This window comes from Leptinotarsa decemlineata, unplaced genomic scaffold (genome assembly GCF_025532065.1).
Source record: "Leptinotarsa decemlineata unplaced genomic scaffold, Ldec_3_MD MMD2_P_RNA_scaffold_4, whole genome shotgun sequence".
Classification (NCBI taxonomy): Eukaryota; Metazoa; Arthropoda; class Insecta; order Coleoptera; family Chrysomelidae; genus Leptinotarsa; species Leptinotarsa decemlineata.
Window position 1 is genome coordinate 1,079,696 of NW_027412531.1, and position 72,089 is coordinate 1,151,784.

At 34.3% G+C, this 72,089-nt stretch overlaps 1 protein-coding gene across 2 annotated transcripts; it reads left to right on the plus strand.

The window, feature by feature from the left end:
• Window positions 1–11,659: 11,659 nt before the first annotated feature.
• LOC111516471 (uncharacterized) lies at window positions 11,660–42,387 on the plus strand. 2 transcript variants are annotated; one of them, XM_074186634.1, is made up of 8 exons: window positions 11,660–11,825; window positions 15,310–15,703; window positions 19,211–19,449; window positions 27,107–27,477; window positions 31,583–31,923; window positions 32,873–32,951; window positions 36,528–36,993; window positions 40,777–42,387. In XM_074186634.1, exons 2-8 carry the CDS (start codon window positions 15,452–15,454, stop codon window positions 41,507–41,509), a joined length of 2,481 nt encoding a protein of 826 aa, XP_074042735.1. In that variant the 5' UTR covers window positions 11,660–11,825; window positions 15,310–15,451; the 3' UTR covers window positions 41,510–42,387. The 2 variants fall into 2 exon arrangements, with proteins under 2 accessions (XP_074042735.1, XP_074042736.1); XM_074186635.1 differs by lacking the exon at window positions 11,660–11,825 and having other exon boundaries at window positions 11,842–15,703.
• The last annotated feature ends 29,702 nt before the right edge of the window (window positions 42,388–72,089 follow it).

Consider the following 72,089-nt stretch of genomic DNA (forward strand, 5'->3'; position numbering starts at 1 on the left):
CTTCTTTTGATTTTTGACTTTATTCCATTTGCTTCGTCTGTAGTATGTTCAAACTCAATCAGTACATAATATGATGAATTTGTAACTGATCATTGTCTCCACACGAGACATATTCGAAAAAAATTATCAATGATAGTAATAATACTCGCCTTTATTTCTCACATTAACACTTTATATTTGTTACCTCTGTGCCTCTGAATTTTACATTCATGTTAGGGATATCAAAATATCAGTTCATTTGGAATTCTTTCGGGTCTAAGAACCATATATAAGTCTGAAGCAAGAGTTTTGAAATTTTTTTACTTTTGAACACAACTTTTGATGCATATTAAGGCTGTAAATGCAGTCGACTAAATTAAAAATAGACACTACTAACGATTCACACTGAAGTAATTTTATATCCGTTGTAAGGGTGGTCTTTATTTGAGGGTAGTTTTCCCTGGTTCATATAAATAAAAAAAGTTATATCAATTAAGGAACCATGTCAAACATCCGTTGCTGATATTAGCTAAACCTTTGGTTAGCTGGTTTTTAATAAATCGAAGATAAATGTTCGACTGTTAGAAAATATGGATATAGGATTTTCTCTTCATTGAGTATTAGAGTTTTTTTTTTCATTTCATCTATTCATTTTAAATGTTTCCCTTACTATTTTTAACTTTGATCTTCCTTCTTCAGATCACCTCGATCACTTCAATGACTCAGAATAATGAAATTGAAAATATTCTGATTGTAGAAAATGAAATTGGAAATCTACAAGATATTTCTGAAAGTTTGCACAATTCTTTTGTTACTGTTGTTACAAATTCATCATCTAGTATTTCTATTCAAAATAGTCGGTCGGTAGCCAAGCGGTTCGGCGTGGGTGCTTTGTTCACTCACTCGAATTGACTGCCGTGTTGGTCGATGGTTCAAGCCCTAGTCTGAACGATCGATCTTCACTTGCTATCATCCTACCCGTGTTAGGAATCACACGTTAAAAGGTAAGACTTCGTTAATCCTTAGCTCGCACAAGTTTCGACTCCTGAGGGTTGTCGTTCGTAGGGGTGCGACAGCTGGTTAACGGAAAACAGATTTTAAACAGTTCAAACAAAATTATCATTTATGTATTCTCAAGCTTACCGAACCAGAATAAATAAAAAAAATTCGTATGTAACATACGTATGTAACATTCACACTGCAGTAGTTTTATATCCTTTGTAAGGGTAGACTTCATTTAAGCTGTGAGAGATTCTGATATCTTTTGTGAGATATGTCTACCAAATGTTAATTTATGATCGAATATCACCCCTAGGTCTTTGATCTCATTACATCTCAGCAGATCTGAATCCTGTATTACATACGAGAATGTATTAATCTCTTTTTATCGACTATAACTCACTACTTTACATTTCTCCACATTGAGTTTCAATTTATTATTGCTACACCCAGCAACAAGAAATTCTAATTGAGATCGAAGATTTACACAATCATTTACTTCCATAATCATAGAAAATAATATCGAGTCATCCGCGAAGCACAACTGCAGAAAATCGATTATTTTGTTGCAATTTTTTGTTATAGATGGTATTCGATATTCTCAAGTTTCAACTCCAACTCCAGTACTTAACTTTCTCCTGGAAAGATCACTTGGTGATGGAAACAATGGAGTTCCATGCCAACAGCAAACCGTTATTTTTACACCTTAACACGTGTTTCGATCACAAAGTGATCATCTTCAAGAGGAAGATCTAACCTCTTGCTGAAGATGATCACCTGGTGATCAAAACACCTGTCGATGTGTTGGAAATAACGATTTGGTGTTGGGTTGAAACTTCAGTAATATTGAATGCTTGAGACGTCCAATGTTTGTACATATCATTTTTCAAATTTAAAAATTTTCCTCGATATAAAGTTTGAACTGACTTATTTACAATCATTCTGGGAAATGTATGAATATTTTTATATTGAATACGCGTGAATGTGCATGTGATACAGAAGAGTTACGTCCATCATGAGTATATGGAACTTTGATCAATATCAACACTGCATTACTGAAGTTCAACTCTTATTTCGATGTTCGTTTTCGATGTGTTCTGAAATAAGCTATTCTTCTTATACATATCTCAATGAAGGACACACTCGGAAAATCTTCATTACTGCACTCCTGCTGTAACTCCTGGTTTCGGAGTATAAAAACCAAAAAATGACTTTTTCCATGTACCAATCAGGTATCTATTTGGATGAAATATAAAATTCTTCTCTTAATATTTCTAGCTATTCGACAATCTATTCGAGCATTACTGCACAAATTCAAAAACATTTTGTAAAAAGAAACACTATTTAATGTATTTGAATTGAATTTTTTCAGATGTCCATATCGAATGTACTTATATTTGTATATTAACAGTTCTCCTGAAACTTCGGTGTAAATAGTCGATGAAAATAGTATATACTCTGTGTGATCGATTTTGCAGATCAGAAATATCAATCAAAGAAGAAAGTACAAAATACTGTTGTGAGGGAAACGAGGTTTCACGGAAAATTGAAAAATTTTCTCTGAGATATCGTTTTCAGATTCATATCATTTTGCTGGTGCAAGAAAATGAGAGAATAAAATGTGATATATTTCTAGGCGTGTTTTACTGATAACCCAATTTTTAACCAAACATAAATGGTGAGCTTAACATTTGAATTTGTATTGCTCAAATATGACATGCCGTCTGTGTAATTGATAACTTGTTTACTTTGTGAAAATTGATGATCACTTCAATGGAATGAATGAAAACACCTTTGTCCAACTTATTTGATTTTCACGACCGGCTTCGGGTTTTATAATAATAATAATTACATGCTTGAATTCGTATTGAATTGTTTACAAGCATCTTATACACACAAATACTCACCACAGTTGACCGAGTGTGCGAACGGATATATGAGCAGAGAGGGTTGAAGAGTGGAGTCGCTGGATGTAAAGAGATTCTGCTCATCGATAGATGTGTAACCCAGGACTCTATACAATATCGCATGAGCTCATCTTGCATTTGCGGTATCCCACAACATAGTGAGATGAATTGAACAACTGATACCACTTTGGCGAACTCGCTTCACCATAACATCTGGTCAAGAAAGAGTCCAAACAGGGTGGGTCACTTTCAGAAGGGGTGTATTTCAGGATGATTCCCTCAGTCCCCTTCTCTTCTGCGTCTCACTATTGCCATTATCCGTTGCGCTCAGAAACACTCCAGGGTATAACTGTGGCACCCCCGAAAACCGGAGGCACAAGGTCACCCATCTGTTTTATATGGATGATCTTAAACTTTATGCCTCTGGAGAGAAGGATCTCCATCAGTTCTTGAGGTTGATGGAAGAGTACACTCATCCTATCGGTTTGAAATTAGGGATAGACAAATATGCGGAGGAGATTCGGGGACTACGGAGAGGTCATGCAGCTCGTAGATGGAAGCATCCTACACCATTTGGATGCCAGAGAGACGTATAATCACCTCGGAGTGGAACAACGCCACTACTCAGAAGTGGTAACAACAGTGAAGAACTCTCTCCGCGGCAAGTATCAGCACAAACAACAGATCTAGTCATCGGAACTTTTGGAGAAGAACAAAGTTGCTGCAATACATTTGCTTGCCGTTCCAATTTAACCCTACTCGCTTGGAGTAGTGAAGTGGAATTGGGAGGAGCTGTATCAAATCGACGTAAAGACCCGAAAAATGATGCATCTCTATAGGAGTTTGCATCCCAAATCGTCCGTTCCACGGTTGTACCTCCCCCGACAACAGGGAGGCCGTGGACTTTCAAGTTTAGAGTGTCTACATGACAGAATGGTACTGGATACAACCTGTAAAGTCATCAGAAGTTCGGATCCTTTTCTCTGCATAGTCCGTGACCACGATTGAAGCATTCCTCTATAGGGCAGCTGCCCGAGCAGCTGATGAACTAGGCATAGTTTTCGACACTGAACGAGGTGACCACAACTCTCTATCCAGTACCTCTCTGTCGAAATATTTTTTCTGATTATTGGAGGCCTTGGTGAAATCATGTCTTCTACATTCTTCTTAAATTGAAATCAATATGGGAATGAACAAAGAGTACTTATCTATTTATTTTTTGAATTTCATGGAATTATTTTCCAGCAGCTTGACTGCAATAACCTTTCTAGATTTCATATCATTTGTAGAAACATGTGGATTCGTTTTCCTATGGCATTTCAGGTTAGCTTCCCAAATTTCTGCTACCGCAGTTGTCGGTTGATTGGTCAAACCACCAACACTGACATAAAAACTTGGCAAGTTGACTTGGGTGTCACACCAATAGGTGGTTCCACTTATGTTTCGCTTGCGTTTACGCAGCTATTTTTATCAAGTACTTTCTTGATTTTTTCCATTTTGTCTTCAATCAAAGACTGCCTGCTCGGTACTGACGATGCCCAATAGGCTGAAACAGCTGTCTATCGGTGGCTCTTAAATTGAAATCAATATGGGAATGATATATAAATAGATAAGTACTCTTTGATCATTCCCATATTGATTTCAATTTAAGAGCCACCAAAGAGTACTTATCTATTTATTTTTTGATTTTCATGGAATTATTTTCCAGCAGCTTGACTGCATTAACCTTTCTAGATTTTATATATATATATATATATATATATATATATATATATATATATATATATATATATATATATACAGGGTGTCCCTGGACTTCCTCTTTTCCTCTCGGGAATGTATAGATGGGGTCAAAATATCACCAGTACTTCATATAACTTTTTTTCCTAAAAGTCTTCGTAACCAAGTTACGGGCCCTCGAAGTTACAAAATGAAAAATGTTTTTTTTTTGATAACTTTTCAAGTGAATATTCAAAATCATCCAAATTTTGGTAATTGACTAAACAAATGAATTCCGTCGATGAGCTTTCATGCAGGAGTCAGTTGTTTTGCTACAAAGTCAGGAACGGACTACCCCCGATGGTCCACACCCCAAAACTTTGAAATGACAGATATTTTTCAATATTTTTCAACAAAATAAGGTTACTTGGACAATTTTATGAATAAAAGTACTCGTGTGGAAAGTCGATCGGAGCAACGAGTCTTGATAAAAATGTAGTTCTACTCGACGACATCAAACCCGCTCGTCCACCATTATTTGAAATGAATAATTATCAAAGCAGAAATAATAATGATAACGTTAATTCAACAACATTTATAACAGGAATAATACAAAGTATGCTAAAATGAAGTCGTAAACAAAAAGTACAGTACCTATATGGAAGTTTAAGTCACAATTGTGATAGCAGATATTTTTTCAAAAGAAATATCAAGTTCTGTAGATTCGTGGTGTTTTTAAACTAACAAGCTACTCTACTATGAAATATCGAATTCATTCCATATTTTGTATGTACATAATACGTGTGGAATAATCACGTTTCGTGTTAATCAGTTATCTGAATCTCATGAAACTCAACATTCGAATGTTTCGAATTCTTCTTCACAGCTAAACTGTTGAGGAGTTTCACTGATAATTATAATTTTATGGGAGAAATTCTTTAACACGAATCTAAATTTAGCTGAAAAAACGCACATCGGAAAAAATATTTACTATACTAATAAAAAGCAAACGAATGAACTACAAAAACGGCTGCACATGATCAGGTGAAAAATATCCAGGGAATAATTATGTTCCATTTCTTTCACAGATGTTGACAAAAAAACCTTTTAGAAAGTTTTGATAAAAAATGAGAAACTGGAATGCGATTTTGTTTTGTTGAGTGGTGCGTTGTCATATGACTATCATTGTATTGTCAATATTCTATAGGATATTTTGAATTTTTTTGATATGGCCGAACAGTTTACATTCAATGAATATGCAGATATGCATGTATTTTATGGACGAGCATTTTGTAATGCTGCAGAAGCTCGTCGTCTGTATTCCGAGCATTTTCCCAATCGAACGGTACCGTCAAGAGAAACATTCGAGGGTGTCGATCGCAACTTGAGGGAGACAGGTATGTAATAATTGATAATTAATTTGAGCACGTTGTTTTATTTCGATATTATTGTAGGTACAGTTTTGCCAAAACGAGGTGGTGAGGGCGCTCCTAGGACTGTACGTACCGTTGTATTGGGGGAAAATATTTTGGAAGCCGTCGCTGATGATCCTTCAATGAGCATCAGAAATCTATCAGAACAGTTCCATACATCCAAGTCCACTATTCATAGAATAATTAGGGAACAACTGCTCCACCCATTTCACATCCAGAAGGTACATGCCATGACACCTCAAGATTTTCCAGCACGACTGGAATATACCAATTGGTTCATGGATAGGCAAAGAGAGGATATGACTTTTATTAATCGAGTTTTATTCACTGATGAAGCAGGTTTCAGTAGAAATGGAGTTATCAACTCTCATAATCTCCATATATGGGCCGAAGAAAATCCCCATGGGATATTGCAAACCAAACACCAACGGAAATTCAACGTGAATGTTTGGGCTGGTATCATAGGAAACCATCTTATAGGACCATTCGTTCTACAGGACCGATTGAATGGAGAACGTTATTTGGAGTTCATTCAGAACGATTTGAATGGACTTTTGGAACATGTTCCATTGCAAACCCGAAGAGATATGTGGTTTATACATGATGGCGCTCCTCCTCATTTTAGTTTGATTGTGCGTGACCATCTGAACCATATTTTCCGCAATAGATGGATTGGTAGAGGTGGGCCATATTCATGGCCATCGCGGTCTCCGGATTTGAATCCATTGGATTTCTTTCTGTGGGGGCATCTAAAAAGCCTTGTTTACGCTACACCTATTCACACAAGAGATGCATTGTTGAATAGAATAACATTACATTGTGAAGTCATACAAAACGACCCTGGAATGCTATTTCAAGTACAGAGAGGGTGTCTTCGCAGACTAAGAAAATGTATAGAGAGAGAAGGTGGTCATATCGAGCAGTTTCTGTAGCGGATTTTTCATTTCTGTTTGCTCTTGAGGCTGTTGAGTTTCGTTAGTTAAACGTGTTTGCATTATAAAAATTCGTTATGAACATTTTACCTATCATTTCCATTTTCCTTGAAAACTAATATTTTCGAATAATGGTAGACATCTCAGGATAAATGTTGTTGAATTAACGTCATCATTATTATTTCTGCTTTGATAATTATTCATTTCAAATAATGGTGGACGAGCGGGTTTGATGTCGTCGAGTGAAACTACATTTTTATCAAGACTCGTTGCTCCGATCGACTTTCCACACGAGTACTTTTATTCATAAAATTGTCCAAGTAACTTTAATTTGTTGAAAAATATTGAAAAATATCTGTCATTTCAAAGTTTTGGGGTGTGGACCAACGGGGGTAGTCCGTTTCTGACTTTGTAGCAAAACAACTGACTCCTGCATGAAAGCTCATCGACGGAATTCATTTGTTTAGTCAATTACCAAAATTTGGATGATTTTGAATATTCACTTGAAAAGTTATCAAAGAAAAACATTTTTCATTTTGTAACTTCGAGGGCCCGTAACTTGGTTACGAAGACTTTTAGGAAAAAAAGTTATATGAAGTACTGGTGATATTTTGACCCCATCTATACATTCCCGAGAGGAAAAGAGGAAGTCCAGGGACACCCTGTATTTCTGCAAGCAATATGACGAACTCATCAAAATTTTTTGATAAACTTCGAAAATTATTATGCATTATTTTGAAAGTGGATTTAAAGAATTGTATGTGTTAGCAAAATTTTGTACTACAGATAAAATATTTAGATATTTAAATATTTTCAATTACCCGTGATTCAATACAGAAAAAAGTTTTGAACGAAACGGAAGATACATTTCAAAATCAGATTCGATTATTTGAAACCAAACCAGAATATGGATAACAACAATGAAAACGTTATCGTAAAATGTACACCTGAAAAATTCAGTTACTCAAATATTTGAAAAAATCGAATATAGTTTGTAAAAATGAAAAACAGGCTTCTATAGCATATGAAACTAAAATTGAAAAATAAATATAGTTTGAAAAAACCAAAACACACGCTTTTAAAGAACATCGAACTGAAAAGTTCAAAAAGTTCAAGCTTAAAACAATAACGATCAAAAAATACTATAGTCCGTTCATAATTTGTCGATAGCACAAAATGAGGGCCCAAGTCATAAAACGGTCGTAAAACTCGTAAAATCATAGGCGGAGGTTCCTGAGGTGTTTATTCATTAAATATAAAGCTTCAGTTTATATTCGAAACTTGCCTTGAAAGGGTGAAGTTGTTACGAACGAAAATAATTTTTGGTTCAGTACATTTTTTAATCGCATTTAATTTACGACTCGTTGGTGTTTCGGCGTCTACGGCAGTAATTAACGTCTCTAATATTTATTTTGCGAATTTTGTGCAGTGCGTGAGTAACTTTTTTTCATATTCCTACAAACATATACATACCTTTCGTTCCTGCTTGTTTTGTTTGATTGCTTGCGATGGCTTCGTCATCATCATCAACATCATCAAGTTTTACACCGGTACTGTTGCGTACAGTCAGTAAGTCTGTCTATTTACCAAGAGAGAAGACTATTGTTTTGAACGTTCACGATGCTCTGGTTTCTCAGAATCCCACAAACACTGTTCAGAACATAATCAAGAGTTGTGCCAACATGACGGGCGTAGGGGAGTCAACAATATATAGGTTCCTATCAGAAAGAAAAAAAAAAGGTATAGCTAACCCAAATACAAACGAATACTTAAAGAGGGGGGGAAAACCTATTGAAATTGATGAATTTGCCAAAAATGGTATTCGAAGGAAAATTCACGAATTTTTTTACAAAAAAGAAATACCCAACTTAAACAAAATTTTACAAGAAGTTAGAGACGACCCGGATTTGCCTCATGTCGGACGAACCAAATTGTGGCAAGTTTTAAAAGAATTAAATTTCCGGTGGGAGAAATCAGACCGAAAATCACTTTTGATTGACCGGGAAAAGATAATATGTTGGAGAAGAAAGTATCTAAGATCTATACGAAAATTTCGGGCTGAAAGAAGGCCAATTTACTATCAGGACGAAACGTGGGTAAACGCAGGTCATACTCTCACAAAAATTTGGACAGATATAAATATATCAAGCTCCAGGCAAGCCTTTATGGAAGGTTGGTCTACTGGTATTTCCCCACCCTCTGGTAAAGGCAGTAGATTAATAGTTTCTCACATTGGCAGTGAAAAAGGATTTGCTAAGCATGGTTTGTTGGAATTTGAATCCAAAAGCACAAAAAACTATCACGAGGAGATGACAGCTGATGTTTTCGAAGAGTATTTTGAGCAGATGATTGAACATATACCACCAAACTCAATTATAGTATTAGATAATGCACCTTATCATTCACGACTAGTTGAAAGACTTCCAACGACTGCGTGGAAGAAACAGGATATCATTGACTGGCTGCGGAATAAGTCCCTGCCTTACGAAGATGGAATGGTTAAAGCAGAACTTTTAAAAATTGCCCGGCAACACAAATCTAAGTTCAAGAAATACGTAGTTGACAAAATGGTGGAAAGACGAAACATCACAGTCCTTAGACTTCCACCCTACCACTGCGAATTAAGTCCAATTGAACTCATTTGGGCACAAATGCAAAGCTATGTGGCTAGAAAAAATACGTCATATAAAATACAAGCTGTACGTGAATTGTTATATGAGTCTTTACAACATATTACAGAACAAAATTGGCGAGATGCAGTAAGACATGCAATAGAAGAAGAACAAAAAATGTGGGATTTTGACAATATAATTGATGCGACGACTGTAGAGACACAACCGCTAATTATTAACCTGCAAGACGACTCGGATTCCGAAGATGATCCTGTTTATTTTGAATTTGAATAGTTTTGTAAGTAATCGTAGTTTATATCATTTAAAAATAGGTATTAATTAAATAAATGTATCTTTTACAAATTGCAAGTAACTTATTATTTTTGAATAAAATAAAGAATTTTTTTTAAAATAAAAATACAGTTTACAGTACCTACAGTTTAAGAATATTAATATATTTATTTATTTAAAGTAACTAATGTTTTAATCATATACTCTACGACACTGGTCACTCATTTCCACTAAAAATACCTACATAATCGGATTAAAAGTTTTATAGCTGTATTGTATTTCTTCAGATACAAGGTGGGTTAGTCGAAAACATCTTAAACTGTCAGTTTTAGTTTGGTTTTTGTTATTATATCATATTAGCTGTCCTCTCTGTATTTCAGTTCTCTAATGAGGGTCAAACTTGCAGTGAGCTATCAACAAATTATGAACGGACTATAGTATTATTGTGACAAATAACGACGGGCGCTTGATATACAAAAAATATGACACAAAGCGCCCACGCTTTTTTCACAATGATACTAGTATTTTTCGATCGTTATTGTTTTATTTAAAAACAATATTTTCAACTTTTCAGTTCGTTGTTCTTATAAAGCATGTTTTTTAGTTATTTTAAACTATTTTTATTTATACCGAGTATGGTTTTCTAGGGTAAATGGAAATTCTGTTGACCGACACGCTTCTTCGAAAGCTCCACCTACACACCGTATTGAGACTGGGAAGTGTGTATAGATACGGAAATTTAACAAAATTTCTCACAGTTTCAGAGAATTTTCATAATGATCTTGAAGAAATACTTGACTAAATCAAAGTACACGGATTGGAGGAGGCGAAGAAAAAATCGTAGGAACGAAATGTTAACTGTAATATTTTTTCCAAATAAGGGTAAATTTTCGTTATGTGGACACCCGGCGATTTTGAAAAAATTTTTGACTGTACTTACGTATTTTGATGCGTAGATTACGAATCCGAAAGAAAAAAGCGGCGCTCTCTTTTATTTAAAAAGTTACGGCCCTTCAAAGTTCAGAAAAGGGCAACTTTTCAGCCTTCTTTTTCACTAAATAAATTATATAAAAACACAAGCATTTATTCACTAGGTCACCTTTACACCTTATTCCTCCTTCTTTAACACTTTTCACTTCAATAATCAACATTTTTCTTATAAAAAACTTAATTTAAAAACGAATGCTTCTCCTGGTGACATTATTCTATTTTTAGGTTAGTTACTAGTGACATTTCAGAAAAAAGCGGTTGGTATTTGCCGTCGCCTACTATTTCAAATTCATAATACACCACCAAAAACCAATTTACGATCTAAAGAATGAAGGTAAAAAAACATTTGAATTACTTCAGGAATATGGACTGCATCAGTCGTACCAACCATATCATCAACCTTAAAAACGTAAAATACAGTGATATCTAACCAAAAAGCAGCTCCGTACATTTTTTAACATTTTTATAAGAAAAATGTTGATTATTGAAGTGAAAAGTGTTAAAGAAGGAGGAATAAGGTGTAAAGGTGACCTAGTGAATAAATGTATGTGTTTTTAAATAGTTTATTTAGTGAAAAAGAAGGCTGAAAAGTTGCCCTTTTCTGAACTTTGAAGGGCCGTAACTTTTTAAATAAGGGAGAGCGCCGCTTTTTTCTTTCGGATTCGTAATCTACGCATCAAAATACGTAGGTACAGTCAAAAATTGTTTCAAAATCGCCGGGTGTCCACATAACGAAAATTTACCGAATTTTTTTCAATGGTTTCCATTTCGCATGATGAAATGATGATTTTGTTCCATTCTCATTTAAACTCATTCATTTTGTATCACACTGTATGTATTATATTGACACGAGTACCTTCGAGTATCGGGCGTGCGTGTGTGGTACCACAAAACGAGGAATTTATCGCCTCTCTACCAGTGTCTGAAAATCTGCCGGCGCATCTATATGCTCAACTCACCAAGGTATGTCATGAAAAAGTACAATATAGTGTGAAATTATTTCTAATATATCAGTAACCTTATTACATATAGTCTGCTAAAACCCCACCTACTTTTTGGTCCAATCCAACCGGGATTATTATTGGTAGTAATAGCATCGTTATTGGTTTTTTTCAAGTCATAAGTAAAAAATTCGTACTTCTCTCCATTTTCGTTCGTATTTCTCCTTAGATACGAACGATCAACCCAGTTTCTGGCAATATTTCATTCACGTTTGGTTTTTTACCGGTGAATGTTTTGTTCAGAAAAAAAGTCGCTTTAATTCTCGATTCTCGCTGGTAAATGACTGAATAGATACTCATAGAATATTATCAAGAATAATATAGTAGGTATATACTCTCTCGTTTATATAATCTCTATAATCTCTTACTGGCACATATTAAAATAATATTGTGTTTACATTATTCATCTCTCATATGAGTTTGAATTATTCTCTTTGAAAATAAATACACTTTTCTCATACTCATTACCCACATAGCAATAGATATTCCAGGTATATTTCATGAATATACATTTAAGGATATTGTATTATGCTAATATGCCATGGATATATATATATATCTTCTGTAGAATATTCCCTGGAAGTGCTCCTGGCGAACCTTTGATATATTTCAAGAATATTCCTTGGGAATATTCTTGGAATATCTTATAATATTCTTAGAATATCTAAGGTATATTCTATTAAGAATATTCCAGGAATAGAACCCAAGGAATATTCATGAAATATTCAGGATATTCTTAGTTTATTGTAGGAATATACAATAGAGAAACGCCATAGAAAATTCTTTAAATATATTTTATGAATATTCTAGGAATATTTGGAATATTCCAAGAATGTGACGAGTAACTGCTATTAGGCATGTATATATTGCATTTTGATACAAGATTCACATAAGTAATAAAACACATAATATTCATAAACAAATATATTTCAAAAACAATATACACTGAAATATTTGACGTTTCAACCAATATTAAAAATAAAAATCTAATTCAAAATATTTATTCACTGAATAAAATATTCCTGAATACTGTCATATTACAAATATTAGAAATGTATTCAAATTAGGATGTTCCTACTCTCAAACAAATGTATACTAAAAAATATACTAAAATAACAACTTTGTGAATTCATCAGCACTAATTAAGAAATAATAAATATATCATTTCATTGAAAAAGAAAAAGTGTATTACATCAAGAAATAGGTTAGGTTAGGTTTCTCACTTAAAAAAATGAACCCACAAATGAAGTATTTAAAATGAGTGGTATGATGGGTTCTTCAATGAATTTCACTTACTTAAAGTTATCCAAACTTTGCTCCTTATATTTGTCCAACAATGCATCAGCCAGTGTTTCAATAGTAATACCTGGAACAAAATGTACATTAACGTTCATTATCACTATTTGAAAGTGGCACAATAAAACTGGAATAAAAATCAAATAGATATTTTTCGCATAGGTTACTCATGAACATTTACAACATTTTATGACTTGGAGAGCAACTTGCATTGTCTTGTTGAAAAGTACTCATTACGTTTTCAGTTCCTTGGCGCACTTGACTGTACCAGGTACCACTCTGTTTCCTTTTGGGCAAATTGATACTATCTTGAAAACGAGTGATAAAAATTATGAAAACAAATGATACAAAAGAATGTGTCATTCACTTACTTTTCTCTATTGAAGATAGACAACTGAAATCACTCTAGTTCAAACATGTACTTAGTCAAACCAACAAATCCCACACACCAACTCTCCTCGAGCCTATAATGAGGTATAGTAGGTTAATCACTATGACTTTACTATCGATACTATTACATTTTACTTACTTTTCTTGAAGACTGAATATATGCAACTCTCCTGTTTGAAGATCCAAAATCAAACTATTCGCTGTACTGCAAATTGGACAATCCCAAATTATGAATGGTACACTGAACGTGAGAGAATTATACTTTGATAATAACACCAATACACCATGCATTACACACGCGAACCTGCCACGTCCACCGCCATGTTGAATCAAATGGCGAATTTAACGCAAAGGTACCATGCATTAAGGGACAGCCGCTTTCACAGAGCTTATTCGACTGTCGCGCGCTACACTTCAATTGACCAATGAGAAACGTTTACTCCAATTCTTCACTTCCCCATTTCTCTGTTTCCAGGATTTTTTGCTTTGTAATTAAATTATTTCAAATACAAAAAGACAAATAGGATGAGAATTAACCAATGTATTGATGCAATTGGTTCATTTATTGGCCCATTCAAATTTTTTTGTCGTTTCCAACAGTTGCTGTTGGAGCACTTCTTCCAGAATCTTCGCGTTGAGTTCAAAAAGTGGTTAACACTATCAGGGTTATATACATTATGTTATGCATTCGATTAAGATCTTCGAATATTTTTGTTTTTAATAATATTGAATTATTTGAATACGTTATTATAAGATAATTCAAAATTCCATTGTATAGAATATTCCAAAATATACCGTGGGGATATATTCTAACAATATACCATATGGTATATTCGATCGATAATATTCTTCGAATATTCAAGGGAGAATAATCCATTTATAGACATTCTATGCACATTCTTTCGGGAATAATCCTGCCATATTCATTCAAGCATATTCTATGAATATTCTGAAGGCATGTATATATTCCAAGAATATTCTATGAATATTTGGAATATATACGTTCGTTTTATGATATACAGGGAATATTCCATGAATATCTGGTGCTGTGTGGGTTTCTGATAAATAACGTTTCAATTTTTTTTTGGAGATATGAGGAGACAGAGTCTTTATATCGTTTGGCAGTAAATTATACATTCGAATGCCGGCAAATTTGGGAGATTTTTCATATTTTGTGTGATGGTGTTTTCGTGTTATGATCATATCTTTTCTTCTTATATCATAGCTATGCATCTCTGTTTTTGTTTGGAAAAGTTCATTTTCATGTACATATGTCAATGTTTTCAAAATGTACAGACTTGCAACTGTCAATATTTTATTTTGTTGGAATATATTTCTACATGAAGTTCTAAAGTCTAAATTAAATATCAACCTCAGAAGTGATTCTGATACTGATACATTTCTGATTGTGATTCAGGATTATACGTTTACTCTCAGTTGTTCTAGATGGTTGCTTGATTATACTCCAAAGAGTTTTGCTTTTATTGCTAGACTCATTTACTTTTTTCATATGATGATTTATCTTTTCCTGGCGAATTTCAATTTCTACGCTTTTCTTTGCTGTTTTATAAGCAGTCTTTAGTGTCGGAGTTCTCGTGTTTTTTCAGATAATTCATGTACAAATATTTCAAAGAATCAAGTCGAATACGAGTTAGTTCCGCACGAATTCTAGGCAATTTTACATGACATGCGGAAACATTGTCTGAATAGAGTGAAGCGTATAAGATTTCTTCTTCTCAGTACTTTGGAATGCATTTCAGAATTAGCATCTGCCCATCAATACGATTATTTCTGAAGTAATTGCTGAATGAAAGTGATCAGTGTCCTCACCAAATTTGGAAATTTCAAATTTAAAGTTGAAATTGAGATATAACAGCAGTTTAATAATATTTTGAGGAAGAAATGGCAGAAGAATTTGAATCGAGGTGTTTCTATGAACTTATTCAAGGACTGGAAAGCAAACAAGACGATACAAACCTCTTTAAGATATTAACCGCTATTGAAAGCCGTATAATGTGCAACTCATACGAAAAGTTTGAGTTTATACACAATAATTGCTTGGAATACGTACTGAAGGCGTTAGAAACGAATGGGAAGAATATAATCTACGTTTCGTTGAGCATTATAGAGGATACTCGTACTCCCAGATTTTCAGTAAGTACCAGTTTTATTAACCTTTTTTGAACTATGTAGCAAATTTTAAAATGAAAATCGGGTGAAATGGCTGAAAAATAGTTTGAAGTGAATGAAATAATGATACATATTCAAAAAACTATTTTACATATTATCTGTCAAGTGCGGAATTCAAATATATTATTCCAGTAGATTAAAAAAATGAATAGTAGGTGTCAGTATGCGACTTTAATCAGGGTAGTCATTTCTTTTGGTATTTTGATAATTACTGTGAAATAGTCGACTCTGAACCTCATGTGTTCCTCTCACAATTTGCTTTACAAATACATAAATCAATATTACAATTTGCTAAACGCATTGAAGACGCTGTTTTCCTGTATGAATGAACAAACAACAGTGTTGAGATTGTGTTTCATTAATGAATGGATTGAAAAAAATACATTTACTCAATATTTTTAACGGTTTCTTTTGTATGAATGCCTGCATTTGCATTCGTTCCACAAAATGTTAATTTTATTAATTTTTTTTATTATTCTATTCATAATCTGAAGGAAGTATCTTTCAAACAGAAAGAATAACTCATCACTCCTGCTGCTATACAGTGAAACACGTAATGGGCGGTTTTGCAAACGGTTAGTTATATTAGAAAATTTTAATAATGATATTCAGCAAGAATCTGCCATTTCATTCGGTGATATTGAGTCTTTCCTATACAGGCTGATTCACGGTGGATGGCACATTAGACGTTTCTGGTGAACCAGACAACGGATCACTTTGAAAATTTAATGGAGGGCATATTCGGACATTCTCTAGCCAACTAAAATATTTTCGACAATGCGGTGTTGCCGCTTCTATTAGAAAGCAGTAGCAACTTTGATTTTTCAAATGGAACACTCTGTATATAATATTATTTTTGGAATCTCCAACAATTGCCCGACAACTTTTCTTGATATTTCCCTATACCTATCTGTTACCGTTTTCGAAATAAAAATTAATTTCATTTTTTTTCTTCGAAAATCATGACTTCTAAAAATGCCGATATCTTTTAGTTAAGAAGTACTATGATATCGAAATTTGGTTTGGTTAAAAAATACAGTTTTTTCGTTTGCTTGAAAAAGTTGCTGAAATTTGATTATTTCAAATGGAACACCCTATATATTATTGAAAATTCGAAAAGCTGCTAAAATTTGCTTTCTTTCTATGTATATCATACCTATACCTAACTAGTCAAGTTTCGGACTTATGAACATTTATTTGTGAAAATGTCCTTTCAGAATGGTATTTCCATTCGGTATTTGGTAAGCAGGCCATGATTACTATTTGACAGTAGCGTTGTGACATTCTCCTAATAATATCGACATTTTCGTCACTTCAGAAGTTGCAAATACCTTCAAAACGATGGAACAAAACTATTCAAACGAAGTTCTTATGAATTTGTTTATTATTTTTGGACAGTGTGACAAAATTATCAGCAGAACATGTAGAAAGTTCAATGAAATGTATCCGAATCTACCGCCAATGAACCTCAAGAAATTTATACGAATTCAGAACAATTTCAATGCATTTGGATCAACTTTAAAAGCACCAAGAAACTTGCCTCGACCCGTAACTTTCGAAGACAACCAGATTAATGTCTTAGCATATTTTCACGCATTTCCTGAGTCATCGATAAGAAGTGCTGAAGAAGATTTGGGTATGAAATATTCATCGGTTCAAAGAATCTTGCGAAGACATAAAATGCATGATTATAAATTCACCAAAATTCAAGCAATGAAGCCTCAAGATCCTCAACAGAGAGTAGAATTTTGTGAAATGTTGTTGACACGCATTCAAGAAGATCCACTTTTTTTAAATAAAATTATTTGGACTGATGAATCGAAATTTTCGAGAGAAGGGATTTTCAATAGAAAAAATCGTCATTATTGGTCCAGTGAAAATCCTCACGTCACAAAAGAAGCCGGATTTCAAGAAAAATTTAGTTTTAATGTCTTCTGCATGTTGATGGACAACAAATTGAGGTACGTGATATACGAGGAGTCATTAACATCCAGAAGCTACCTGAATATTTTGGAGAATACTGTAGACAGTTTCGTGGATAATCTGCCACTCGAAGATTATCGAAACTGTTGGTACCAACTAGACGGAGCTCCTGCACATTGCACAAGAGAAGTGAGCGCAGAACTGGATAGACTATTTGACGATCGGTGGATGAGGCGCTTGGGACCATGGAATTGGCCAGCGAGATCACCCGATCTTAATCCATTAGATTTTTATTTGTGGGGAATGTTTAAAGAAAAAGTTTACAAAATACCCGTGCGTTCGAGAGATGAATTGTTAGAGAGGATTGCCCAAACATTTGAAGATTTGAATCCCAATGAAATCAAATCTGCTACCACGAAAGCAGTCAACACCCGCATTTTAAAGTGCTTGGAAGTGAACGGCCAGCGATTCGAACATATTTTGAAATATTCCACATGATTGTTTTACTTTTTTATAATTATTCATATCAATATTTCCAATTTCAAGTTTCTTAGTGCTTTTTTAAAGTTTATCCAAACATATTGAAATTGTTCTGAATTCGTATAAATTTCTTGAGGTTCATTGGCGGTAGATTCGGATACATTTCATTGAACTTTCTACATGTTCTGCTGATAATTTTGTCACACTGTCCAAAAATAATAAATAAATTATAAGAACTTCGTTTGAATAGTTTTGTTCCATCGTTTTGAAGGTATTTGCAACTTCTGAAGTGACGAAAATGTCGATATTATTAGGAGAATGTCACAACGCTACTGTCAAATAGTAATCATGACCTGCTTACCAAATACCGAATGGAAATACCATTCTGAAGGGACATTTTCACAAATAAATGTTCATAAGTCCGAAACTTGACTAGTTAGGTATAGGTATGATATACATAGAAAGAAAGCAAATTTCAGCAGATTTCCGAATTTTCAATAATATATAGGGTGTTCCATTCAAAATAATCAAATTTCAGCAACTTTTTCAAGCAAACGAAAAAACTGTATTTTTTTACCACCCTGTATTGAAGTAACGGAGATTAGGCTGACGTGTGGGAAGTGTCCAAGTATCACCTAACTCCAAACCAAATTTCGATATCATAGTACTTCTTAACTAAAAGATATCGGCATTTTTAGAAGTCATGATTTTCGAAGAAAAAAATTGAAATTAATTTTTATTTCGAAAACGGTAACAGATAGGTATAGGGAATTATCAAGAAAAGTTGTCGGGCAATTGTTGGAGATTCCAAAAATAATATTATATACAGAGTGTTCCATTTGAAAAATCAAAGTTGCTACTGCTTTCTAATAGAAGCGGCAACACCGCATTGTCGAAAATATTTTAGTTGGCTAGAGAATGTCCGAATATGCCCTCCATTAAATTTTCAAAGTGATCCGTTGTCTGGTTCACCAGAAACGTCTAATGTGCCATCCACCGTGAATCAGCCTGTATAAAACTGAGTTTCTTGAGCATACTCGATGAATAATCTGATTTTTCACGATTTAGGCGGATTTTAGAATTTTGACATCATTAACCAGATTGATGGAGCGATATCCCGAAGAAACTTCAATCAATGAGAGAATATTTCATACTCTTGCAAAAATGTGTGAGAATAATAAGGAGTTTGCTTACAAAATCACAAGTGTATATCCCGAATTTGTGAAACGTGCTTTGATGTTTTTGGAAATGGCTGCGAGTGAAACTTGTTCTGAAACTGCTCCTGACACGACGTTATTGTTTTTTAGGTAAGAATTAAAGAAAGTACAGATAACTATGTATTTTATAAATTGATTTTTGTTTTGGATGAAATGAAAAATATTTTTTGCGATCTCTTTTCTGATTGCTTGGCTTCTTTCTTCTTGCGGAGAATCAGGTAAAAGAGTATTCAAAAAACACACTTTCATGTGAGATTTCCACTTGAAAATTTTCAAAATCGCGGTTTTTCAAACTTTCGAGTGAAAATCTCACATCAAAGTGTGTTTTTTGAATATGTTATAATGGATTTTCATCAAGTATCGGTCAGTTTTATCATATATTTTAGATACAGTGTGACCCATTTAAAATGGAACCACCCCTGTAGAATGTGCATTTTTCAATCAATCTCAATTTTTTTTTTGAAATATTAAGCATGAAAAACTGTATCTTGACACTAACTTTCACAATTTTAGTTTCATTTCCAAGGCACTCTATGGTTTTTTTTGTTTGTCAAAAACGGCAAAAGTTTATTAGGCAATTTTTGTTTTCAAATTTGACTACACCACTGGATTCGTAGTCGTTATAAATCAAAACTGTCAAATTTTCATTAAAAAATATTTGTTAATAACGAAGTTACAACAACTTCAATTTTGGAAACAAAGTATTTGTTTGCAATTTTTATTCAGATTATAGACATATTTGAGATCTGACAACACTGTCATCACCAAGTAGAACACCAGTGAATTTGTACAGTGAAAATCCGAAGTCAACAGCTCAATGCGTTCTACAGTTATAACTCCTGAAAATATGGTAATGTGAGAGATTTGTGGTGCAAGCGTTTTGTAATAAAAATCTGACTAGGCCACTGGATTTGTGGATAATATTCCCTTAAAATCATTCATTTGAGTGTAGGTTACGAGAAGTGAAAATTAAAATAAAAATTGAATAATTGAATAACAGAAAATTAAAAGTTCATTTTCAAGTTACGCAGTAGTAGACCAAGTTCAGAATCTCATGTCATGGGATCTCCCAATTGCGCTTTTACCAAGTATTAATGGTCATACTTGTAAGCTTTCTGGAAGTTTCCCAATAATAAATAATAGTACTTTTGTAACAGCGCACCTGGAAAATCACATTTTATGAGATTCTGAACTTACTCTACCTTCTTCTATAGCTGATGAAAACAAAATGTATACAAACAAGTTTCAAAGTATTTATTCAACAATTAATTGCCATTAAGAAAAAACTGATACCAAAATAAACATTGATTTAAAACTAAACATTCAAATTTTTGTGGCTTCTACCAAACCTCCATTAAGTTCAATACATTTATCGTATCTCTTCCGAATATTGTTTACACTATTTGTTATTTGTTGAACTGTAATTTCGGCACAAGCTTGTCGTATCCTTTGCATGAGTTCAGCTCGATTCGTTGGTCTTGTTCTGTATACTTTTTGTGTCAGAATACCCCACAGAAAAAAGTCTAATATTGTTAGATCAGGCGATCTAGGTGGCCATTCAATTAAGTCACTACCTCGTCCTATCCAATGATTTGGAAACTGGTTATTTAGCCACTCTTTAACAATCCTCGAATTGTGCACGGAACAGCCGTCGAGCTGAAAATATAAATTTACTTGTTCCGCAAGAGGCATTTCATCTATTTCGTCCGATAATTGGTTATTTAGAAATTCCAAAAAATTTTGCCCGTTTATGTTTCCATCAAAAAAATATGGACCTATTATTCTATTTTGTACTATACCACACCAAACGTTAACTTTTTCGGAATATTGACTTTTACAATTTATGATCCAGTGCGGATTTTCCGTAGCCCAATACCGAGCATTTTGCGATGAAACTACCCCATTGGTGCTGAAAGAAGCTTTATCACTAAACATTATGCAGTTTAAAAAATTTCTTGTATTCAGGTACTCGTCTTGTGCCCACAAACAAAATTCCATACGTTTCAATTTAGGTTTAAATGCTCTCATTTTGTTTTGTTTAAGACATCGTCGAATAGTCTCTCTCGGTAAGTTTAAATCCAAACTGGCGACTCGTAAACTTCTGTTTGGGTGGTTTCTAAAATAATCTAAAACAGCACCTTCGTTTAAATTTCTTCTTCGGTGATTATTTTTCAAAATATGTTTGCTGACTGCACCGGTTTCTTTAAATGTTTTGTTAATTTTACTGACGGTGCTTCTGTCAATGGGAAGTCGATTTGGATGTCTGTGATTAAATATCCTAGCTGCTTCTCTTTCACTATGATAATTGTCCCCAGAAATTCTCACAATTTCAATTCTTTCTTCTAATGATAATTGCAAAGCCATTATTAAATGCACGTAACTAACAACTATTATTTTATTTATGATTAACTGTCAAAATCACAGCCTACTGTTGATTTATTATAAAACGTTTGCATAATGAGTTCAGCTTCCTCAAATTATTGATATCTCCTCTAAAAGATTGTTTTAGCTGAGTTATGAAGAATTTACAGGGAACAATTTTTGTCCTGCTCTCTGTTTTATTATTGAATAAATGATTTCCATGCTTTAAATCAATTTGATTTTAGCGGCTATGCGGAAGAATGTACTAAGTACTGCATAACTTGAAAATGAATTTTTAATTTTCTGTTATTCTAGAATACACTTCTCGTAACCTACACTCAAATGAATGATTTTGAGGGAATATTATCCACAAATCCAGTGGCGTAGTCAGATTTTTATTACAAAACGCTTGCACCACAAATCTCTCACATTACCATATTTTCAGGAGTTATAACTGTAGAACGCATTGAGCTGTTGACTTCGGATTTTCACTGTACAAATTCACTGGTGTTCTACTTGGTGATGACAGTGTTGTCAGATCTCAAATATGTCTATAATCTGAATAAAAATCACAAACAAATACTTTGTTTCCAAAATTGAAGTTGTTGTAACTTCGTTGTTAACAAATATTTTTTAATGAAAATTTGACAGTTTTGATTTATAACGACTACGAATCCAGTGGTGTAGTCAAATTTGAAAACAAAAATTGCCTAATAAACTTTTGCCGTTTGTGACAAACAAAAAAAACCATAGAGTGCCTTGGAAATGAAACTAAAATTGTGAAAGTTAGTGTCAAGATACAGTTTTTCATGCTTAATATTTCAATAAAAACAAATTGAGATTGATTGAAAAATGCACATTCTACAGGGGTGGTTCCATTTTAAATGGGTCACACTGTACATATATACAATTTTTATTTTATTTGGGTTTGGTAGACAATTCGGAACGTTTATTTCATTTTTCAAGAATATCTCAAATTGCAAAATGGAAACAAACGATAAATTGAAAGAATATATGGAAATAACTCACCAAAATGAGGTCTACAAATGAAATGGCATACATTTACAATCATAAAGAACGATGACAGATGAAAAATTTTGACAAATGTTGAATAATCTTTTATATTATCAGAGAAAAGGTAGTTTCTTGTTTCGTCAATTTGTGTTTCGTTACCTAGGAAAATTTTACCTGTTATGACCCATTTTATTCTTGTTTCGTCAACTGCAAAATATACCTGGTTAACGTGTTCTTGTTTCGTCACCTCATCTTTGCACCTGGGCTTCTATTATCAATTTTTATTTTAAAAATAATTAAATACGGTTTAAACAATTCGATTCCAAATAAAGTCTAGAAATTGGGAAAGTTTGCCTTCTTCAAACGAAAAATCAAATCTTTCCTCTTTATAATATTAGTGTAGATTATTGATTAATATATTATTGTAAATAAGCATTGAAAAGAATTTAGGTTTACGGACTTTTATGGCCCTAGTAGTCCCAGTTGACGAATGCGGAATAAATTATTACCTGCGAAAGGTCAAAAAGAAACAGGTGACGAAACAAGAAATTTTGCAGCAGGTGACGAATCACGAATTGACGAAACAAGAACAAATCAGAGAAAATGGATCGGAATAAAATTTTGGTATAATTTTCAGAGAAATGTATATGTGAAAAAATGTTTACAATCATCAGTTGTGAATTTAATTGAAGTAATGAGTTGATTATTTTTATTTTCATTTTTATTATTTGATCAGAAGTTGAAATGTAATTATAAATTTTGTTCAAATCAATATTTTTTTCAGTATCGTGAGAAGATATCGTAGAAATAAAAAAATGTATTTTTGAAACAACTAGCAATATCAAGAATGACTAAAACCAGTAATGTTCATTTGGAAATGTTATATACTTATGATGTACTGTTTGGAACCTTTGGTGTAGTAATGAATAATACTGGAGTTTTTTCCCAACACCAAATCGTTATTTTTAACACCTCAAAACGTGTTTCAATCACCAAGTGATCATCTTCAAGAGGAAAATAAAACTAGAAACTTCTCAAAACTGAAGCTGTTTATGCTACACAGGTACATCATACAGGTAGGTAATCAGTAATACCACCCATGCAAGTGTACCACCCTAAATTAATTTTACAATTGGCCTTTCTATTATTTTACAATATGTCCTTATGTATGTTTAAATGTTACAGCTATACATAGAACAATTTTCAGCTATATAAAATTAGTTTCACAATATTGCCTATCTAAATATATTTACAATGTGTCTTATGCCTGTACGTGCTTGTTTCTTTCAATTCCTGACAGTTCACATCATTGTGGACAGCACAAACGTGCTGGGTTGAATTTTTTGGGGCATTGTCTTTTGACTTTCCCTCTAACACATGATAGGTTCACAAAGAAAAACACACAATACAGGAAATAGCAGCCACTAACGGTTTCCCGAGGAGTATTGTAGATGACATAATTAGGAAAAAGAAGTTTAGGTTAAGAATGAACGAAATCTCGACTTTCAGAAAGGACAATAACCAAGATAAATACATCTCAGTTCCATACCACCAATATACGAAGAACTTTGGAAAGATTTTCAAGGAACTAGGTATGAAGGTGGTTTTTAAAACAAGTCATACACTGCAGAGCCTTTTGGGAAGTCCAAAAGACAAAGTCGAGAATTCGGAAAAGTCCGCAATTTACGAAATTGAATGTAAGGACTGCGGTGCAAAATATTATGGACAGACAAAAAGATCTATTAAAGTGAGATATAAGGAACACATAGCACACTTGAAATATGGAAGACCTAAAAATCAGCAGTCGCCCATCATATTTTGCAACAAAACCATTCCATAGACTTCAGTTCTTAAAGATTAGTTAGACAAGTTAACAACAGGCAACTAGATGCCTATGAGAGTGTAGAAATAAGTGTACATAGTAATATTATGAATAACGATAACGGACCAATACCAAATAGCATACTATATAGCTTGTTGAAATAATATTGTTGGGTTTACTGATTACTACAAAAAGACACATTGTGAATATATTTAGATAGGCAATATTGTGAAACTAATTTTAAATAGCTGAAAATTGTTCTATATATAGCTGTAACATTTAAACATACATAAGGAAATATTGTAAAATAATAGAAAGGTCAATTGTTGAATCAATTTAGGGTGGTACACTTGTATGGGTGGTATTACTGATTACCTACCTGAATGATGTACCTGAATAGCCTAAATAGCTTTAGTTTTGAGTAGTTTCTAGTTTTATCTTTCTCTTGAAGATGATCACTTGGTGATCGAAACGCGTGTCGAGGTGTAAAAATAACGATTTGGTGTTGGGAAAAAACTCCAGTAATATGGAAAGGTTATAAAAAATAACTCATGTTTTAATAAAAGATACGTAAAAAATTTTAAGGAGGTCAGATATTTCGTATTTTACAAATTTATTATTTTTTGATTACTTAACCATATCGGTGACCTTTTTATTGTTCCAAAATTTGATATTCAAGATTCAAAACAATTAAATTCTTTTGTTTATTGTCAATGCAATTTTCCATTAAGTTTTTCAAACAAAACATAAATGCAGGTTTACCCGTTCCATGAAGAAAATTGATAACATTCGGGCTAACCAGTGGTACCAGAAACTAGTATCACGATCACAGCCACCAAAACTCATGCATCGGTTTTCTTCAAATAGATAAATGTCTCCGAACCGCATAAAATAATGTCAGGACAGACAATTCTGCTCTCTGCTTCGGTTGATTTGTAAGGTTTTGAAATGGACACCAATATCTATTGGCACAATCATGCCGCTGGAATTGCAATATTCCGAATCACAAAACAGTACACACCTCGGCAAATTTTTATGCTTCATAAAGCTGAGATCAGTCCTTCTTTGGAGTATTGTTCACATGTATGGATCCCCAGCTGATTAACGGAAAAACAGATTTTGAACAGATTTAAACAGATTTTAAGCATATCCTCAAGCCGCTGTATTCCATCCAGAAAAGAGTCATTTGCCTAATTGGAGACAAGAACATCACTTGCGACCTTAATAGTCTGGAACATCGAAGGAAAGTTGGAGATTTGTGTCTCTTTTATGGATAATTTCAAGTGTTAAGTGACTTGGCACATTTGATTACACAAAGAGCGCTACATATCAGTAATACGCGACGGAGTGTGGCTGATAATTGTTTTGAGGTTAAACTAAGTACACCTGGAACTCCACTGTTTAAGAACTCTTCTATTTGGAGAACTGCTTTCATGTGGAATAAATTGTCTGGGAACATTTTTCTAAATGAATTTTATCTTTAGCGATTCAAATCTAATATGAATTGCTATTTTCTCAGAGCGCCTGAAATATTTCTTCTGTAGTGTTGTTTGTGTTTGAATGTTCCGAATTGAAAAAATTGCTCAACAATCGAAAGCTTCGATCTTCATCGGAGATAATTAAGGATGTGTAAACCCTTGAAGTAGTTAGTCACTCACGAAACCCGAAAACTAGTGACATTAAACCTCGGATGCGAAAGCTTTAACCACTTTGGATATAGTTGAGCAGTTTCAGGCAAATCAAGGGAACGACGTTTTTATGATATTTTTCCCAACTCAGATCAAGTATACTGAAAATTACTTTTTTTAGCGTCAAACATTAGACCAGATTGCTAATATGTCTGAAAATAATATCAGCTTTTATGATCTCCTGTTAACGCCAAAACGGTTAATGACACAGCTTCGAAAGGAAAGAATCCACAGTTTTGGAATTGAGGAAGTTTGAAACACTAAGAGGATAAATAGTCTTGAAATCTCCAATTTATATCATCATCTTACTATTTATTTTGATTTATTATATTTAATTCTCTTGGTATGTAAGCATATACTCATATTTTTATATTTTTATTGGAAAAACTTTATTGTTTTTGTTAGTTAAGCTAATAAATAGCATCTTTCTATTTTTCCAATGTTTATTATGAATTATACAATTGGATGATTCCATTTTCACATTTTGAAGGGTAATATTGTCAATGAATTGATAAACGTAGCCGTTACTACGTGGTATTAAAGACTAGTAACCATTTTTACTTGTGATGTACTATTTGGAATCTTTGGTGTAGTAATGAATATTACTAGAGTTTTTTCCCCAACACCAAATCGTTACTTTTACACCTCGACACGTGTTTCGATCACCAAGTGATCATCTTCAAGAGGAAGATAAAACTGAGGAAAAACAAGAGGGGAAAAAACTCCAGTAATATTTAGTAACCATTGTTACTACAGTTTCGTCCTTTGAGGATATTTTCAAACTTATGCATTGATTTCAATGTTTAAGTTCAAAACAGAAAGATTCATTCATCATTTTTCATAGTAATATTATCAATTTCAGATATCTTTTAAACTCCCGTACGGTTTCGGCTCTCTTCGGATCCTTCAAGGCGATGAATGTTCTGTGCTCCGTATTCATGAAGGTCACCGCGGAGTGGGAAAAGACCGGCGCCAAGGAGGATTTTTTGAAGGAAATCATCAAAACGTTACGATACTTTTTCCGCTTCAACAAGAGTTACAATATTTTTCTCAAAATGAAGAACATCGAAGGAAAAAAGTGCTCAACGTTTCTTATCAAAGTTTTACTCCTGTCTCCAAAGCATACAGTGGAAATCGTTAAACACTTTTTGGATTCTACAAATGAGCGTGAATTGATGATTGGGGGAATGTTTGATATTCTAATTGATAAATTGTCGAATTCAGACATGAGAGGTAAGTGTATGAAAGTTTTTCTCTGAAGTAGAATTAGTGAAGTAGAATTTCAGAAATGTTTGTTCTGGTTCTAACATCCGAAACTGTTTGGAAACTGCGCAAGACATGATGCGTACAAGCAAAAAATCTCAAACAGTCCGAAATAGTCTCTGACACTTGGTTAAACCAAAAAATATTTTGAGGAGACCACTGTGTCACTTATCATATATATGAAGAGATGAACACGAGAAAATACTGTTGATCATGTCCATTTTGTAGTATAGCGTATCCTTTTGGTCAGTTCAAATGTTATGTAACTTCAATCATCAATTATTTGAATCAAATAAATTAAAAAACGTCCTAGAAAATAGCCCAAACGAATTTCCACATGAATGCGCATGAGCAACGGGCACAGTTCTCAACAGTTCAGCCTCGAGAGCAAGATAGATTCGAGACGGTTCAAAACAGTTTAGGATCATTTCGCAGTCGAAACCAGAACAGGATTCATCAATCCGAAATTATCCTCAATAACCTGAATTTCGTAGAACCAGGACAAACCTAAAGTTGTTGAATCCAATTTAGTTTTGGAAAACGAACTGAAATTATTACTACAATACATTTTTTTCCAATAACTGCATATTTATAGGAAATTGTGAAACAAGATTTATATATATGAGATTCCCTCATCTTTTATCTTTTCTTTCGAAATATCACATGCACCATGGCGGCTCCTGAGTTGGTGTCATTTTTATCTATGCATGGATGGCTAGCTACGTGAATCCAATTGTGCTAAAGTTTTCCATCTAGAAGTACGTTGTTTTCTCTCAAACTCATTCAATTTGTTATCTTCTTTCATATTGTGAGGCCATTTGCTCATTAAAAAACTCAAGTACTGTATAGTTTGGAAAGCCCCGTTGAAACTAGAACTTTGCATCAAATTTGACAACTTTTATTTTTCAAAATTTGTTTTTAACATCAAAGAGGCTCTTAAAATATTATTATATTACAAAAAAAAAATTTGATGACAAGTTTAGTTAAAATAAATGATTTAGTACAGGTGTGCTTAAATTTTGATAAGTAGAAAAAGCAGGAATGCGAAAAAATAGTGAAAATATAAAATACTTATTATGGATTTGAAACTTGGTGTGTGGGTATAAAATTACAAAAGAAAATGTTTTTATCCTTTGATATTTTTGGATATTTTGAAGAATAATGTCATTTTTCGATGTTTCTTTTTTTAAATGTCAATTTTGACAGGTTAAGGAAATCACGTGACCTATTTTGTAGACGCCATTTGACATCATTTCTTAAGCAAAATCTACTGCCAAAATAAAATTTCACATAAAACGATAAATAAAAAAGTTTCCCATTTTTTGATGCGGACTTTATCGGTGACACTGTATATATATATATATATATATATATATATATATATATATACACTGTATATATATATATATATATATACAGTGTATATATATACACTGTATATATATATATATATACACTGTATATATATATATATATTGTATATATATATATATTGTATATATATATATATATATATATATATATATATATATATATATATATATATATATATATATATATATATATAAAGTATATAAAGATGAATAGATTAGTACTTTTTGATCATTCCCATATTGATTTCAATTTAAGAGCCACCGGTATACAGCTGTTTCAGCCTATTGGGCATCGTCAGTACCGGGCAGGCGGTCCTCGATTGAAGGATGCCCAATAGGCTGAAACAGCTGTATACCGGTGGCTCTTAAATTGAAATCAATATGGGAATGATCAAAAAGTACTAATCTATTCATCTTTTGATTTTCATGGAATTATTTTCCAGCAGCTTGACTGCATTAACCTTTCTCGATATATATATATATATATATATATATATATATATATATATATTGTATATATATATATATATATATATTGTAGATATATATATATATATATATATATATATATATATATATATATATATATATATATATTGTATATATATATATATATATATATATATATATATATATATTGTAGATATATATATATATTGTAGATATATATATATATATATATATATATATATATATATATATATATATATATATATATATATATATATATATATATATATATATATATATATATATATATATAAAGTTGAGAATCTTAGCGACTGGAGAAATGTACAGTAGAATGGAATAACGGGGTCTACCAGTCAAAAAATCAAAAATCACAAACTCTACTTTACTCTGCCAAGCTTTCGCTTCTAGTGGGAAGCTTCTTCAGGGCAGTAAAAATGAGTGAAAATTGCCTATAAAACCTCTTTATCCATTAATTCTATCTTTACCAAAATAAAAGACAAAACACCTCTTACTCATCAATCAAATGTTATATATTCTATCCCTTGTCAAAATTGTGACAGCATATACATTGGTCAAACTTCCAGAAATTTGAAAGACCGTATTACCTCACATAAAAGCGATAGCAGATTAGCCCCACATAGATGTGCCTTAGGCGAACATGTTAATCAAACAGGGCATAATATGAACTATAATAATGGAAAAAAATTATCAAAAGAATCTAACCTTACAAAGAGACTTTTTCTTGAAATGTCTTTCATATCACAATCCAGTCATTGCTTAAATAAAAAAACTTATCTAAATCACCTAAGTGAAATTAACTCTTTTTTACTACAAATTGAAAAAAAATTTCATAATTTCAAAAATGCATCTTTGTTAGAATATAGTACATAAAATAATCATAATCAAATTGGCATTCCTGTATAGCATGAAAATTTGGCAATACTGAATCCAACAATGTAATTGTTTTCTGAACTGTCATGTCATTTATTTCTTCTTCTCCATTTTCATTCAAAATTAGTATTATAACCTATTTTGTGATCACATGTACCGGCCTGGTACAAAATAAGAATTTTAGAATTTAAAAAAAAAGGAATTTATTCATTAGATTTACAATAATTTTACCAAAATTGACGTTTATATGTTTAATTATTTGATGTGTAACTATAATCACCTTGAATCACTATCCAAACTAATTTCAATGTTTTCGAATTTCTCAAATCTAAGTTCAACATTAAAATCAAATAATAACAAAAATTATGTTCTATTATTGTAGTTTTCCCTGAGGATGACAGTATACATTGTCGAAATGATTGGAATATATTGTTAAAAGAGTACACTTTCTCAATTGCTCAATTTCTTAATAATTGGACACAGCACTCAAGAAAGTGGTAAACCATAGACACGTGTTTCGAGCTTTTGGCCCATCATCAGTATGGTGCAGCACTTGGTTACCAAAAGAGAGAGTGCTATGTCCAATTATTAACTTCTGTTTCAATATCAAGACACTCAATAACCTTGATATATATATATATATATATATATATATATATATATATATAATATATATATATATATATATATATATATATATATATATATATATATATATATATATATATATATATATATATATATATACGTATATATATATATATATACATATATACATATATATATATATATATATATATATATATATGTATATATATATATACATATATATATATATATATATACATATATATATATATATATATATATATATATATATATATATATATATATATATATATATATATATATATATATATATATATATATATATATATATATGAATAACGTATAACGTATATAATAATGATAATAATTATCATGATAAAAATATTTTTCATTACAATATTAATATAAACATTGCAAACAACAATGACATTCTATTTCTCCTTACCTCGTCTAGGTAGTTTTTCACACAATCTCAAAAAAATTTTTAGTCAATTTGAACATGTGAAATTAGCTTCAAAAAATTTTAAGACTATCGAGAAATTTTTTTCCAACTTAAAAAACAAATAAGATATCATCAATTCATCTAATGTTGTGTATTCCACCCACCAATATCTTCCAAATACAAATAATGATCGGTTCAATTTTCATTATATGTATTGATAAAAGTTTGCTAAAACTGCAGAACCCCGACTTAATATTTGTTGTTCCTCTAATGATTTTTTCTGTTACAGAATCAACATTTGAACTACTAACTTACGTCGAGAGTCTCTGTAAGATTCTTGATCACCCTTTCAAATATAATCAGGAAAAAAGCAGGCAGTCCATCAAAGTGTTGATCAAAGTCATAGAAACCTTCAACTATACTTCCAAGAAGGAAATACTCTGCCTCCACTTCATTGTCGTGGCTTTCAACTGTTCGAATAATGAATTCATGGAAGATCAATTAGACTGCAATGTTATTCCATCTCTGACTAATAGTCTGCGTCGTGCCTTGGGAATACCGAAAGAGCTAGAGTTTAAACTTGTAGATGTTTTTTCACTAATCAATCGTCTAGGCCGTGACACAATAACGGTAAGTTTTCACTTCCAAATACAACAGTAATTATCTGAATGTTTTTTGGGAGAGTACATGATTTACTCCCGGCAATTATGGGTTTCAATCAATTCCTTTGGAAAAAATCCTGTCCCAATAAATAAGGACACACATCGATGTCAATAATACACATATTTCCAATTCATCAATTTTGGTCCAAATCAGTTTACAGCTGTTTATCAGTCGTGCCTGCCATTTTTGATAACATATTGAAGTCACTTATGATACCGAAGTGCTCTCTCTCTTAAATTTTATCGGATTTTCAACAAAATAGTTAGGTTGTTCCTCAGTAAAGTATCCTGGAAGCATTACTAAACACCGTCTTCGTTTGTAATTTCTCTTTTCACCTCATAAAATTCAAATACCGTTTCTTGAATCAAATACTAACTCCCTTATTACTCAGTGGTATATGCTTGAAGACAGGCAGTAAACAAATCTGAAGAAATGAACTTACAATCTACAAAGTAGGTTGAATGAAGTGACGCCTATCAGAAAACAACTACTCCACTGGCTAATACCACGAACGGCGTTGGATTATATCCGACAGGCGTCAGTGCAGGACATTTTTTGTCAATTTTTGTGGCGATAGTATTTGCTACGCTATCAGTTACTTTTGCGCGATTTGCTTGATGACATTGTCTCCTGAAAGAATTGAATTCATGCTGGTACTCAGAGAATTTCTGATTTCATCCGTCATTCCACATGTTATCACCATATTTTATGCCATGATCGTAGAATACGATACATTGATATGCAGAAAAATTTTGGATTTTTTCGCGCTTGAACTAATAAGTTTTGGAGACTTCAAACTAGTGGCGCAAAACGTATGTGTTTAACCGCTGCCAACCATATATGATGTATCGTTCTTAAATACTAATGTATTGTGTATCAATTTTTGCAATATTATAATAATTTATCACTTTTCTAGTACGATGAATCTGCGACAAATCAAGACGACGAGGCTACCAACGCTCCTGACGAGGGAGACGAACCTGGATGGGTCACTGGTCAGTAAATTCATCTGTTTGTAATAATAATTTCGAAATTTCAAGAAAGTAGTGGGTAGTTAGAGATGATTAATGAGTATGGTTCAGTCGATGGAATATCCAAAAGTCTTCGATAAATATCCGATCATTGACTTTTAAGTTGGGGGAAGAATTTTGAATATTACTGGAAGCTCTGGCGTTGAATAAATCCAAGACAAGCACTGTTCACGAACACCAAAACTGTAACTCTCTTTTCGAAGCGCATTTCAACCAAGTTGGCATTTTCAGGATATGAAGTGCCAACACAAAAATTATATTTACGTTCAAGAACTGATGAATACGTTTTTTTGTTTCAAGAGCAATCACAGTTGTTTTCGAAGAATCGGCCTGTCGGAAAAAATAAAATTCATCGTAGTTTCATTAGTTAACCACACCGTGCGGTGTTCATTAGTGATTAGGAATATTGAAATGAGTATTATTTCAGTTTAATAATCGATACGTCATTCAAACTGAAAGAAGTGACAACTGACATGCTATTTCGCTATTAACATATGACAACGAAAAACAACTCGAAATTGTTTGCTTTTTCCATTCACATATTTTTTCACGAATAAACCGTGCACATACATTTCAACAGGTCATTTTTTTCAATAATTATCATCATTATGTGAAGACTTTACACAACGTCTACCGTCTTGGAAAACAAACCATTTGAAAAATGTTTGTTTGAAGGTGATTGACAATGTTTCATGATGAATTTCACTAGTTCGGACTTCCATTGTCTACTATATAAAATGATTTGAAATCCCTGAAACAACTAGAGGAGAATATTTGAAAATGAATAGCTGGAAATAACAATTATATTAACCAACATAAACCTGAAATGAAGTAATAGTGAAATAAAACACAAGTAGAAATAAAACGATTGAATAAATTAAAATAAAGAAATGAAAATAATAATAAAAGGTGGGGAGATTCCAAGTCACGTTAGTTCACGACGTTTCGATTGTTAGTATCTACAATCGTCTTCAGGTGATGACTGGACTGATTCCTCCGAGAGATTACTATTTATAGGTCGTTCGAGTACTTTCACTTATCCCCGCTTTCCATTTTCCGCTTCACTGGTTCCTGTGACATGACCGTTTAAGCGGGAGTTGGCTATTTTCCGCTTGATGATGGGTTTCCATATGTTGCGTATTTCTACGCTGGCTTGGCTGAATACGTTGTTGGACAACTTGTATGCGGCTTCCTTGAATTTTTTCCTAAACCAATGTTCCTCTCTGTGCAAGATCTCAGCTTGGGACCACTCGATGTTGTGTTGATGGGTCCAAACATGGTCTGCTATTCCTGATTTGCTGGTTTCCCCTCGCTGTGTGTGTTTCTTGTGCTCGAAAATGCGAACATTCAATGGGCTCTTAGTTTCACCAATATCGGAATTTCCGCACTCACAGGGTATCCGGTAGATGCAATTCTTGGAATCGCAGTCCGCGTTTGGTGTCATGGTTTTCGTGGGGCTGCTACGGATAGTGTTACCGGATCTGGAGCAGGTTCTGATGTTGTACTTGGAACCAATTCTTCTTATCCTCTCCGATAATCCCCTGATGTAGGGAAGTGCAAGCACTGGTTGTGACGGCTTCTCTTCCTTGCGAGGCTCCTGCTGTCTTCTAGTCAAAGTCTTTTCTACCATTGCTTTGGAATAGCCATTCCGTTGAAGATCATTTTTGATGATGTCTTGTTCCTTCTCGAGACCTTCCTTCGTATCACAAAGCCCAAAAACACGTTCTAATAGTGGTTGGATTCGTGGTTCAGATACTGTCCCGGATGAGTGGGTTTTCAGTATACAGATGTTTCCCACTTAGTGTCGGTCCTCTTCACCAAAACGTCTGAGAATGGCAATTTGTTGCGGATTTCCTTCTCCATTGTGAAATTTATGGATGGTCTCACGCTGTTGATTTGTTTCAGGAAGGCGTCTAGGCATCCATGGGAATACTGAACTAGACGCCTTCCTGAAACACATCAACAGCGTGAGACCTTACATCAATTCCACAATGGAGAAGGAAATCCACAACGAATTGCCATTCTTAGATGTTTTGGTGAAGACGACCGACACTAAGTGGGAAACATCTGTATACCGAAAACCCACTCATCCGGGACAGTATCTGAACCACGAGTCTAACCACTATTAGACTGTGCTTTTGGGCTTTGTAATACGAAGGAAGGTCTCGAGAAGGAACAAGAGATCATCAAAAATGATTTTCAACGGAATGGCTATTCCAAAGCGATGGTAGAAAAGACTGGCTGAAAGACAGCAGGAGCTGCGCAAGGAAGAGAAGCCGTCACAACCAGTGCTTGCACTTCCCTACATCAGAGGATGCATTTGCATTTACCGGATACCCTGTGAGTGCGGAAATTCCTATATTGGTGAAACTAAGAGCCCATTGAATGTTCACATTTTCGAGCACAAGAAACACACATAGCTAGGGGAAACCAGTAAATCAGGAATAGCAGACCATGTTTGGACCCATCAACACAACATCGAGTGGTCCCAAGCTGAGATCTTGAACAGAGAAAAACATTGCTTTAGGAAAAAATTCAAGGAAGCTGCATACATATTGTCCAACAACGTTTTCAGCCAAGCCAGCGTAGAAATACGCAACATATGGAAACCCATCATCAAGCGAAAAATGGCCAACTCCGGCCAAAACGGTCATCTCATACGGAACCAGTGAAGCGGAAAATGTAAAGCGGGGATAAGTGAAAGTACTCGAACGACCTATAAATAGTCATCTCTTGGAGGAATCAGTCCAGTCATCACCCGAAGACGATTGTTGATACTAACAATCGAAACGTCGTGAACTAACGTGACTTGGAATCTCTCCACTTTTTATTTTCTTTTTTCATTTCTTTATTTTGATTCATTCAATTGTTCTATTTCTACTTGTATTTTATTTCACTATTATTTCATTTCAGGTTCATTTTGGTTAATATAATTGTTATTTTCAGCTATTCATTTTCAAATCTTTTTTTTTAGTTGTTTCAGGGATTTCAAATCATTCTAGATAGTAGACAATGGAAGTCCGAACTAGTGAAATTCACCTTTGAAAAATATACTTCCATTAAAAATGAAGACAAAAACGTGTAGTACTGCTCAAATTTTACCTCGATCACAACATTGTTCATCTCATGATGACACCAACTTGGACGCAAAGCTGTTGCAAGTCTGGATTCCGGGTGCGGTGTTCTGGATTTATTCAGTATCGGATGTTTTTTACCTTCCACTCGAAAGTTATTTCACTCACTTCTCGATCGGTGAAATCTATCAAATTATATTTCTCTTTATCAAAAACCGATATAATATTCATAATATCTCTTGAATACTTCATTTGGGAGACCCGCATTCATTTTCCATCACAGTTGATTTCAACTGTCAAGAAATTTTGATCTCTATCGAATAAGATTTCAATTGAAGAGTATTTGGAGCAAGAGTATTCATTACTGGAGAGAGATATTTTGGGTTAATTCACTACAAAATCTGTATTGAAATATAAAATAGTAAGAAATGTGAGAAAAATGTCTTTCAATCATATACCGTTTTAGATGGGACGCTCGGCGTTGGTATGTATGATGGAATAGCAGTTTTGAGGCAACATCTTGTTGCGGCTACAATGGACCTGATCCATTCCTACCTCGAAATCAATCCCGCCAATCTTCAGCTCGGCTCGAAAGAATTAGTCATTCTCATGATGCAGAGTATTCTATATCTTCCAAACAGGCGTTGCGACCACGAGGAAACAATCGTACATCTTCTGCACGATATTCTCAATTGTCCCAGCTACCTCACCCCTTTGATCCAGGCCAATATTATTGGTCAAATTTATGAACTATTTGTAGAACCAACCTCAGTCTTGTCCTACCCTCTTGAAAATTCGGCGAGATTTCTTCTACAGTGCTTTTCAAACGTAACAAATTCGGAGCCAGCCCATGGAAGTTTCGAGCTAGCTTTGATGAAGGGGGGCGAACATATGAGAACCCAGGCAGCTTTGGTCCTTCCATATATGATGAAGTAAGTATTTTTGCCATTCATTCCGAAGAAAAATGATAGTTTCATGTCTCACACTTTTCGAAAATATAAGAAATGCTTGACGATTCAAAAGGTGTTTGTGTGATAGATATTTCTTTGTTGTTCGAGCGCAGGGGTTGAGGGCATGTTTTGATAGTGACCAACATTTCAAATGATTATATGCAAGGGTATCAATTTGAAAAACCAATAAATTCATTCATTATAAAGTTTTTAACGATGAGATTGGAACCTTTGGTGTGGAAGTTGAATAACATTTTTCGAAATCAGTTCCCCTAACACCAAACTGATATTTTTGCACTCGACGCGCGTTTCGCCAACAAAGTTAGCATCCTCAGGAGAAGGAAATTGATCAATTTCCTTCTCCTGAGGAACTCAGGACGCGCGTCGAGTGCAGAAATATCAGTTTGGTGTTGATCTCGAAAAAAGTTATAAAGTTTTTGTGAATTATAGAAATAACTATAAATATCCAGTTACACTGTGGTTCACACAACTGTGAATTCGTGGAAAGTCTTCGATTATAAAAAAATCTTCGTTTCCTAGATTCGTGAATGAAAAATATGTATGAAATCCACTGAAGCCGTTCTATAACTGGTTGTCTTAAGGGCTATAACATCACCATTGTGGAGCAAGATTTATTTGAAGAAAATCTTGATGGATATTAAACTGTGAACAATCATTTCGTACACAGGCCCGAGTGAAATATTATAAACTCTCATGGAAATTATGCTAGAATGATATTTTCTTAGAACGCCGAACATTTTGAATCTGATCTTCAAATTGAACGCTTCAAGCTTATTTTATCTCAATATTAGTATTGTATGTGTCCTCGTGTATTTTCAAATTTTAACACAAATTGTTGGATCTATATGTACAAGGCTTTTCATGATGAGCGTTAATTAGCCGTTTCTGTCAAACTATTCAACGGATCAATCTGAAAATATCACAGTATGCATAAGTCAATATGACCTACATGCCTAAAATATTTTAGACGAAGCGGCGTTGTCGCTATTACTATAAAGTAGCGGCTTCTTTGATTTTTCAGATGGAACACCCCGTATGTAATATCATATTATGATTCATTATCACTTTGTCAACGAATTCATATACTGTTTCCCTATACCTATCTATTGCCGTTTAGAAGATATAAATTAATTTCGATATTTTTTTTTTACCAAACATGAACTTTTATAAATGCTGATAATCTTGAACTCTCTTGCACTAAAACAATCAAATCTGAAATGTAGTGGAGTCATACTATGAGGATCTTCACTTCGAGTCATATTTTCATTTGCCTCATACAGGGTCTTCAAAAAATGCAGATACTTTGATTTCATGAAAAAATGAGTGGAACTCAATTTTTTCAAATGGAACACCCTCTATATTTCAACATTTTTCAGCTCTACATCAAATTTTAGATCAACTTTGTTCAGGTAATACTATTTCTATTTTGAACCGTTTTCGAGATGAACTGTTTCAAACGGAAATTGACATGGTTTCCTTGTTCATCACTAATTTTTGTAAAACAGTTTTCGTTGGATGTTTCTCAATTGGTCACAAATAATACAATAAAAAGATGATTATTAAAATACTCCTCAACCATCGAATGAAACTTCTCTTCAAAGAATAGTTTTATTAACGCTGAAACACGAACTGAAAATAATAAACCCATAAATCAATGAGTTAATTCAATCGTCAGTGCATTTCAGAATATGTTCAAACACATCTCCACCTCCACTTAAACAAACATGTAATCTCTTCAAAAGATTGTCATGTGTAGCGCTTCTGATCAAGTCTGGAGTCAAACTATTGAAAGCAGTTGTAACTCTAGATTTCATATCTTCCATTGTTGTTATTGGAGTAGAGTAAACCATATTTTCAATGAAACCCCACACGAAATAATCTAATGGATTGCCATCTGGTGTTCTAGGAGGCCAACGAAAAGGTCCATTATTACCAATCCATCTGTCTTCGAAGATTTCGGTTAAAGCTTCGCTGACTGAATGAGAATTATGGGGTGGAGCACCATCCATTTGGTACCATACACGTTCTCTTCCTGGTCTATTATTTAAAATCATTTGAATTCCATTCCTCAGTAAATCTTCATATTTTGATGCATTCAAATTATCATCATGAAACTCTATATAAAAAATTGACTCATTCTTTATGACACAAAATACATTGAATTGCCATCTTTCTTGAAAACCCCTTTGGCGGACAACTTGGGGATTTTCTGGCGCCCAATAATGACTGTTGTGTCTATTGAAGACTCCATTTTTTGTGAACTTGGCCTCATCTGTCCATATAATATTGTCAAGGAAATGTTCATCCTCTTGAGTCTTGACAAGTAACCATTCAAAGAATTCCACTCTACGAGGTAAATCAGTCTCTTTCAAATGTTGGACACAGTAGAACTTATAGGGATGCCATTTATGCTTATTAAGAATTCGACAAATTGTCCCGTAGGGTATACCTATCTCCCTTTCAGCCTCGTGCAGAGAGTCATTTGGAAATGCATGAAAGTATCCCAAAACTGTTATACCATTGTCGTCATCATCCACTTTAGTCTTCTTACGAATGATTTTTGGACGGAAGGTTCTATTCAACCTACAGTTTTTCAGTAGTCGATTTATCACATTATTATTCGGCTTCGGAAGTTGTGGATATCTTTCATGAAATACTCGGCATGTTTCACTTGCAATTCTATTGCACTCACCATAAATTATTAATAAATTCAAGAAATCTTCATTACTGTAACCTAATCTTGACATTATTCTATTTTAATTGGTAGCTATCACAATCGGTCAAAACCACCAAAGAAAGTCTGACGTTAAATAATTGGTTTATTCATTTTTCCAAAGCACATTATAAAGAATATTAATGTGTACTGTTGTACGTTAGAGACCAATACCTCAATGTATACAAATTGTAACTTTTTCTAAGGTAGCTACATACCAATTTCGAATTGACTGATCTGAGACAGTTAAAAAACTGGATCAAAAAGAAATATTACTAAGTATAAAAAAAATGTTGAATATCCAAAATAAGTAATGAATTCAAAAAAACGAGCAAGAAAACCACGTCAGTTTCCGTTTGAAACAGTTTATCTCGAAAACGGTTCAAAATAGAAATAGTATTATCTGAACAAAGTTATTCTAAAGTTGGATGTAGAGCTCAAAAATGTTGAAATATATAGGGTGTTCCATTTGAAAAAATTGAGTTCCACTCATTTTTCATGAGATCAAAGTAACTGCATTTTTTGAATACCCTGTTTGAGGCAAATGAAAATATGACTCGGAGTGAAGATCCTCAGAGTATCACTCCACTCCATTTCAAATTTGATCGTTTTATTGCAAGAGAGTTCAAGATTATCAGCATTTACAAAAGTTCATGTTTGGTAAAAAAAATATCGAAATTATTTATATCTTCTAAACGGTAATAGATAGGTATAGGGAAATAGTACATGAATTTGTTGACAAAGTGATAATGAATCATAATATGATATTATATACGGGTGTTCCATTTGAAAAATCAAAGAAGCCGCTACTTTATAGTAGAAGCGACAACGCCGCTTCGTCTAAAATATTTTAGGCGTGTAGGTCATATTGATTTATGCATACTGTGGAATTTTCAGGTTGATCCGTTGAATAGTTTGTCAGAAACGGCTAATTAACCCTCATCAAGAAAAGCCCATACTGATAAATTCTTGAATTATTTTGCGATTACTACAGTCAACCAAATGAATCAACTCGAATTTTAATTTCGCAGAGAGAAAGACCTGCATTTAATGATCACATGTGGAGGACTCATCATTATGGAACTCATTATGGAGCAAGATGAAGATTATAGGGAGGCAGCTATTTCATCGATTTGCTTTCTAGCCAGGAAGAGACTTGGTATTCCAAAACACACGATACTGGAGGTAGATATGCTGAGAGACCAGTTGTCAGCAACGACACAAGACACGAGAGAATCGGTATTGGTCACCTTCAGACTGGACGACGGCTCAGTGATTCATGCCAGCCATGAACTCTTGATAAAACAATCCGAGTATTTTCTCACCATGTTCAGTGGGCGCTTCAGAGAAAGGGTCAAGGATGAGGTAAAACTCCCCGATGTCGACCCTGAAACATTTCAACAGGTCCTGAACTTCCTTGAGCGCCCAAAATTCGAAGAGTACGGAATCGAGGATTTATTGGACGTCCTTCAATTGTCAGATCGATTTCTGTTGACGGACCTGTACAGTTGCCTCTGTGGGTGGATCAGTTGTTATTTGATGAAGCCACACAATGTAACCGACCTCTATCAGTGGTCTTTAGAGACAGGGCTACATCAGCTCAGGCTGAATGTCATCAGATTCGCCCTGACTTTTGATACCGATGACAATCTGAGATCGAAAATGTTTCAGGAGTTATTCAACCTGAAGTATAGGAAGGAGCTCACGAAGGACATTATCGATTTGTTGAAGAAGTATCCGCAGAAAGAAAATCTCTCTTGCTGAGTGGAAAGGGTTTTCTTATTCTCTCTATGGCTGAATCAATATATCATTATTGATCATCTATATCTAACATGTATCATCACAACGTTAACGTTAAGTTAACAATAAAATCACATCTTGTAGGGTGTACCTGCAAATAAAGATTATAGTGAAAGATAATCCGAGATCATCGGGACAAGAGACCTATGCCATTTTGCAAAAATTTGTATTTTACCAGAAATAATGCAATGTGTATTCAAGAATATTATCTTCAGAATGTAATCTCAGTCAGGTCACATTAGGTTACATTGTTAGGTAAATCTGTAAAATTTACTCATTTTTTAATTGGCGAAGTATGAATACGTTTTTTATAAACGTTACTTTATTTACTACCAACTGGTTATGAGGATTTGGACTACGAAAAATGGCTTACACAAATATTCGAGATCATTTATTTACTTATTCATTCTTCCAATTTTCATTATTAGATGTTCAATTTATTTAGTGTATTCATATTCTGCTGAAAGTAAGTTGGTATCTGTGATATACTAAGAATATATTGTATTTTTTTATATTATTTAATTTTTTACTAACCTTTTGTTAGTAGTTATAACAAGTTTCAATTGTTGAATAAAATAATGTTTTCACAGGCGAGTTTTCATTATATAAATATGAACAAAGATGTGGAATTTTCACATAAGTTGTGCACATATGTTTATGAACTGAATGTGAATAAGTGTCGGTTTATCGATATACTGATTAATTGATGGCATTTGTCTCGAAAGGTTTAGGCAAATTTTTATTGATGTTATGTTTATGATATTACGAACTCCTTGATATATTTCTGTTTTTGTGTAATGCTATTTGTCATATACTCAGATTGAAGAAAATAAAACAGTGACCGTTTTCTTAAAACGTCTATTACTGAATGTCCGCAATATGACCCCGAATCCGTTTGGGGTTTTTATACCCCGGTATACAAGTTTTTATTGTCATAAGGAAAACTCGTGAATATATCACATTCTCCGACACCAATTGAAACCATTACAAAAAAAAATAATATTCTTAATTACAATATAAGGATACAGTATCTAACGTAATCATTTTACAATAACTATACAGTGTGTCCAAGATAAGGATCCTAAGCATGGGAATCTCAGTACCTGTTGGAGATACAGCTTAGGTTAAATTAGGAAAAAGTTGTGTTCTTTAAAGCTCATTTACATGCCGTTTAGAAACTTGAAGAATTTTCATGGCCGTCTGAGATATTTGGGAAAAACGAGAATTTGACAATATCAATTTTATTTTTTTCTGACTTTATTTGAAAAGATATCAAAAAACGAATAACACTTTTTCATTGGCACTTTCAAGGTACTACACGATGGTATTTTTAGTTTTTATATCCGACGTTTCGTTTTCAAAAAACCATCATCAACTTTATTTTTTTAAATAGCCCGAAAAAAAAGTACACCCTGTATCTGATTCCATTTCTTATTACGAATTCAACGATGTAACACATGTTATTGTTTTCTTTTTAGTTTAAAAGAAAATTGCATTTTTTCTATTTTTAAAATGTATTTTTAAGTAGGTTAATAATGATTTTTTTAATGTAATGAAAACAACAAAGAAATTAACGCATTTTTTATTTAATTCAAACGAGGTTTTCAAACAGGTTTCCGTTATTTTCCCAACATAAGTATGATCTTCTAACTGTAGAACTTAAAACATCACGTAACATCTCTGGTGTAATACTGTTAAATGCGACAGTTACACATTCTCGTAACTGCTGTTCAGTTTCAAAAGAATGTTGGTAAACCCGGTTTTTAACAAAACCCCATATGAAGAAGTCCAGAGGAGTTAAGTCAGGGGATCGCGCTGGCCAAGACACTTCACTAAAGGTTCCAATCCACCTTCCAGGAAATCGCTGCGAAAGATACTCTCGAACTTGTCTAGAATTATGTGCAGGAGCACCGTCTTGTTGAAACCAACAGTTATTGACCTGTGCCAGAGGTAAATTATCTAAACAGTCTTCTACATAGTTTTGCAATAAATGATGGTATCGTTCGGCGGTCAAAGAATTATAGTAAAAAAACGGACCTAGTATTTTAGTTCCTAAAATTGCACACCACATATTAAACCCAAAACGTTCTTGATGTCTTGATATTATCTTAACACGCGGATTTTGCTGAGCCCAGTAATGCGTATTGCGGCGGTTGAAGATACCATTATTAGTGACCATACTTTCGTCGGACCATATTATTTTTGAAGGGAAATTATAATCTTCTTCACACGCGCGTGTATACCATTCGCAAAAATTTCGGCGCCGTTCGAAATCCCCTGGTTTAAGTCCTTGGCAAATCCTAAATTTATAGGGGTGATATCTATTTTTACGCAAAATAAATTGAGCTGTGGATTATTTTCGATTTGCCTAGTTGATATTTCAGGGTTCTCAACAACTGCTTGTGAAACATTATTTTGGGCTTCTTCTGAAGATTCCTTTTTTCGAGATAAAACAGGCTTTTCAAATGAACCATATTCTTTTAAATTTCGAGCCAGCTCTAAGAAAATGGACTTACATGGCTGCTTTCTTTCTGGATATGTATTAAGATACATTGCTGCTGTATTTACAGTATTTTTGTGGCACAAAATATAGCACGTTAGCATGTCAAACTTTTCTTCATGGCTATAATGCTCACCCGGCATATTCGACGATAATAACACAATATTATCTATTCAACAATAAACAATAATAACGACAACAGTAACAATAACTCTAAAAACAACAACTCGACAAACAGGCTAACAACAACGACAATTACTATTTTATCGTGTAATTAAATAATATTTGACAGGCTCGGTGACAGGTATTTACGTCAAAGCATTTGTTTGCAACGCCTACTTAAAGATTTTTTTAAAAATAGAAAAAATGTAATTTTCCTTTAAACTAAAAAGAAAACAATGGCATGTGATACATCGTTGAATTCGTAATGAAAAATGGAATCAGATACAGGGTGTACTTTAGTTTCGGGTCATATAAAAAAATTAAGTTGATGATGGTTTCTTGAAAACGAAACGTCGGATATAAAATCTAAAAATACCATCGTGTAGTACCTCAAAAGTGCCAATGAAAAAGTGTTATTCGTTTTTTGATATCTTTTCAAATAAAGTCAGAAAAAAATAAAATTGATATTGTCAAATTCTCGTTTTTCCCAAATATCTCAGCAGGCCATGAAAATTCTTCAAGTTCCTAAACGGCATGTAAATAAGCTTTAAAGAACACAACTTTTTCCTAATTTAACCTAAGCTGTATCTCCAACAGGTACTGAGATTCCCATGCTTAGGATTCTTATCTTGGACACACTGTATATATTCTATCCATTCCCAATTGAAACGGCAATGAAAATATGAGTACAGTCATAAACATTTCTTGCCTGTGACCCCTAGTCGCCCAGATAGTTAGTAAAAGTGCTATCAAATGTAGTTGAGGAGTAAAGGCTCGGCTAGCTGGACTGGCTGAATACTAATTTTTTGTCGTTTCACAATATTTCTCTATCAGTGCCGTGTGTTCGTGGGGTTAGGTGAGGTAGTGAGTGGGTTTGCAAACCGATTTTTGGATACTTTTTCTAGAGATCAATTACCCTAACACCAAACTAACATTTTTGCACTCGACGCGCGTTTCGCTAACAAGGTCAGCATTTTCAGGAGAAGCAAATTAATACTGAATCTAAAGACAATTGTTAGCTGTTTATATACCTAAATATACGAATTAATTTGTCAACAATAGATATGGCTTTCTGGAGACCTTTTGAAACAAATGATAACATTACATGTGAGGAATCTGTGTCAATCGACAGGGATCCGGAATTTGAAAATAAGGACACATGTTCAAGTTCAGTGAGTAATTTTGAATATTCATGAATGCTTGAAGAAGGAAAACTGTCACACTTCACAGAATGCTATTGTGAATAGAATATGCGAGTTAATGAAACTATTTCTTTCGACAGTTCTTCGAGTCATTAAAATAGGGGATGTCATTGACCATGCAATGAAACGAAAACAAAGGAATAAAAAATTCGCAAACGTTGATGGTGCTACAAAAGATGTGATTCGGCGAACAATTTATGGTATATACCAAAAAAATGAAGTACCAACCTTGGAAATGATTTGGTATGAATAACTCGACTATCTCGATTACAATTACAAATCTTTGAAAACTCTACGAGGTGTCTTATTGTCTTGTGGTATCAAACATGAAAAATTGAACAATCGGATGGTCATAATGGAATTGACACGCATTGTTCAACTCTGACAAGAATATTTGAGGCAAATGAAAAGCTACCGAGAATGAAGCAGACATATTTCTACCTCGACGAAACTTGATTTGCCATCCGTGATGCTGTCAAATATGGCTGGGTAGACGAAACCAAGTATTGTGCTTTGAACACACCTTCTTCAAGCGGAAAACGTGTTATAATTTTGCATGTCGGGATTGAAAGTGGTTTCGTACCTAACGCTTTGCTTCTGTCGGCCCAAAATATAAAAGATTCGTCTGCTGATTACCACGAAGATATGACTGCGGCTTTATTCGAAACCTGGTTCAGTGAGCAGCTCCTTCCAAATATTCCTCCAAACTCGGTTATTGTTATGGATAACGATTCGTTTCATTCCCGGTTATTGACTACAATACCAGACAATAACACAAAAAAGCAGATATTGTTGATTTCATGCGAAATCATGACTTGGAAATACCCGAAAAGATTCCAATGAAAAAGGTATTACTGGCGACCATAAAACAACGTAATTTAAAAAAAGGGTATATTATTGATTCGATGTGTGAAACACGTGGTCATATTCTCTTACGTTTGCCTCCATACTATTTTGTGTTCAATCCAATTGAAATGATTTGGGCCACAATGAAAGAAAGCTTGCGGAAATGTAATCAGTCACCGACTTTGAATGCTGTGGTGTTTGACAATATAAGGCGAGTGGTGAATGAATTAGGTAAGAGTGATGTGTGGAGGAACTGTGTGGTCCACGTTATAAAAGAAGAGAACAAATATCATGTGCAAAGTTCCAAAAATCCGATCGTTATTCAACCCGATGATGATTCTACCTCATCCGATAATAGCGAAGAAGAATTTTGATTTTTCTAGCAATTTTGTTGGCCTCTATCATTTTGTAAATATATGTTTGACGAGAATTCGGTGTGAATATTTGTGTTTTCATTGTATTTAAGAGTTTTCGACTCGGAAATCGAATACCTTAAATTTCTAAGTTTTTCATAATTACCCATGGTGGAAAAATTATGTTGAGATAACTTTTTCATGGGGTGATCGATTGCTATGATTGTGAGAATAAGTAACTGAAAAACTACCACTGAAAAATAATATGCCGACGCCTATGTCGGCATATTATTTTTTGCTGTTCCAATTGGTATTGGAAATACTATACAAAAAAAACTATTTATCATATGTAAGACGATCTGGGGGTTTTACTATTCTCTTAGGTCTAATTTCCTACATGTGTTGAATTATTTCACTCAACACCATTAGAAATATTAGGCATAACAGCTGAACTAAAAGGTTGATCGCTCAGTAATGATGGTTTATTCTCGGTGGAAACTTTCATGTTGGGCAAATGACTTTGCATTTTAGTTTTTCTGATTTAATTTGTATGACGCTTCCAAGTTTTATCAAGTTCAGAAATTTTAACAATGTATGTACGTTTTCCTATAATTTATTGTATCACCCCTGGTATCCAAGTAAATTTATTCGCTTGGCGATAATCTTTCACAATAATAAAAATGAATTTAATCTTAAGAAGCATACAGTTTATAGACACGTCAATACATATGCTTGAAGCAGTTTGAGATACATTACTATAACTAAGTTAAAACAATAATAATAATAGTAAGACACATGACTATGATAAATACATAGAGTCATAAAAAAATATGTAAAATATAAAATATAAAGTGTAGAAGTTACAAAAAAAAGAAATAAAATTTGTAACTAGTTGAAATTAAGTGTTAATATTAAGATTAAACATAGATATATACATGTGAGACTATTAGTCTAGGTTGGGTTTATGACTGCTTAGCGAGTATACGTCATCAAGCCCCCGTTTATCACACAAGTTTCATATTCCTCTAGTGAGTAGAAAGCGTTGTCCGTCAAGAAGAGTTTTATAGTGAATTTAAACGTATACATGGTTGCATTTTTTAACTTATCTGGTAGCACATTATATAGTTTGTAGTTGAGTGTAGTGTAGTGTAGTGTAGTGTAGTTTTGGAAGATTTGGCAAGTCTATATCTGGGTACTCTGATTTTATTAGCCCCGCGGGTATTGTGTTCGTGGACAGCGGATTGCAGAGTCAAATTCGGCAGGTTCTTATGTATTTCCAGTAGTGTGCTCAAAATAAAGAGAGATGGAAGGGTCATAATTTTCAGTGTTTTATAAAGTTGTCTGCATGTATCACGATAATTAGCGTTGGAGAGAATTCTTACAGCCTTTTTTTGTGGTATGAATATTTTTGGTGCCGCTGTTGAGTTTCCCCAAAGTAGTAAACCGTTATTACGATGGGTTTGAAAGAGGGAAAAATAGACGGTTCGTAGGGTGTATGTGTTTGTTACGGGCCTCAGTTGGCGGATTATAAAGAATGAGCTGTACAATTTTAGGCTTAGTTGACTAACATGGTTTGACCAGGTGAGTTTGTCATCCAGGACAAGGCCAAGCAGTCTGACATTACTGTCTTCCTGCAGAAATATATTTGTGGTTACTATTAATTGCTGGAATTTGTCGTTGTTTAGTTTGAGTCTATTCGCGAGAAACAAAGACTCGGCTTCCACTTCCGCTTCCTTGGCCAGTCTGACCAGTGGGTTGTGATTTTTGTGTGAATAAATTAATGCGGATATAGGAAAGGGGTCAGATCGTTTATATAGATAATGAACAACAGCGGACCCAATACAGAGCCCTGAGGAACGCCCAGTTTGACATCTCTGAAACCGGATACACAGTTATTGTATAGCACCGCTTGAAATCTGTTAGTTAAGTAGGACTCAATTAAGTCCAAGGCTACCCCTCTTATGCCGTAATAATTGAGTTTTTGTAGTAGAATATCGTAGGAGAGGCAATCAAAAGCCTTGGGCAGGTCGCACAAGGTGATACCATATGGCGCCCCTGTTCAAGACCTTGGACCAGGCTCTCCAGAATCCTTGATGCTGCAGCTATGGCTGAACGATTGGATCGAAAGCCAAATTGAGAGTTGATAAAGTATTCATTGTCTTCGAAGTACTTGGTCAGTCTTTGTTTTAGTAAGGTTTCAATAATTTTCGAAAATATACAAATGATTGCTATTGGTCGATAGTTTCCAGTGTCCGAACGGTCACCTTTTTTTATAGATAGGGAGTATTTTTGAATATTTAAAAACGTCAGGAAATTTTCCTGCTTGGAAGATTAAAACAATTAGTTCTGTTAGGGGTTCCACAATTATATTACCAGCTGCTTTCAGTATTTTACTGTTTAGATCATGAATATCTGGACAGGAGGAGTTTTTAAGGGATGAGATGGCATCTGCATTTCCTCGAACTCTATCCAAAATGTCGGGTTTCAAACTAATGAATCTTGTTCTAACATTGCGACCAAACATTTTTAATGAAGGAGAAACGCCTGTGGTACTATGAGAAGCATTGCGGTAGTCAAAAAGAAAATTGCTCAATGTGGTATTCAAATCAATTTTTTTATTTCTACCTATAGAATTGTTCAAGGCAATTTTTATGTTCTTCACAGCATTTTCCGCGGCTCCGTTTGATTGGTCATTGTACGGTGCAATCGTAACATGCTTTATACTACATTTTTCCAAAAAAATCTGAAACTTAAAACTATTGAAATTTCTTGCGTTTTCAGAAACAATGGTTTTCGGTAAACCATACCTAGCAAATGAAGCTTGTAATGTTGATATAGTACAGTTAGAAGTTATATTTGAAGTTGGAGAAACTTTTACCCATTTGGAATGGGCATCTGAAATAATTTAAAAAAATTATTGAGGAAGGGTCCCATATAATCAATATGGATTCTAGAAAATACTTCTTCAGGCCAAGTCCACGGATTGAGATTTGTTTTTGGAAGACTTATTTTATCAACTGAACAATTTTCACAACTTTTCGCTAAGTTTTCGATATCGTTATTGATTCTTGGCGGCCAGAAAAAATACTTTTCATTTTTATGGTACCCAAATGGGAAATATGTAATTGATTGAGCAAACGCTCTTTCAGCTGTTGTGGTATAACCACTCGGTTGTTCCAAATCAAAACTTCATTTCGAATTTTAAGAAATTGGGAAAATTTTTCATTTTTTCTAGCATATTTTGGCCATTTTGACTTTACAAATTTGATCATTGTTTGGAGAACATTATCTTTCAAAGTAAATAATTTTATCGTTCGAAAATTTGTAGAAATCAATTCGTTACCTGCAAAAAAGTTTACATAATCCACATCAACTTATTCCCATACTTCATTTTCATCATTTTTCACGGGTAAACGAGACAAAAAATCTGCTACTTTTTTCTGATTTCACGTACTTATTCAATTTTATAATGGTATTTGGACAAAATGGCAGCCTACCTTCTGAGTCGATTGGCTGAGTATTGTGGAATTCCTTTTTTGAACTGAAAATAGCATGAAAGGGTTTATTATCAGTGACAATTGTGAACTCTTGACGATAGAAATACTAGTTAAATTCAAAAAGTGCAATATCTTTCTTTGGTAATGGCGCTGTTTTTTGCTTTTGCTAAATCTCATATTCTTGTATTTTAAGTGTTGTCAAAGGTGAATTTCGAAACTGAATTGATTCAAAATATTATAATTTTAATCATATTCAATTTTGAAAATTGAACACCTATCGGCCACTTCCGTTTATAATCTCTATTCTATTGACCTGATCGACTTAGATATTTTCTTTGTTAACATTTCTCAGCAGGTACATTTACAGAGAAATTGGAACAATACTCAAGAATTTTAAAGCTGGAAAGAGGTAAATGGAATTCATCAACTTAGGTACTTGATATGTTTCTTTTTTTCTTTCAAACTGAGTAATACTCTAAGATTAAACGACTGACCTGTGAGGAAGTTCAATCTTGATTATATGAAGAACCACTACTTAAAAGGGCATAGCATTAGGTTTGATTTTTGTTGAGAACACATGAGCTTTATACAAATAGGATACCATAACTGCATGCGCCAATATGGCACTATTAAAATTCCTTCAGCTCTATCAGTTATTATTTTGTTAAGTACCTACAAATTAATTGAAAATGGCGGTAATGCATGGAAAAATAAATTTGACCATGATATAGTGAAAGCATCTACGTGAATGGAATCTGGGTCTCTTTTCCGAGATACATAATTCTTGCATTTGTCATTAAGCTGTGATGCAAAAAGATCAATACATGGTTTTCCTAAAACTTGTCTTATTTTACTAAAGACTCTGTTATTCAATTAATAATATTCTGTTTCGACAGAGATACTCCGTCATTCCACATCAGCATAAATATAAGCAAAAAACAAAAGATTTTTAGATTCACACCATTGCCAAATTTCTCGTGTAATTTCATGTGAGGTAATACATCGTGACTCACGGTCGATGGTAGGTTAGACGTTTCTGGAAAACGCAAAGCATGATTTTTCTGAAAATTTCAACTATCACATTTCCTTACCTGTTCTATCGATATAAAATATTTTCAGAATTGTGGCGTTGCCACTTCCATCAAAAAGTCCTAGCAACTTTATTTTTTTAAATGGAACACCCCGTATATTAATACATTTCCTTGTGCAAATTGTGCTGAATATGGTCCAAAACATAGCCTTAATTGAAATTAAGTACATCAGTACTCTCAATTCATGAAAAGTTGATATTTTGATAATAGTTTGGACAAACTCGAATTATTCAAATAACACCAAGAAATCGACTCAATATCATACAGGGCGTGCTGAAATTACTATTATTTCCATTGTGCATAAAAGTAGTCAAAATTTCATTTTTTCAAATGAAACCCCCTGTATATCATTCGGTAAATTGAAGATGATGAAAAATGCTTCAAGATGATATATCGTGTCCCTATACCTAAATCGTCAAGTTTTCTCAATAAAGTCGCTTCTTCCAGAAACATTTTTTTTTTGGATTTGGATTTAGGTAGCACTGGAATTATCAAGCTTATAGCAGTTCGGTTACTTTTATAAGTGGTTTACAAAGAGTTATCGACGGTGTTTCGAATCATCTTCCAAAATGAATGCAAATATCGATTATTCAAACGAAGTTCTGATGAAATTATTCATTATACACATGAACAAAGTGATCAAATCATTGTCAGAACGTGTAAAAAATTCAACCAAATGTATCCTGAATCAACACCAATGAACGAGAGGAAGTTTGTAAGGTTACAAAATAATTTCCTCAACTATGGCTCAAAGTTTCCAGTGAACAACTGTACCAAAAATCAGTCATTTCTAGGTGAAAAATAAGATTTTGTGGGCTGAAACATGTGAAACTACAGACAATAACAGAATAGGATGATTCGAAATAACAAAATTGTAAACAAAATATAAAATTTTCACAATAAATGCTGAAAATGTTGTCCATTACATTCTAAACACTCCAAAATGTGTTTTTGTAGGCAACTTGTGGTTGATTTTTCAATTTCCTGGGGATCCAGATCTTCAATACTCCGCACTATTCGCCGTCGCAATTCTTATTTGGTAGGCACTGGAGTACTGTATACCCTTTCTTTTAAAACACCCCATAAAAAATCAAGTGGCGTGAGATCGGGTGATCTCGGTGGCCAATCCCACGGCCCTAAACGCCTAAACTAACGATCGTCGAAGAGTTCGTCAAGTTTCTTGGAAATTTCCAGGGTGGAATGAGCTGGCGCTCCGTCCAGTTGAAACCACGAATTCCTATATTTCCCTAAAGGCAAATTTTCAAAAAAATCGGTTAAAGTCGTCCTTAATATTTGGAGATATCTCTCTGCATTCAATGTGTCTTCATGAATGAAGAAGCTAATTTTATTGTTCTTCAGAATACAGAAAACATTCAGGTCAAATTTTTTTTGAAAACCCATTTCTTTTGTTACATGAGGATTATGATCAGCCCAAAAACGTTTATTCCTTTTATTGAAGGTACCATCCCTCGTAAATTTTTATTCGTTGCTCCAAATTATTTTTCACGAAAATTTCCGATCTTCCTGTGTATGAATCAAAAGGGATTCACAAAAATGCATTCTACGTTCGAATTCTTCTGCATTTAGAGCTTGAACTTTGGTAACTTTATACGGATGCATTCCGTGATTTTTCAAAATTCGTTGTACTGAAGCATGTGATACAACACCTAAATGTTTTTCTGCACTGCGAATGGAAGCTTCTGTATATGCATAAAAATATGCCAAAACGTTAACAGTATTGTCCACATTTGAAGTAACAGGTTTTGGTAATGTTGAAGACGCTTTTAATATGGAGCCATAGTTAAGGAAATTATTTTGTAATTTTACAAACTTCCTCTCGTTCATTGGTGTCAATTCAGGATACATTTGGTTGAGTTTTCTACAAGTTCTGGCAATGATTTGATCACACTGTCCGTGTGTAATGAATAATTTCATAAGAACTTCGTTTCAATAATCAAAATTTGCATTCATTTCTTGTGGTTTTTTGAACACCGTCAATAACCATTCATCAATTACTTATAAGAGTCACCAAACTGTCATAAGCTTGATATTTCCACGGCTACCTAGAAATCAATTTCTTTAAAAATCCTTTTTCGTACAACTGTGACTGAAAGTCTCTTTGATAGAAACACTTTAATCAGAACACCTACCAAAAAATCATTTAGAAAAGTTCACACATGCAATTCGTGCTATTGGTAATATTAAATCCCTGTGAAGTTACTGACGATGACGAAGTAGTATTCAGTCAAACTGTAGAAAGTCCTTCATGACTAACCAATAATCCTCCTTAAACTAATGTGAGTTGGCGTATGTAGTTGTAACATATGCCTTGTAATCCAAAGATCGTGTGTTCAAATCCCATGGACCCTATAATTTTTTTTATTATCAGCAGTAACGTTATACAAAAAAAATTGTATGATACATTTGTTAAAAGTGATTTTATTATTTTGCTCGTGAGTTTTCTCCTCTTGCTGACGCTCGTTTTGCACTGATCCCCACTAACAAAATAAAATGCCACTTTCCACACTTGTAGGTAAAACGTGAATAACTATTTTTCCACCAAAACGGCTTTATTGAAAAAACTTGACGATTCAGGTAGGAAGGGACATGTATATCATCTTGAAGTATTTCTCACCATCTTTCAATTCATCGAGTAATATACAGGGGTTTCATTTGAAAAAATGAACTTTCGACTACTTTTATGCACAATGGAAATAATACTGATTTTAGCACACCCTGTATGATATGGAGCCGATTTCTTGATGTTATTTGAATATTCCGAGTTTGTCCAAACTATCTTCAAAATATCAACTTTCCATGAATTGAGAGTACTGATGTACTTAATTTCAATTAAGGCTATGTTTTGGACCATATTTAGCACAATTTATTTTTCATCTCGAAAACAGATAGGACATTATTGACAAAAAAGTATGAAAATATTAGAGCGATTCAAAAAATGTTTTAATATACACGGGGTGTTCAGTGTTCAGGTTTCAGTGTCGTCTCTTGTCTAGTATGTTCTCTGATAACTAGTGTTGGAGGAGCACTTCTCGGCTTTTCGTCTTCACTGAAATCGATATCTAATAATTCTTCTGCACGTACAATTTGCTCCCTTTTATGTAACTTTTTTCAGTTGTCGTTTCTCTACAGTGATGCAATTCTTTTTCCAATACCTTATTTTCTTCTCTTTCTTGCTCAGTGAGATCGTTTGCTTTTGCGATTCCGGTATTCTTCAGCTTTGAAGAGTTTTGTAGTATATTTATCTTTTTTATCAGTGACAATAGTTCAACTCTCAAAGGTGCTTCGTTATGTTCGCCTAGGAAGTATATATCACTTATATCGTTTTCTGTTAATGTGACACCAAGCAAATTCTTGATTAGCTCACAAAGAAAGGGAATACTTCTCTCGCTGGGGTGTTTATTTAGGCCAAATAGGATTCTATTTTTTTTCCTTTTGTTTATTTCCAGGTTTCCGATTCCATCCTTCAGGATTTTATTCTCTCTTTCAACTTCACTCACTCGTTTTTTTATTGGGTGTCCCTGGACTTCCTCTTTTCCTCTCGGGAATGTATAGATGGGGTCAAAATATCACCCGTACTTCATATAACTTTTTTTCCTAAAATCCTTCGTTAGCAAGTAACGGGCCCTCGAAGTTACAAAATGAAAAATGTTTTTCTTTGATAACTTTTCTAGTGAATATTCAAAATCATCCAAATTTTGGTAATTGACTAAACAAATGAATTCCTTCGATGAGCTTTCATGCAGGAGTCAGTTGTTTTGCTACAAAGTCAGGAACGGACTACCCCCGATGGTCCACACCCCAAAACTTTGAAATGACAGATATTTTTCAATATTTTTCAACAAAATAAGGTTACTTGGACAATTTTATGAATAAAAGTACTCGTGTGGAAAGTCGATCGGATCATCGAGTCTTGATAAAAATGTAGTTCTACTCGACGACATCAAACCCGCTCGTCCACCATTATTTGAAATGAATAATTATCAAAGCAGAAATAATAATGATAACGTTACTTCAACAACATTTATAACAGGAATAATACAAAGTATGCTAAAATGAAGTCGTAAACAAAAAGTACAGTACCTATATGGAAGTTTAAGTCACAATTGTGATAGCAGATATTTTTAAAAGAAATATCGAGTTCTGTAGATTCGTGGTGTTTTTAAACTAACAAGCTACTCTACTATGAAATATCGAATTCATTCCATATTTTGTATGTACATAATACGTGTGGAATAATCACGTTTCGTGTTGATCAGTTATCTGAATCTCATGAAACTCAACATTCGAATGTTTCAAATTCTTCTTCACAGCTAAACTGTTGAGGAGTTTCACTGATAATTATAATTTTATGGGAGAAATTCTTTAACACGAATCTAAATTTAGCTGAAAAAACGCACATCGGAAAAAATATTTACTATACTAATAAAAAGCAAACGAATGAACTACAAAAACGGCTGCACATGATCAGGTGAAAAATATCCAGGGAATAATTATGTTCCATTTCTTTCACAGATGTTGACAAAAAAAACCTTTTAGAAAGTTTCGATAAAAAATGAGAAACTGGAATGCGATTTTGTTTTGTTGAGTGGTGCGTTGTCATATGACTATCATTGTATTGTCAATATTCTATAGGATATTTTGAATTTTTTTGATATGGCCGAACAGTTTACATTCAATGAATATGCAGATATGCATGTATTTTATGGACGAGCATTTTGTAATGCTGCAGAAGCTCGTCTTCTGTATTCCGAGCATTTTCCCAATCGAACGGTACCGTCAAGAGAAACATTCGAGCGTGTCGATCGCAGCTTGAGGGAGACAGGTATGTAATAATTGATAATTAATTTGAGCACGTTGTTTTATTTCGATATTATTGTAGGATACAGTTTTGCCAAAACGAGGTGGTGAGGGCGCTCCTAGGACTGTACGTACCGTTGTATTGGAGGAAAATATTTTGGAAGCCGTCGCTGATGATCCTTCAATGAGCATCAGAAATCTATCAGAACAGTTCCATACATCCAAGTCCACTATTCATAGAATAATTGGGGAACAACTGCTCCACCCATTTTACATCTAGAAGGTACATGCCATGACACCTCAAGTTTTTCCAGCACGACTGGAATATGCCAATTGGTTCATGGATAGGCAAAGAGAGGATATGACTTTTATTAATCGAGTTTTATTCACTGATGAAGCAGATTTCAGTAGAGATGGAGTTATCAACTCTCATAATCTCCATATATGGGCCGAAGAAAATCCCCATGGGATATTGCAAACCAAACACCAACGGAAATTCAACGTGAATGTTTGGGCTGGTATCATAGGAAACCATCTTATAGGACCATTCGTTCTACAGGACCGATTGAATGGAGAACGTTATTTGGAGTTCATTCAGAACGATTTGAATGGACTTTTGGAACATGTTCCATTGCAAACCCGAAGAGATATGTGGTTTATGCATGATGGCGCTCCTCCTCATTTTAGTTTGATTGTGCGTGACCATCTGAACCATATTTTCCACAATAGATGGATTGGTAGAGGTGGGCCATATTCATGGCCATCGCGGTCTCCGGATTTAAATCCATTGGATTTCTTTCTGTGGGGGCATCTAAAAAGCCTTGTTTACGCTACACCTATTCACACAAGAGATGCATTGTTGAATAGAATAACATTACATTGTGAAGCCATACGAAACGACCCTGGAATGCTATTTCAAGTACAGACTAAGAAAATGTATAGAGAGAGAAGGTGGTCATATCGAGCAGTTTCTGTAGCGGATTTTTCATTTCTGTTTGCTCTTGAGGCTCTTGAGTTTCGTTAGTTAAACGTGTTTGCATTATAAAAATTCGTTATGAACATTTTACCTATCATTTCCATTTTCCTTAAAAACTAATATTTTCGAATAATGGTAGACATCTCAGGATAAATGTTGTTGAATTAACGTTATCATTATTATTTCTGCTTTGATAATTATTCATTTCAAATAATGGTGGACGAGCGGGTTTGATGTCGTCGAGTGAAACTACATTTTTATCAAGACTCGTTGCTCCGATCGACTTTACACACGAGTACTTTCAATCATAAAATTGTCCAAGTAACCTTATTTTGTTGAAAAATATTGAAAAATATCTGTCATTTCAAAGTTTTGGGGTGTGGACCATCGGGGGTAGTCCGTTCCTGACTTTGTAGCAAAACAACTGACTCCTGCATGAAAGCTCATCGAAGGAATTCATTTGTTTAGTCAATTACCAAAATTTGGATGATTTTGAATATTCACTTGAAAAGTTATCAAAGAAAAACATTTTTCATTTTGTAACTTCGAGGGCCCGTTACTTGGTAACGAAGGATTTTAGGAAAAAAAGTTATATGAAGTACTGGTGATATTTTGACCCCATCTATACATTCCCGAGAGGAAAAGAGGAAGTCCAGGGACACCCTGTATATCACTTATATCGTTTTCTGTTAATGTGACACCAAGCAAATTCTTGATTAGCTCACAAAGAAAGGGAATACTTCTCTCGCTGGGGTGTTTATTTAGGCCAAATAAGATTCTATTTTTTTTCCTATTGTTTATTGCCAGGTTTCCGATTCCATCCTTCAGGATTTTATTCTCTCTTTCAACTTCACCCACTCGTTTTTTTATTGTTTCTATATTCAATAGAATTCAAGCTTCGGATGCTTTGGTTTTGGATTTGGTTCTTCACTTCTATCTTACTCAATTGAATTTTTTCCAAAATATGGGCTAGGAGTTCCTTGTTATTCATTCTCTGGTTTTATATTATTCCGTGCCCATAGACTATATTATGGATTCTTAGTAAAAATTTTATCCTCGGGTGAGGTTTCAATCACGTCTGCCCTCAACGAAATTTCAACTAGAACTCTTTATGACATTTCTTCATTTTGAAATCCCTCAATTTGGCAGGATGGGATTTACCTAGATTTTCCCGTGAAAGATTGAGCTTTGCCTTTGCCTTTTCTCATTTTCTACCTGTACACGGTTCCTCCTAACTATATTCAAAAGAGGTCTTACTTTGAAATATGGATCATTATTCTGATTTCTGTTTATAACAAACTGAATGTATTTCCTTATCTGCTGATATCGGTTCAGAGGCATTATTTCTGGGTACCGAAATTTTTGACTCCGGTAATCCAGATATAAAGGCATTATGACTATACCCATATAAATATGGCTACGGATTTCAGCCCCAGTCACATTTATGGATTTTTCCGTCACTTGTACTGAGTACAGATTTGTGTTCTCAATACATAACTGTAGGAGGTCATCAGAGAAAAACATTTTGAAATATTCCATAGGTGACTCCATTACCTCCGGCAATGTAAAATTGTTGCCAGGTATGTGGACAGGAAAACTGAATTTTTCATTGTACCACTTGTAATCGTACTCCTTGGTTTTCTTTTTTTTTTGTATCCCTTTGTATTTTTTCTAAATTTTCCAAATTTTGCCCATTCTGCTTTCTTTTTCTTCTTGTTCTGAATCATCAGAATCGGTATTCCCTTTATTATGTTCTTTGAGATTATTACTACTGTTGTTCAATTGATTCATGTGTTGGATTATATGTGAACTGAGGGATATTTTGACAGGTGTCTTGAATACGAATGCTTCACAGTTCTCGTCACCTCCTTTCAAAACATCCTCGATGTCGGTATCGAAATAGCTTCGGAGGTATCAGAAAAATACTTGTCACCGTTACCCTCAAATGTCTCTGCATCATCGTCGCTTGTTCCACCATCCGAATGAGGAGGTGACAGTAAGGCTATTTTATTGTCTTTCCGTGTGGTCATTCTGTAAAAGAAAGATTGATATTCATCTACCAAGTTTGAGTATTACTCACTCATGAATGTGTGTTTTACACAATTTGGGAATAGAGAAATCATATTAAACATTTGACAATGAAGGCAATAGTATACACATTAAGGTTCATATAAATTTGTGAGAAGTTGGCAATGTGTATTATTGGATACAAAATAAATCTGACATGGACATTCGAGAAATTGGTAATGTGAAACATGGAATACATACAAAACAAATGCCTTTTTTCTACAGAAAAACTGAAATTGTTGAACAAACGTTTATTTATTCTTACGAAGACAACATGTATCAACAAAACTTATCTATTATTTTTCCCACAAAACTGATTTCTTGTGGCTAAGATTTCAGGCGCCAAGATCACGTGTTTGTCGCCGCGGTCATCTTACTACATGATGGCCTAGTTCACATCCGCGTCGAGATGTGGCGTATGTAGTTACCAATTCTGTTCGATTGAAGTGTATTTGAAACCATAGCAAGTTGAAGTTACTCAATGAATGAAATTTTCAGCCTAATTATGTGGTTCGAATATTATGTATCTTATAGATTGCATTGCAAAATTAAGGGTTGAGTACATGGAGATCCTTTTCTTCCAGTGACCATAATCCTCGCCATTGAAAACTGGTATGGTAATATCTGACATTTTCCTTAGAAACAGAAACACAAGAATGACAGATGAGAGTCACCATATCTGATTCTCAATAGATGTCTTACTCAATACATGGCACTATATAAATGTACTATTTCTCAACATGGCGGAGACGAAACAACAGGACGTTCATCAACAGGTGTTATTTGTATATATGCTGGCGGTGCGATATCTTGGCTCAGTCAACGACAAATCTCAGTAGCTATTTCTTCAACGGAAGCTGAGATAGTAGCTGCAAGTGAAGTTTCCCGTGAACTGGTTTGGTTGAACTAGCTATATGTGGATATGGAATGTGATCCAGTAATGATGGTCGACAACGAAGCTGCGATACGCTTGGCCCAAAATCCGGAATATCACAGACGTACCAAACATAGTCATATAAGACATTTCTTTGTAAGGGAACTGGTCTCAAATTGTGCTATTTCAATTCAAAAAATAGCATGAGTAGCAGATGCACTTGGTGCAGATACACTTACCAAACCGCTGTTCAAGTCAAGATTGAATATTTTACGACAAACAATGGGATTGAACAGATTATTCGATGAGAGAAGGTGTTGAAAAACCACCATTTTCATAATTTGTTAATTTGTTCTCGTTCACATTGTATATGTTTATAGGTAGTTAAGAGATTGATTTTGACATAATAGCAGGGGAGCCCACGATGCTAAATGGGGATTAACTCGAGCATCATAGAGACCTATTAGGTTGCAAAGCTCACATGATAAGAAGAAAAAAATGTTGTATAATATTTACCCTTTCATCGGTGGGGGAAGCGGCTATAGATTTTCAAATATGTAAAAAAAATACTGTTGCATGGACATACTCGAGCGCGTCAGATATTGATAGCATCAATGTCCTACGTATTTTTAATAATGTTGATATGTTAATCTGATCGTTTGCATGATGTGGGTGGTTGTATGTATGGGTTGAAAATGAAAAAAAAATTAATCGAGCGCGTCAGATTTTCTAAGAGGGGGGTAAGTGCACCAAAAAAAGGTCACATTCAATAATCTGACGATTTTGATCTGACGCAAACTCGCGGCCATTATTATAATGCGCAGAAAAATCGTCATTTGAAATACTCAAGCGCGTCAGATTAAGATATATATGGTTCATCTCCATGTTTCAGACGAGCTGTCTCATAATCTGACGAGTATCTAGAGGGATTCGTCTAATCTGACAAAAAAATATTTTTCAATTTTTTTTCTAAATCATTGAGCCTGATTTTTCGAAAAGCTCAGGAAATAGCATGCAAATAAATAAGTGTATGTTTTTAAGTAGAATACTTGTATTTATAAAAAAAATATTTTAAAAAAATGCTCAAAAAATTCAATTTTCTATAATCAATTGAATAATTATTGAAGAAAAGAGAAATGAAACTTTCCATGTTTTTTACCACTTTTATTTGTAACTAACGTTTCTGCAGTTACTTATACATATATAAGTTTGAAAATGTCCGTATAGGACGAGACTGCAGTAACGTTAGTTACAAATAAAAGTGGTAAAAAACATAGAAAGTGTTACTTACAAATGAAAGTGGTGAAAAAAATAAAAAGTTTGATTTCTCTTTTCTTCATTATGATTTCCTACCACGTAGTAACGGCTACATCCATCAATAAATTGAATAATCAATCATCTTCATCTTCATCACGAAAGAGTCTCTGTGATCAACTGTGATGGCAACAGAATTCAGAGTGGGGACGTAGTGAGAGAGTAATAGATAAAAAAAAAGTGAGACAGGAATAGAAACTCGGAGAGGGAAATATAGGCATCACGCAGCTGCACGCATTGAACTTTCCCGATGAATTTTTGCTATTTCGGCTTGGGGAAATCGTCAGATTATGAAGTTTCCGATATCCTTGAATTATTTCCTTCAGAATAAAAAAAATTAGCTACGCTCGAGAATGTCGAGATGACTTTTTTTACAACTTTGCTGCCCTCCCCTTTCTTCAAGTCACTCTCAAATAGTCAGATTACTGAAATATACACTTTTTAGCAGGTAATTAACTCACCCTACCTCAATCTGACGCGCTCGAGAATTTCTGATGATCAATTTTTCCTTACTAATCTGATCCTTTATTTTTCACGGGCGGCCTTATATATGGGGCTCATATTTGGTGGAAGTTTTTAACCGGGTATCCTCCAGTATATTAATCTGCTGCGCTTCAGTAAATCCCGAAATCCCCGCTTGGGCTGCCCTATTATGATAAAAAATGTGAGTTGAGTTGGCTAAAATTATTATATTCATTCAAGAGTTTACTTGAAATATTTCCTCTACTTCAACACTTTCAACTCAGTTTAATTGATGTTATTTATTGGTTAGCTATCGATCTGCTTAATTGTCCATGTTTGGGGGCGAGTGTTGCTTGCTGTTGAGATTCTTTCCATACCTGTTTTACTTTTGGAACTATTTGAGGAATTATGAAATTTGATGAAACGATTGCAAGTCGCCTTGAAAATTTTCAATGACGAGAGAAGTTTGAAGTTGGTATGAAAATACGTAGAGTTCTATTTTGTTAGTCACAAGAAAATGACCGTAATATTTCATTATAGGTTTGATGTATTTGCAATGGTTCGAAAAATGTTGATCAAAAATTACTTGGTAGAAAATGAATTTCTAGTTCGAAAGATTGAGATGTTTGTAATTTAAATATAATCAACCTTATGTACGAATCCTCTCTGAAAATGGTCATATGATATTACCTCTCGAAATGAATAGATAAGATACTAATTGACTCTCAAAATCACACAACGACTTTGAGAAATCTTGTGAATAGAGAACAATAGGTAGATAAATAGAAGTTTATGAAGCAGATACCAATTAAGCATTGGACTGACAAGTCAAAATACCATAGTTACATTTTGCTTATTGCTAAAATGAAATATAAAAATTAATAATGTCCGTGAAATATAAGAATACTTATATAAAACTATCCAATATAAATTAAAATCGTCAATAGGACTCTGACACCACATCGTGAATTCCTTAATATAATAAAATGCATTCAGGAGCAGAAAAGATTTCATTTTAGGTTTGACTGGTTTGACAGGTTTGACTGGTTTTTCAATTCATGGGGAGAAATTGTAGAAATTCGCGCCTGCATATTTTGGGGAGTTTTCATAATTGTTATATGTGGCTAGTTCTAGTCGAAATTCGTTTTTTTTTGCGAGTTTGTTAGTTCTGAAATTTTGAATTTCGCATGAGACTGTTTTTGTGAATGTAGGTGTGAATCAGAAGTTTGTGTAAATAAATACTCGTGAAAGTTATAGTCTATTTCAAAAGAGTGTAGAGTAATAAAATCTCATTAAGTATTCAAAAGCGCTACAGGGTGATCCGTCAATAAATTCTGTCACTTCCCTAGTCCGCATTGCAAAATTATGTCGTTTCATAAAGAGCAGGTAGGTATCACCCTGTTTTAAGGGATTTGTCCATTGTTATCGACGGATAAATACTGAGCCAGAGGCGCGCTAGTGGGATAATTGCCAAAAGAATATGCATTCATAAAAATTATATTAAAGGAAATAAAAATTTAATACAGCAGAACAGTGTTATTAAAAAAATATAAAATGTAACAATAAAATATATACGAACCGAAATCGGGAAATACTCACAAACACACACGAACGAACTTTACGTATTGAAACACTTGTGGGGACTTTAAATCAATTTATTCACAAAAACGACAAGAACTTTACTGGATACGTTATTACAATTTGACACTTGAACAATACTAAAACTGTGAACTTCCCTTAACGTTTAACAACACTCTATTTATACCCTAATTGAATGTTCTAGAGATTACTAGGTACAATTTTCGAGAACCTTCCGAGAAAATAATTATTCAGACTACCCTTAATTCTAAACCCTAACCTAAGCAAAAGTGTCACTGTCACTGATACACTGGTCCCTGTCCAGATTGCTTATCCCGCTACAGTATATTTACAATTCAATTAAATTATTCTACATCAGTATAGTCTTCATCCGAAGAACTGTCATCATCCCCTGGTGTTATAATTATAGGGTCAACCACCTGATCGACCAAGTTGTCCAGTTCCCACATTTTATCTTCCTCTTTTAAAACATGCTGGATTGCTTTTTGCCAGTTTTCTGATGTGATTTCCATAATGGCTTGATCAAACAATACCTTGACATCTTTCATTTCAAATGTGGTATTGTGCCTTGCAACATATCCTTTAACTTGTGCCCATATAAGTTCTATAGGATTTAATTCGCAATGATATGGCGGTAGGCGCAGCACAGTTACTTTATACTTTTCTGCTACATCTTCTACGGCATATTTCATGAAGCGAGATTTATGTTGTTTTACTATGGCTAGTAGTTCCTTCTTTACTGAATTCGTCTCAAACTGAATACCTTTATTTGACAGCCAGTTAATAATTTCTTGCTTTCTCCAAGCTGAAGTTGGTACCTTCTCTAAGCGCCTTGAATGGTAGCTTGCATTATCCATAACCACGACCGAATCAGCTGAAAGAAATTTTAACATTTCCCCGAAGTAGTCTTCGAAGACATCCGAATTCATGTCCTCATGATAATCTCCCGTCCGGCACGACTCAAAGCTTAACAAACCTTCTTTTAAAAATCCGTCTTCGCTTCCAATGTGAGCAATTATAAGCCTCTTCCCTTTTCCCGAAGGCACTTTAATACCCGTCGAAAGGCCTTCTATGAAAGCTTGGCGAGAACTTGTTATATTTTTATCTTGCCACATTTTTTTGACTATATAACCTTCGTTTATCCACGTCTCATCAAGATAAAAAATTTTCTTTTGCTCTCTGCGGTACTGCTTTATAGTTGTCAAATATTTTCGTCTCCAGCAAACAATTTCATCACTTTCCAGTAATAGTGCCTTTCGATTGTGCTTTTCCCAGGCAAAATTCATACTTTTTAAAGTTTTCCATAAAAGTTTTCTGGATATCAAAGGAATATCGTTATCTTGGCTTATCTCGATAAATATTTTTTCAAGAGTGGGTATTTCCTTTTTAAAATAAAACGAATGAACTTTTCTTCGAATGTCACATTTGGTGTCTTCATCTAAGATTTTTATTGGTCTTCCTGATTTTCTCTTGCATGGACTTACCTGGCCTGATATCTTTCTTTCTCGCAATAATTTAAAAATCGTGGACTGTCCAATTCCAGTCATTCGGGCACATCGCTCAACACTTTCTTGCACAGACAAACTAGGGTGATCGTGTTTTATGCAATCATATACATTTAAAATTATAACTTTTTCGCAAACAGATAGCGGAGAATTTTTTACACTTCTTTTCTTTGGAGTAAATGTCCCCATTTTATAACTTTTTCACTATTTCTATATCACAATATCACTGTACGTTTAATTGGTGTAGTAACAATTACTATTATAACTCGAATGTTTAAGACACCATTACAATATATTTAAACCCTTTTTCTTAATTACCTGGGTTTAATAGGTATTGCATGATTGGTGGGCAGGGTCAAAAAGGGATTATTATAATGACATGGCACCTCGGAGCTAAGTGTTAACCCTTTTTTGAGAAATCATGCTCAAGTATATGAACCCAAATTGCATATTAAATAAGTTTACAAGAACCACTAAAATTAATCTTAATCTTTTTTTAAGAAATTTTACTTACCTAAATACATGTAGGTACTTAGTTTTAGACCAAATTACTTCCCAAAAATGGCCTTTTATTATTATCTATGTCTGTAATTTTTAATTTACTTTAATTATTAAGTTTAATAATCCTAAGATTTGCCTACGCCCATGGACGACAACGAAATTCAGGCAAATTTTATGACACTTCATGATTTATTACTCTACACAACTTTGGAATAGACTATAGAAGTTTTTTCTCTTTGAAGATATTTCTGCAGGATTCTTCATGATCCAAATGGAACATCAGGCGAATAATAAACTGAAAATATCAAGAAAACTGAATGTATTTCATCTTTCTATTGACTAGCGGAACAGAATTGCAACAGTTCAGGAAATTCATTACTGAAATTGAGAAATTCTCATTTCTCAAAAAAGTAATCATTGTTCAATATTTGCATTGAATTATTTTTGTAGATCCCAACTCATACTATGAAAGAGTTTCAATGAATTTTCTCGTAAAGTAAGTAGTTTAGGAATCATTGTCGAAAAAAATGGTCTTCTTCGTTCCTTCAGATGCATGAAATTCTCATTGTTTCTATCCTTGGTATATAATACTTTTTCGAGTGACATTATTATAGAAAACCTGACTGATGGAAATTATATTTTACGACCTTTCGAATTAGAAACTGAAAAATGATTACCGTGGATTTATCTGAGAAATTGAGGATTTGTTTGTTACATTAAAGTTATTTTTGTTACTTATCTTCAAGTACCCCAATGAGTACCTACAGGTGTTCGAAGATAAGGATCTTCAATCTACTCTTAGTTAAGAAATATTCATCGGTCTTAAACACTGAAATATCAAATTATTCTATTGAAAATATATAATTGCTTCTCTACACCTCCAATCCTAAGTAATATCAATCCTTATTCATGAAGCTTTTCAGAGAGGGTTGAATTTGAAAAGATAATGACAAACATTTATCGACAAAAGATTCCATTCAATTTTGTTATGGAATTCGAAAGTCCTTAATTTCCTACCTTAAGCATCTGCTACATAACAGAGATTTTTATAAAGCACTAGCGACCGATATTTTTTTTTTCTGTTTATATCATCGCACCCATGAAAAATGTTCCCGTTATTATCTGAAGGACGTATTTTTGAAGATATGAGGCTGAAAATTTGTGGAACGAATCTGAACATTCGAGAGTATTGACAATCTCACAGTATTCAAGAACTTCACAGAACAATATAATAATAATGTATTTTATTTACCCAGGGAAAAAAATACACAAAGGAAAATACAATGAGTTTGGTAATTCAGGAAACAAGCGTGTGCAACACGCTGCTCTTCCATTCAACTCTTTTACAATATACAATACTTCATCAAACATATCATGTACAAAAAATTATAGTACCGATGTAGTAAGAGAGAGAAAAAAACCTAAACGGAATGAAAGAGAAACAGAGGAACAGTCTTAGGACCGACATTGTTCAATCTATACCTCAATGACTTATTCAACTTGAAAATAACTGGAGAGATGATAGGTTTTGCAGACGACACGGCTGTTTTTTATGAAGCTGATACTTGGCACAATCTGGAGAATAAAGTAGAAAAAGACATCAAGGTGATAAAAGACTGGTTCGATCACAAACTCCCTACCATGAACCTCGAAAAAACCAAATTTCTACCCTTCAGTTGTAATTCTGCTAGTAGGACAAATATGCAGGAAATTAACATAAACATAAATGGTAAGATACATGGTATCCAGTCAGTGGAGGAAATGAAATATTTTGACGTTTACCTAGATTGGCATCTAAGATGGGATAGACATATTAACTGCGTGATAAAAAAATTACAATGTATAATTTATACCTTCAAACATATGAAGGAGTACCTACCTTTGGAAAATTTGAAAACCTTGTACCTTGCACTTGTAGAGAGTCATCTTAGATATGGAATACAGGTATGGGGTGCCGCTGCACGATCACACATCAATCCACTTGAAATCCTACAAAAAAGGTTCCTGATAATAATCATGACGAAACCACGTATATATTCTACCGAAGACCTGTATAGTACGTCACAGATGATGGATATTCGTCAGCTTTTCTTTTTGAATGCGTGTCTAACGTATCACTTCAGTATTGATAAAGCACCCCATCCAAGTATCAGTATACGACTAGGGGACGTCAATTACTTACTCACCCACTATTAAAAAAAACGATATCATAGATAAGCTAATTCTATATTGGCACTTTAGTGCCAATATAGAAGTAGTAGAAGTAATGTATTACTCTATTCCTGAAAGCATTAAATCTATACGCAACAAAAATACATTTAAATCGCATTTAAAAAGTTTTTACTGCAGACTCCCAGATCAATTGATATTACTATGATAGAATTCAATGGTTGAATGAAATCACGCAAATTCTATAGTGCATTCAGTGTATTGTATTTATTATATTAAGCTGTATGTCATTGTGTTTCATTGTATCGTTTTATATCATGTATTTATTGTAGTGTTAAATTGGTTTTATTGTAGTATTACTAAGTATATCTGTTTGCTACATTCTTTACATTTTACATATTCATATTACATCTTACATTTCACATCTTACATTTTACATTCTTTATTTTACATTTTACACGATACAGTTTCCATTTTCTCAATTTTTTGCACTGTATTCCTCATACATTTCCTATATATTTATACCTATGTATATATGTGTGTATATGTGTATGAATGTGTGGGTGTATATATGTATATGTGTATGTGTGTATAATTTCACTACATTTTATCATACTGCTACGAAACTGTTATTTCCAACTGAAAGACGAAATTTTTACGCATTAGCTAATATATATATATATATATATATATATATATATATATATATATATATATATATATATATATATATATATATATATATATATATATATATATATATATATATATATATATATAGGTGGTTCCACTTATGTTTCGCTTGCGTTTACGCAGCTATTTTTATCAAGTACTTTCTTGGTTTTTTCTCATTTTGTCTTCAATCTAGGACCGCCTGCCCGGTACTGACGATGCCCAATAGGCTGAAACAGCTGTATACCGGTGGCTCTTAAATTGAAATCAATATGGGAATGATCAAAGAGTACTTATCTATTTATTTTTTGATTTTCATGGAATTATTTTCCAGCAGCTTGACTGCATTAACCTTTCTAGATTTTATATATATATATATATATATATATATATATATATATATATATATATATATATATATATATATATATATATATATATATATATATATATATATATATATATATATATATATATATATATATATATATATATATATATATATATATATATATATATATATATATATGGAGTGGTTTGAAATTCTGGCCATTGAAGAAGCTCCGAGTCTGGTTGAGATACGTAGAAGAATATGGAATCATGGGAATGCAGAACTAGACATTTTCCTGATGCACATTAACAACGTAAGTCCTTTCATCACTTTCACAATGGAGAAGGAAGTCCACAACGAATTGCCTTTCTCAGACGTATTGGTGAAGAGGACCGACACTAAACGGGAAACATCTGTATATCGAAAACCCACTCATACAGGACAGTAACTGACCCAGAAATCCAACCACCACAAATCGACTAAGAGAGGAATCATCAAGACTCTACTAGACCGTGCTTTCGAACTCTGTAAAACAAAGGAAGGTCTCGAAAAAGAAAAAGACATCATCAAAAATGACCTTCAACGGAATGGTTACTCCAGAGTGATGGTAGAACATGCTTCAGCTAGAAGACAGCAAGAGCTCCACAAGGAAGGGAAGCCGCCACAACCAGTACTTGTACTTCCCTATATCAGAGGATTATCGGAAAGGATAAGAAGGATTGGGTCCAAGTATAACATCAGAACAAGCTTCATATCCGGAAATACTATCCGTAGCAGCCTCACAAAAACCAGGCCACCAAACGCGGACTGCGATTCCAAGAATTGCATTTACCGGATACCCTGCGAGTGCGGAGAATCATACATCGGTGAAACTAAGAGGCCATTGGAAGTTCGCATTGCTGAGCACAAGAAACACACAGCGAGGAGAAACCAGCAAATCCGGAATAGCAGAGCATGTTTGGACTCATCAACATATCAAATGGGCTCAAGCTGAAATCATCCACAAAGAGGAAGACTGGTTTAAGAGAAAATTCAAGAAAGCCGCGTATATGTTGTCCAACAACGCATTCAGTCAAGCTAGCGTAGAGATACGTAACATATGGAAACCTCCTAACAAGAGAAAAACGACCAACTCCCGCCAAACGGTCATCTCCCGCTAAAACCAATGAAGCGAAAAGAGAAAAGAGGGGATAGGTGAGAGGTGAAAACACCCGAATGACCTATAAATAGCCAGATCTCGGAGGAATAAGTCCAGTTATCACCCGAAGATGATTGTGGATACTAAAAATCGAAACGTCGTGACGTTACTTGGTTTGGAATCTTTCAATCTTTCAGAAAAGGGCGATCGACCTTACAAGCTGTTGAGAAGGTGGAGGGGAGCAGGAGACTACCAAATAAATGGCGTCTAATGCTAACGCTGGACGTTAAGAACGCTTTCAATAGTGCAGGATGGGGTCACATTATGGCAGAACTGAACAGACGACATATTCCGACATACCTGATGCGAATAATCGGTAGATACTTCGAAGGAAGAAAAATCCAGGTCAGCAGGGGCGTAGAACTAGAAATGAGCTGCGGCGTCCCACAGGGATCCGTACTTGGTCCAACACTGTGGAATATACTCTATGATGGAGTGCTGAGGATAAGGCTTCCAGACGACTGTGAGCAAATAGGCTTCGCGGACGACCTGGCCATACTGGCAGGAGCTGACTCTATAGAGCAGCTGATAGAAATAGCGAATAGTTCACTTCGCAGAGTTGGCAGGTGGATGACACAGCACGATCTAGTTCTTGCCCCGGAGAAAACCGAAGCTGTAATCCTGAAGGGTCCCAGGAAAAGAGACGGGATAAGATTTTCAGTAGGCAATACAAGCGTTATACCAAAAAGGAGTATCAGGTACTTAGGAATATGGATCGTCCAACAGGGCACCTTCGGGGACCACGTGAGGACTGTGGTGGAAAAAGCAGAGGCCAGGGGAGCCATGTTAATGAGGCTACTCCCTAACGTAGGAGGCCCCCGTAGCCGAAAAAAGGGAGGTACTTGCTAGCGTCGTACAATCCATTATCCTGTATGGAGCTCCCATATGGCATAATGTGACCCGGATAGGTCGGTACAAAATAATGCTTGAAAGCGCCCAAAGGAAGCTTCTGCTGCACATCACATGTGGGTACAGGACGGCTTCAACCAGAGGGTTGCAAGTAATAGCGGGCCAAATACCGATCTGCCTTTTGATTAAGGAGCGGAGGAGGCTCTACGAAAGGAGGGATGGCGCTACGGAGAAGGCAAGGAAAGAAGAGAGAGAAGCAACACTGAGGGAATGGCAAGCAGAGTGGCAAGAAACAACGGAGGTAGCGCAGTGGACAAAAAAACTGATCCCCTCAGTGAAAAGATGGTATTTGCTAAAAAACAGAGACGTAGACTACTGTACCACACATATTTTGTCGGGGCACGGGTCATTCGGGCAATACACCCGAAGAATAGGCGAAACCGCCAGCAATCTGTGCAGATACTGTGGGGAGGTGGATACACCGGAACACACCCTAACTGCGTGTCCCAGGTGGGAAGGGGAGAGACATCTGGTATGCCAAGAGACCAGGCAAGAGGTATTAGCGCAGAACTTCATGGAGATAGTTGAACACAGCTGGAACAAGATGAGGGGCTTCATAAATAAAATAATGGAGGAAAAAATCAAGGATGAACTAGAGGAACAGGGAAGGTGAAAGGAGGAAGGAACAGAGAAATAAGACTTGCCAGATGCATGTGATGTATATCGCAAGATGATTCCGCATGCATCATTCGTGGCGAAGAAGGGGGAGTTTTAGTGGCTACACCACATACACACGGAGCCGGTCCGTGGGTATTCGAAGGTCTTTCTCTCCCCACAAAAAAAAAAGGTTAGGTTAGGTTAGGTCATCAATCGATGACGTGGAGGATCTCACCAGGATCGTAAAAAGTGCTCAACTCAGTTGCACGAGAAAATCTAAGGAAGGCACTAATAGAGCCCAACCGGTCTGGTGGAACGAGAACATCGCACAATTGAGAGAAAAATGCAATAAATCGAGGAGGAACATAACCAGAGCTAGAGTCAGACCAGTGGACCCTGTCAGCATCTCAGTGTTAGAGAACGAGTATAAGGATTATAGAAAATCTCTGAGAAAGGCTATCAAGGAGTCGCAGAGAGCCCAGTGGAACTTACTATGTGAGAGAGTGGAGGAGGACCCTTGGGGACAGGGATATCAATTTGTAATCGGTTCAATGAGACACCTCAAAATACCGTATGTACTCCACCAGAAGACTAAAGAGGAGAAGATAATAGAACTGTTTCCAAGGGACGATACTCCAAATAGATATAGGTATATAGAATATGAGCCCCCGATGCCCTTTACAGAAGAAGAGCTCAAGGCTGCCGTGTCGAACATGAAGGTGAGGAAAGCAGCCGGACCGGACGGAATCCTACCCGTGGCTGTGAAAATTGCGGCCGACACGTGCCCGGAGGTGTTTCTGAGTGTTATGAACGATTTGCTGAGAGATTGTTTGTTCCCCGAGAGATGGAAAATAGCAAAAGTCATTCTTATTCCTAAAGGTAACACTGCAGACCAACGGTC

Excerpts from the sequence above, each read along its gene's own strand:
- LOC111516471 (XM_074186634.1), top strand. The coding sequence starts at position 15,452 with ATGGCAGAAGAATTTGAATCGAGGTGTTTCTATGAACTTATTCAAGGA. Across the intron at positions 31,924-32,872 it reads TAGGCCGTGACACAATAACG|TACGATGAATCTGCGACAAA; the intron begins GTAAGTTTTCAC and ends TCACTTTTCTAG. Across the intron at positions 32,952-36,527 it reads CGAACCTGGATGGGTCACTG|ATGGGACGCTCGGCGTTGGT; the intron begins GTCAGTAAATTC and ends ATACCGTTTTAG.